This window comes from Salvelinus sp. IW2-2015, linkage group LG2 (assembly GCF_002910315.2).
Source record: "Salvelinus sp. IW2-2015 linkage group LG2, ASM291031v2, whole genome shotgun sequence".
In the NCBI taxonomy this organism is placed as follows: Eukaryota; Metazoa; Chordata; class Actinopteri; order Salmoniformes; family Salmonidae; genus Salvelinus; species Salvelinus sp. IW2-2015.
Window position 1 is genome coordinate 9,025,338 of NC_036839.1, and position 64,660 is coordinate 9,089,997.

General features: G+C 40.9%; 2 protein-coding genes across 4 annotated transcripts in view; both read right to left on the reverse strand.

The window, feature by feature from the left end:
• LOC111973973 (signal transducer and activator of transcription 1) overlaps positions 1–11,533 on the reverse strand; it is a 31,115-nt gene extending 19,582 nt beyond the window's left edge. The window contains exons 1-3 of the mRNA XM_024001452.2: positions 11,405–11,533; positions 6,222–6,349; positions 5,157–5,301 (exon numbers count right to left, since the gene is read on the reverse strand). Coding sequence (XP_023857220.1) covers positions 5,157–5,301; positions 6,222–6,349 — 273 coding nt within the window. The 5' untranslated portion in view covers positions 11,405–11,533. The remainder of the gene's footprint in view (positions 1–5,156; positions 5,302–6,221; positions 6,350–11,404) is intronic.
• A 4,525-nt stretch (positions 11,534–16,058) lies between these two features.
• LOC111973981 (signal transducer and activator of transcription 4-like) lies at positions 16,059–46,628 on the reverse strand. Of its 3 annotated transcripts, none has more exons than XM_024001471.2 (22): positions 46,077–46,628; positions 45,308–45,436; positions 42,515–42,650; positions 33,052–33,150; positions 32,485–32,656; positions 31,956–32,041; positions 31,216–31,367; positions 30,663–30,821; positions 28,568–28,660; positions 28,390–28,449; positions 28,098–28,118; positions 27,765–27,858; positions 27,472–27,513; positions 25,949–26,032; positions 23,665–23,763; positions 23,083–23,218; positions 22,740–22,792; positions 22,329–22,423; positions 21,130–21,266; positions 20,582–20,781; positions 20,292–20,337; positions 16,059–16,654 (listed from the first exon to the last, which is right to left on the reverse strand). In XM_024001471.2, the coding sequence occupies exons 1-22, from the start codon at positions 46,235–46,237 to the stop codon at positions 16,476–16,478; spliced, it is 2,433 nt and encodes an 810-aa protein (XP_023857239.1). In that variant the 5' UTR covers positions 46,238–46,628; the 3' UTR covers positions 16,059–16,475. The 3 variants fall into 3 exon arrangements, with proteins under 3 accessions (XP_023857239.1, XP_023857246.1, XP_023857230.1); XM_024001478.2 differs by having other exon boundaries at positions 20,590–20,781; positions 27,472–27,516; XM_024001462.2 differs by having other exon boundaries at positions 27,472–27,516.
• Between the last annotated feature and the right edge of the window lie 18,032 nt (positions 46,629–64,660).

The following is a 64,660-nucleotide window of genomic DNA, read 5'->3' on the forward strand; positions in this document are numbered from 1 at the left end:
AAGAGTGGAGGAGGTTGACCAAAGGGGTGGACCAATTCCATATTAATGTCCATGATTTTTTAATGAGATGTTCGACGAGCAGGTGTCCACAAGCTTTTGGTCATGTACACACCTTTAGAGGCCATGCAATTCAGTACTCATCTATAAAACAAAAGCAATTTAGATCAAAAGAGTTCATATTAACAAAGAAATTTGAAGGACTAACAGTACAGTTAGATAGCAATAAAAACGGTACCATAGAGGCACAGAATAAGTTAGAGGAAAAACAAAAAGAAATGGAGGAACTTATTCAAGAAAGATCCAGTATAATATATTATAAAAATAAAGCGAACTGGATGAAATATGGGGAAAAATGCACCAAATTATTTTTCAATCTTCAATATAGAAATGCTACCAAAAAAAATGTATTAAAACTTGTTACAAATGATGGAGTCACGCATGATTCACCAAATGATATTTTGAAAGAGGAAGTAAAGTACTTTAAGAATATGTTTTTGTTTCAGGCTCCTCCATCTCCACTAACTGAAACTAATTGTATGCATTTTCTTCCTAATAATAATGTAAAATTAACATCTGTACAGAAAGACTCATGTGAAGGCCAAATGAAAGAGGAGGAACTGCTTGATGCAATTGGGACCTTTAAGGATGGGAAAACTCCAGGGCTGGATGGCATACCAGTGGAAGTATACAAAACTTTTTTTGATATACTCAAAAGACCATTATCAGCTTGTTTTAACCACTCCTATATAAATGGTAAATTATCAGACACGCAACAAGAAGGTCTGATATCATTATTACTGAAACAGGACCCAAGTGGTATATACACTGCTCAAAAAAATAAAGGGAACACTGAAACATCACAATGTAACTCCAAGTCAATCACACTTCTGTGAAATCAAACTGTCCACTTAGGAAGCAACACTGATTGACAATAAATTTCACATGCTGTTGTGCAAATGGAATAGACAAAAGGTGGAAATTATAGGCAATTAGTAAGACACCCCCAAAAAAGGAATGGTTCTGCAGGTGGTGACCACAGACCACTTCTTAGTTCCTATGCTTCCTGGCTGATGTTTTGGTCACTTTTGAATGGTGGCGGTGCTTTCACTCTAGTGGTAGCATGAGACGGGAGTCTTTACAACCCACACAAGTGGCTCAGGTATGCAGTTCATCCAGGATGGCACATCAATGCGAGCTGTGGCAAAAAGGTTGCTTGTTCTGTCAGCGTAGTGTCCAGAGCATGGAGGCGCTACCAGGAGACAGGCCAGTACATCAGGAGCGTGGAGGAGGCCGTAGGAGGGCAACAACCCAGAGCAGGACCGCTACCTCCGCCTTTGTGCAAGGAGGTGCAACTGCCAGAGCCTGCAAATGACCTCCAGCAGGCCACAAAATGTGCATGTGTCTGCTCAACGGTCCAGAAAGACTCCATGAGGGTGGTATGAGGGCCCGACGTCCACGGTGGGGGTTGTGCTTACAGCCCAACACCGTGCAGGACGTTTGGCATTTGCCAGAGAACACCAAGATTGCAAATTCGCCACTGGCGCCCTGTGCTCTTCACAGATGAAAGCAGGTTCACACTGAGCACATGAGCACATGTCAGACGTGACAGAGTCTGGAGACGCCGTGAGAACGTTCTGCTGCCTGCAACATCCTCCAGCATGACCGGTTTGGCGGTGGTCAGTCATGGTGTGGGGTGGCATTTCTTTGTGGCCGCACAGCCCTCCATGTGCTCGCCAGAGGTAGCCTGAACTGCCATTAGGTACCGAGATGAGATCCTCAGACCCTTGTGAGACCACACATGCTGACACATGCACATTGTGGCCTGCTGGAGGTCATTTTGCAGGGCTCTGGCAGTGCACCTCCTTGCACAAAGGCGGAGGTAGCGGTCCTGCTGCTGGGTTGTTTTGCCTCCTACGGCCTCCTCCACGTCTCCTGATGTACTGGCCTGTCTCCTGGTAGCGCCTCCATGCTCTGGACACTACGCTGACAGACACAGCAAACCTTTTTGCCACAGCTCGCATTGATGTGCCATCCTGGATGAACTGCACTACCTGAGCCACTTGTGTGGGTTGTAGACTCCCGTCTCATGCTACCACTAGAGTGGAAAGGCACCGCCACCATTCAAAAGGGACCAAAAACATCAGCCAGGAAGCATAGGAACTAAGAAGTGGTCTGTGGTCACCACCTGCAAGAACCATTCCTTTTTTGGGGGTGTCTTACTAATTGCCTATAATTTCCACCTTTTGTCTATTCCATTTGCACAACAGCATGTGAAATTTATTGTCAATCAGTGTTGCTTCCTAAGTGGACAGTTTGATTTCACAGAAGTGTGATTGACTTGGAGTTACATTGTGTTGTTTAAGTGTTCCCTTTATTTTTTTGAGCAGTGTATAAAGATCCAGTCCATTTAAAAAATTGGGAGACCTCTTACACTTCAGTGTTGTGATGCAAAAAACCTAGCAAAATGCTTGGCGCTTAGAATTAAAAAAGTATTGTCAGATATTATTCATCCTAATCAGACAGGTTTTTTACATGGACYATACATTGGAGATAATATAAGACAAGTACTGGAAACAATAGAATACTATCAAATATCGGGGACACCAGGCCTGATTTTCATAGCTTATATTGAAAAGGCTTTTGATAAACTACGACTGGAGTTTATATATAAATGTCTAGAATATTTCAATTTTGGGGAATCTCTTATAAAATGGGTTAAAGTTATGTATAGTAACCCTAGGTGTAAAATATTAAATAATGGCTACATCTCAGAAAGTTTTAAACTATCTAGAGGAGTAAAACAAGGTTGTCCACTATCGGCATATCTATTTATTATTGCCATCGAAATGTTAGCTGTTAAGATTAGATCAAACAATAATATTAAGGGATTAGAAATCCGTGGCTTAAAAACTAAGGTGTCATTGTACGCTGATGATTCATGTTTTCTTTTAAAACCACAATTAGAGTCTCTCCACGGCCTCTTAGAGGATCTAGATACTTTTGCTATCCTCTCTGGATTAAAACGAAATTATGATAAATGTACCATATTACGTATTGAATCACTAAAAAAAATGCACATTTTACATTATCATGTAGTTTACCAATTAAATGGTCTGACGGAGATGTGGACATACTCGGTATACAAATCCCAAAAGAAAGAAATGATCTCACTCCAATACATTTTTATAGAAAGTTAGCAAAAATAGATAAGATCTTGCTACCATGGAAAGGAAAATACCTGTCTATTTGTGGAAAAATCACCCTGATTAACTCTTTAGTCATATCACAGTTTACCTATTTGGTTATGGTTTTGCCTACACCTAGTGACCTGCTTTTTAAATTATATGAACAAAAAATATTCAATTTTATTTGGAACGGCGAGCCAGATAAAATTAAAAGGGCCTATTTATATAACGAATATGAATTCGGAGGGCAGAAATTATTAAATATTAAAGCATTAGACCTCTCACTAAAGYCATCAGTCATACAAAAGTTATACTTAAATCCAAACTGGTTCTCTAGTAAATTGGTACGAATGTCTCATCCTATGTTCAAGAAGGGCCTTTTTCCCTTTATTCAGATTACACCTGCTCACTTTCGGTTGTTTGAAAAGGAAATAATCTCCAAAATATCCTTATTTTTTAAACAAGCCTTAGAAAGTTGGTTGCAATTTCAGTTTATTCCACCTGAAAGGACAGAACAAATAGTACAACAAATATTGTGGTTAAATTCAAATATACTAATTGATTAAAAAAACTGTATTTATCGAAGAAATTTTTAAAAAAGGTATAATTTTTGTGAATAATATCATAAATAGGACTGGTGGAGTAATGTCACACATGCAGCTAACACAGACATATGGAAATGTCTGCTCTACCCAAAATTACAACCAATTAATTACCACAAAAATGGAAGAGGCAAGTAGAAGGGGAAAAAAGTAAGGAACTTGTATGTCGGCCCTGTATTAAAGAACATAAATGTTTCAAGAAAAGTGTGATAAATAAAAACATATACCATTTTCATTTAAGGACCAAAAAACTGACAGCTGTGCCATATAAATTGCAAAATAGTTGGGAAGAGATTTTCGATGTACACATTCCATGGCACATGGTTTATGAATTGATACGCAAAACAACGCCGGATTCAAAACTTCGAATTTTTCAATTTAAATTACTATACAAAATTCTTGCAACTAATAGAATGTTATATATATATGGGGGATACAATCTTCCCAGCTCTGCAGATTCTGCTGTGAGGAGGCAGAGTCATTAGATCATTTATTTTGGTATTGTCCATATTATAGCTCGTTTTTGGTCACAGGTCCAGGAATAGCTGAAGAATTGCAACATTTGCCTAGAACTAACGCTACAGATAGCAATACTGGGTGATTTCAAAAGCCATAGTCAATCAATCAATAATATAATAGTTATTTTAGCAAAAATGTTTATTTTTAATCTACAATCTGTAGAAGCTATGAGAATAGGAAGGTTCAATTATTTTGTGAAGCATCACAGCACAGTTGAAAAATATATGGAAAATAGAAATCTGAAATGGATGATGTTGAGAGATAGATGGGAGGGGTTGAATGAAGCTGAAGGGTGGGACTAATAACAAGATAAACAATGTAAAACATACGGGATCTGTAAAATGTATATAGGTTCGGAACTTTTATGAAATAGCACAGTTACAAATAGAACTGGATGGACATCAGAAATAGAGGAAGGACTAAGAACAAACAAGAGAGAACTATTGTAAAGTAGACTGTGTCTGTAAAATGTGTATAAGATGTATAAATTGAAGGTAAAAGCAGAAGTGTTTATTAGTTTACTGCAATTGGGGGATCGGTGGTAGGGATTGCGGGGAATAATAATAAAGGTATATTCTTTAAAAAATAATAATAATACATTTTAAAATTAAAATAAAACTTTTGGTCATATAGTGTAATTTGTGTCATTACATCAGCTTGAAACATTGTTGATACCCTCGATCCTGATTGGCCCTGATCTGACAATAAAACAGCATCTCCAGAGCAGCAGTCTTAGAATCGAAGCACCAGTTTAATGGATTCATACTCAATAGCCAATGCCTGAGTGTTTATACCTTGTAAATTCAGGTCAATCCTTACAAATTAATAGCACATTCCACCCTGGCCTTACCTGCAGTTTGCGTTTAATCTTGCGTACATTGTGTTGCAACAGGAAGTTGTTCTCCAGGGCGAAGCGGCTGTACTGGTCGTCCACCTGGCCCAATAGGTCATGGAAACGGACCGTCGCCAGGGAAACGCTGGTTGCCACCGTGTCCCTGCAGGGCGTCAACCAAAAGGGGCGGGATTTTGAAATCTATTGTTATCATTTAAAATGATAGCAACCAGACCACGGAGACACAGTATCTTAGAAGGTGAAGAGTTTGACAAACTGTACATCAACAACAACGAAAGTGTCAACCTTGATACATCTCTTACTTTTACTTTCAGTTTTCTTATTACAGTAGTTGGCGCAGGCTTTCATCTACCCATGCATTTCCTGCAATTCTATGTCACGTATACTCCCTCTCTGACCTCTAGGTCATCAGGCTGTTGATTATTCCGCACACCTGTTACCATCGTCTTGCGCACCAGCGCCTCATGACACTCACCTGGACTCCATCACCTCCTTGATTATCTTCCCTATAGCTGTCGCTCCCCTTGGTTCTTTCCTCAGGTGTTATTGACTCTGTTTCATGTCGGTGTGTTGTTTGTGGGGTTTTTTGGTTTACTTATTAAAACACTCACTCCCTGTACTTGCTTCCCGTCTCTCAGCGCACTCGTTACATTCTACATATATTGCCATAGGCTGGAGAGAAGTTATTGCAGTTTTTAATATGATATTTGAGTGAGAGTGACAAGTTTAGATAGTCTAGCGGCCAGCTAATTTACCAATCTAAAATAATTGTTGCTGACATGGCTAATTGAATGACTGTCAGTGACAGAAATAACAAGAGAATCTGCTTTTACACAAACAAATTTTGAAATTGCACCTTGTGCATTTTATACTTTTCTAACTCTCAACAGTAAGTTTACATCTTTTTGGGGGGGGGGGGTTGATCCACGGGCCCGCCAGTTGCCCTTCCCTTACCTAGATCAACAAACAGCAGCACATTAAATTATGAGAACAGTACACAGCCTTTGAACACATACTGACTGTGTAAATGACAGACCTAGTCAGCCACTGCTGCTCACTCACCAGTCATGGCTCTCTATCCAGGCACTGAGGTACTGGCGGATCTCCATAGGGAAAGTATCATCATACAGCTGATCCACCTGCTCCAGGTACTTGGAGTCTAATTTCTGCAGCTGGAACCACTGGGCCATCTAGGAACCAGGTACAGAGACATGGCAATCATTGTTTCCCCCTGTACCATTCCATAGGCACATACAGTCAACTATAAGCTTCTTTAGTTTTTGAAGGGTTGAGGAAGAGAGTCAGCTGCTCTATAGTACTGCTGGGTAACACCAATGTTGCCTTATGTGATAATGGCTGAACTGTTTTCCATGATCTTTTTACGGCGTTCTGTGTAACTCCGTGAAGGGATATAGTTTAAACAAGCTTTACAAGTAGCTAGACTGGAATTCAATTGAAGTGCATTTCACTTTCCTACAGTGTCACAACTTAATAAGCCGTGGTGTAAGGTACTTACGTAAAAAATACTTTAAAGTACAACTTAAGTAGTTTTTGGGGGTATCTGTACTTTACCTTACTATTTATATTTTTGACAACTTTTTCTTTTTACTCCAAATAAATAAATAAAAAATAAAAATGTGGGCCGTCTGGTTTGCTTAACATAAGGCAGGTATTCCCACAATGCCGTTGGGCGTACGCCAAATAAACATGTGACTCACATTTAAAAAATAATAATATACACTGCTCAAAAAAATAAAGGGAACACTAAAATAACACATCCTAGAGCGAGAATAAAGATGACATTCGAGTAGTAAGACATATATAAAAGCAACAGATACCATTAATAAGAAGGGGCGTCTTATATGTTGAGCTACCGAGTGGATAGGACAAGCATGCCCCATACTATTGTGGAGGACTTAATTCTTCCTGCTGCCGCGGATATGGCTGGGACAATGCTGGGGGAAAAGGCCCAAAAAACTATACAGACAATGCCTTAATCAAACAACACTGTTTCACGACGCATTAGTGACATGGCAGGAAATGTTTTGAAACAATTACTGCTTCACATACAAGCCAGTGAACTATATATGTTATAGCTGGATGAGTCAACAGACGTGGCGGGCCTGGCACAGCTCCTGGTATATGTCTGTTACGTTTATGGGGGGGTCAATTAAGGAAGACATCCTCTTCTGCAAACCACTGGAAACCAGGACAACATGAGAGGATATTTTTTAAGTACTGGACAGCTTTGTGACATCAAATGGACGTTGGTGGTCAAGATGTGTTGGTATCTGTACTGATGGCGCAAAAGCCATGACAGGGAGACATGGTGGAGTGGTAACGCGCGTGCAAGCAGTTGCTCCTGACGCCACTTGGCGCAGCATCCACCGAGGGGCTCTTGCTGCCAAGGAAATGCCTGACAGCTTGAAAGACATTTTGGACACTATAGTGAAAATGGTTAACTTTGTTAAAGCAAGGCCCCTGAACTCGAGTGTATTTTCTACATTATTTAATGATATGGGCAGCAACCATGTAACGCTTTTACAACATACAGAAGTGCGCTGGTTATCAAGGGGCAAAGTATTGACACGTTTTTTTGAATTGAGAGACGAGATTTAAGTTTTCTTTACTGACCATAATTTTCACTTGTCTGACCGCTTGCATGATGACGAGTTTCTCATACGACTGGCCAATCTGGGTGATGTTTTTTCTCGCCTGAATGATCTGAATCTAGGATTACAGGGACTCTCCGCAACTATATTCAATGTGCGGGACAAAATTGAGGCTATGATTAAGAAGTTGGAGCTCTTTTCTGTCTGCATTAACAGGGACAACACACAGGTCTTTCCAACATTGTATGATTTCTTGTGTGCAAATGAACTCAAGCTTACGGGCAATGTCAAATGTGATATAGTGAAGCACCTGAGTGAACTGTGTGCGCAATTACGAAGGTACTTTCCCAAAACGGACGACACACAACAACTGGATTCGTTATCCATTTCATGCCCTGCCGCCAGTCCACTCAACAATATCTGAACAAGAGAGACTCATCAAAATTGCAACAAGCGGTTCTGTGAAATTGTAATTTAAATCAGAGCCACTGCCAGATTACTGGATAGGGCTGTGCTCAGAGTTTCTTGCCTTGGCAAATTACTCGGTTAAGACACTGACGCCCTTTGCAACCACGTACCTACAGTTGAAGTCGGAGGTTTACATACACCTCAGCCAAATACATTTAAACTCAGTTTTCACAATTCCTGACATTTAATCCTAGTAAAAATTCCCTGTCTTAGGTCAGTTAGGATCACCACTTTATTTTAAGAATGTGAAATGTCAGAATAATAGTAGAGAGAATTATTTATTTCAGCTTTTATTTATTTAATCACATTCCCAGTGGGGCAGAAGTTTACATACACTCAATTAGTATTTGGTAGCATTGCCTTTAAATTGTTTAACTCGGGTCAAACATTTCCGGTAGGCTTCCACAAGCTTCCCACAATAAGTTGGGTGACTTTTGGCCCATTCCTCCTGACAGAGCTTGTGTAACTGAGTCAGGTTTGTAGGCCTACTTGCTCGCTCACGCTTTTTCAGTTCTGCCCACAAATTTTCAATGGGATTGAAGTCAGGGCTTTGTGATGGCCACTCCAATACCTTGACTTCGTTGTCAATAAGCCATTTTGCCACAACTTTGGAAGTATGCATGGAGTCATTGTCCATTTGGAAGACCCATTTGCGACCAAGCTTTAACTTCCTGACTCATGTCTTGAGATGTTGCTTCAATATATCCACATAATTTCCCTCCCTCATGAAACCATCTATTTTGTGAAGTCCACCAGGCCCTCCTGCAGCAAAGCACCCTCACAACATGATGCTGCCACCCCCGTGCTTCACYGTTGGGATGGTGTTCTTCGGTTTGCAAGCCTCCCTCTTTTTAATCCAAACATAATGATGGTCATTATGGTCAAACAGTTCTATTTTTGTTTCATCAGACCAGAGGACATTTCTCCAAAAAGTACCATCTTTGTTCCCATGTGCAGTTGCAAACCGTAGTCTGGCTTTTTAATGGCGGTTTTGGAGCTGTGGCTTCTTCCTTGCTGAGCGGCCTTTCAGGTTATGTCGATATAGGACTCGTTTTACTGTGGATATAGATACTTTTGTACCGGTTTCCTCCAGTATCTTCACAAGGTCCTTTGCTGTTGTTCTGGGATTGATTTGCACTTTTCGCACCAAAGTACGTTCATCTCTAGGAGACAGAACGTGTCTCCTTCCTGAGCGGTATGATGACTGCGTGGTCTCATGGTGTTTATACTTGCGTACTATTGTTTGTACAGATGAACGTGGTACATTCAGGCGTTTGGAAATTGCTCCCAAGGATGAACTAGACTTGTGGAGGTCTACAATTTTTTTCTGAGGTCTTGGCTGATTTCTTTTGATTTTCCCATGATGTCACACAAAGAGGCACTGAGTTTGAAGGTAGGCCTTCAAATACATCCACAGGTACACCTACAATTGACTCAAATTATGTAATTTAGCCTATCCGATGCTTTTAAAGCCATGACAATATTTTCTGGAATTTTCCAAGCTGTTTAAAGGCACAGTCAACTTAGTGTATGTAAACTGCTGACCCACTGGAATTGTGATACAGTAAATTCTAAGTGAAGAAATCTGTCTGTAAACAATTGACGGAAAAATGACTTGTCATGCACAAAGTAGATGTCCTAACTGACTTGCCAAAACTATAGTTTGTTAACAAGAAATTTGTGGAGTGGTTGAAAAACTAGTTTTAATGACTCCAACCTAAGTGTATGTAGACTTCCGACTTCAACTGTATGTGAGAGTGGATTCACGGCCTCACTAGCATGAAAACTAAATACAGGCACAGACTGTGTGTGGAAAATGATTTAAGACTGACTCTCCAATACAACCCAACATTGCAGAGTTATGTGCATCCTTTCAAGCACACACTTCTCATTAACCTGTGGTAAGTTATTCACAATTTTCGATGAACAAATAAGGTTTTATATGTAAGATGGTTATATAAAGAGCAAAATTATTCATTATTATTATTTGTGCCCTGGTCCCATAAGAGCTCTTTGTCACTTCCTACGAGCTAGGTTGTGACAAAAACTCACACTCATTCTTATGTTTAATAAATGTACCGTGTAGTGTGTGCGTGGCAAAAAAACAAATTTGAGAGTGCGCTGACCCTGGTGCTAGAGGGGGTACGCAGCTGGAGGTTGGATGTTTGAAGGGGTACGGGACTATAAAAAGTTAGGTAACAACTGATATAAGGAATGTGAAATGATTTATACTATTACTTTTGATACTTAAGTATATCTAAAAACCAAATACTTTTAGACTTTTACTCAAGTAGTATTTTACTGTGTGACTTTCACTTTTACTTGAGTCATTTTCTATTAAGGTATCTTTACTTTTACTCAAGTATGACAATTGGATACTTTTTCCATCACTGGTTACAAGTGATGTCCAGGGACAATACTGCTGCCTTTCCTGCACTGATGAACAGTTGTTTTCTTTCATCAATAGATTAGATTACGCATTGAACCATTGAGTATCCTGTGTCTCTTATCAAGATATATTTCTAATTCGAGTTTCCTGTTCCAAATGAAGAATATACAACCATTATCACATGCTGATTGATTGAAGCAAATTATATTCAGTCAACAGCTATGGTTGTGGTGATGTGATTTTTCTAAACCTGCATCTTTGAAGCGTTGCAAGATCAACTGAAGTGTCTTTCTACGATTATGATAACGGTTCAAGCAAATACGTTCTGAAAACAGCATTGTAAGACAAAAATAAAATAAAAACATGATACAAATATGGTAATCTACTGTACCACACTTGTAGTTATTGCACATGCATTGACTCAGTATGCAATTATTAGGTGGCCTAATCACTTTTGTCAAATTAATCCGCACAAGTGACGCTATGCAAAAATATATGTGCCAGTAGCTGCCAGTGAAACCTAATACAATTTTCAAATTAAAATTATTCAAAAAAATCATTAGAAGAAAATGGCAGAAATTATATTTTTCCTTACAAAACCAAATTCTATGAACAGACAATCTATTTTGTGACAATCATTTGAAATATGTACAATATTTTACCGTTTCAATAATATATGACACAAAATTCGCTGCATGCACAATTGCTTTTTTGGGCGTATTTTCCCTGCTATGTATTGATTACAGTAACTACCAGGTACAGTAAGCTGTACCTACCTTGATTAACGTTGAAAACGGTACAAAAAGGTGAAGTCAAGATAGATGGGAAAAGGTTCCTCGACTAACATCCCCAGCCCTGTGCTTCAGAAAGCATGTGAACATTTAGGTAGGCTTTTTAATTCTGTATAGCCTATCGCAGCCAAGCTTTTGCATAGGTTCAGTAGAGAACCAATCAAAGTCCAGTGCGCGTTTTGGCGCTGTTCTTTCTATCGGGCAACCTCCCTCATCAGCATGAAGTCAGAAACTAAAACGCAACTCATTCACACCGTAAATAGAAACCTAACATATTCTTGAGAAAAAGCATTGAAAGTAATGTCACATCTTTTTGGAGTAGTTCATCCTGTACTGCAATGGAATGTTCAACATTTTAAAAAGCTAATTCATAACTCAAAAAGCTGTCTTGTTGACTATACTGCATTTATTACAATTGCTTGGCAAAGTTCAACAGTCGTGGTCGTATCTTCATTTATCTTTGCAAGTGCTCTGCAGGTTCTGTCGGCGGGAGTGGCAGAAAATGATGGAACGGCAGTGTAGAAACCATGTGGTTTCCGAGAAAGCGAAAGTAGATGGTGCAGTTCCACTGATAGGAAACAGCCTGAACTTAACCTGCTCAAATTCCAAGTCAGTATTTTTTTTCAGGAACGTACAGTGCATTCGGAAAGTATTCAGACCACTTGACATTTTCCTCATTTTGTAACAGCCTTATTCTAAAATCGATTAAATTGTTTTTTCCCCACTCATCAATCTATACACAATACCCCGTAATGACAAAGCAAAAACAGGTTTGTAGAAATGTTAGCGAATTTATTAAAAACAAAAAACTGAAATATAACATTTACATAAGTATTCAGACCCTTTACTCAGTACTTTGTTGAAGCACCTTTGGCAGCGATTACAGCCTCAAGTATTCTTGGGTATGATGCAACAAGCTTGGCACACCTGTATTTGGGGAGTTTCTCCCATTCTTCTCTGCAGATCCTCTCAAGCTCTGTCAGGTTGGATGGGGAGTGTCGCTGCACAGCTATTTTCAGGTCTCTCCAGAGATGTTTGATCGGGTTCAAGTCCGGGCTCTGGGTGGGCCACTCAAGGACATTCAGAGACTTGTCCCGAAGCTATTCCTGCATTGTCTTGGCAGTGTGTGTAACGTCCTGACCAAAGTTCTTATGTGTTTTGCTTGTTTAGTGTTGGTCAGGACGTGAGCTGGGTGGGAATTCTATGTTGTGTGTCTAGTTCGTCTGTTTCTGTGTCCAGCCTAATATGGTTCTCAATCAGAGGCAGCTGTCAATCGTTGTCCCTGATTGAGAATCATATATAGGTGGCTTGTTTTGTGTTGGGGATTGTGGGTGGTTGTTTCCTGTCTCTGTGTTCTGCACCAGATAGGACTGTCTCGGTTTTCACGTTTGTTGTTTTGTATTGTTGTAAGTGTTCACAGTTCGTTAAATTAAACATGTTGAACACTAACTGCGCTGCATTTTGGTCCTCTCCTTCATCCCAGGAAGAAAGCCGTTACAGTGTGCTTAGTGTCGTTGTCCTGTGGTAAGTTGTATAATCATCCTAGTCTGAGGTCCTCCAGGCGGGCTGTCATGTGCCTTTCACTTAGGAGTGGCTTCCGTCTGGCCACTCTACCATAAAGGCCTGATTGGTGGAGTGCTGCAGAGGTTGTCCTGGTAGGTTCTCCCATCTCCAAAGGAACTCTGGCGCTCTGTCAGAGTGACCATCGAGTTCTTGGTCACCTCCCTGACCAAGGTCTTTCTCTGATTCAGAGGGTTTGGTTTAAATGCGGAAGACACATTTCAGTTGAAGGCATTCAGTTGACTGACTAGGTATCCCCCTTTCTCTTTCCCTTCTCCCCCGATTGCTCAGTTTTGCTGAGTGGCCAGCTCTAAGGAGAGTCTTGGTGGTTCCAAACTTCTTCCATTTAAGAATGATGGAGGCCACTGTGTTATTGGGGACCTTCAATGCTGCAGACATTTTTTGGTAACCTTCCCCAGATCTGTGCCTCACACAACCCTGCCTCTGAGCTCTACAGACAATTCCTTCGACCTAATGGCTTGGTTTATGCTCTAACATGCACTATCAACTGTAGGACCTTATATAGACATATCCAGTCAATTGAATTTACCACATGTGAATTCCAATCAAGTTGTAGAAACACCTCAAGGATGATCAATAGAAACAGGATGCACTTGAGTTCATGTTCAAGTCTCATAGCAAAGGGTCTGAATACTTATGTAAATAAGGTATTTCTGTTTTCTATTTTTAATACATTTCCAAAAATTGTCATTATGGGGTACTGTGTGTAGATTGATGAGGAATTTTTTTAAATTTATTTAATACATTTTAGAATAAGACTAACATAAAATGTGAAAAATTCAAGTGGTCTGAATACTTTTCGAATGCACTTTGTCTCTTAATAGGCCAACCACATAAATCATGATTTAGTCTGCCTATTTTTATATTGAGTTGTTTCTTATATTGATCACTTTCTGAAATATATACAATAAAACTTTATCCCTCAAGTCAAGGGGAAAAAAGCTTGGCCCCTTGCCCCTACACACATACACAGAAGCTCGAGCACGTATGCAAAACCATCAAAATCAAGTCAAATTGTATTGGTCACATAAACATATTTAGCAGATGTTACTGGGGTGTAGCGAAATGCTTGTGTTCCTAGCTCCAACAGTGCAGTAATATCAAACAATTCACAACAATACACACACATCGAAAAGTAAAAGAATGGAGTTAAGAAATATTTAAATATTAGGACGAAGCCTACAAGATCGAACATAGGCCTACAATAGAGATAATTAAAAAACATGAATGCCAAGATTATGGTACAATGCAGACAGTCAATCAATTACAATATCAGAATGTCCTTTGTCCCATTAAGCTACAGTCATTATAAAACTGTACATTTGGATCTTGGATGCTGATTGGTTGATAGCCTCGAGTTATTCACAATAAATAAAAATTCCTTGTCCCCAGGCAATTCCATTTGAATGAACAATGCACTATGGCATCTGTGACAGCACGTACAGTGTCATTGAGGCCATCTCCATTTTGAAGTATTACATTTTATTATTTTGTGTTTGAAAAAAAGCAAAGCTAATATTGGTGATTTACTGCCACTTGCAGTGCTGGAGTCCTGAACCAAATTGTGTCATTGACTTATTGTGACCACTAGAATGTGGTGATACACAGTATTTTAAAGTAATTTAAAAACCATAGTTAACCCAATTTGAAGACAATGCTCTGATCATTGGCTGATCGCTCCCAACCCATAAGAATCTCCACTCAATTGACTACTTTAAAATGGTGGAAGCCCTCAATGGCAATGTCCATGCTAAATTGGGTCATATCCACGATGAGTCCTCTAACTCTGAACCTTGCTGCCTGCCCCTTGACCTATGCAGAATTGAGTTCTGTTATTTCACAACAGTAGTGGGTTGTGAAATAGATAATTGTTGGAATGTGGTTTTAACCAAACAGCATCCAGGAATAGACTCACCCGTTGTATTAATGTGTCCAGACAAGACTGACAGCTTCTCTGAGCCAGGCGAATTCATCATTATTATGGAGATATATCCAAAGAAATAGAAAAAAAGGTAAAACAACTTAAAATGCACACCTAATTTCAGCTACTTGATGTGATTGTGTGTTAGCTTTAGTCGTCCAGCCTGCATATCAACCTTTTTGTTGTTGTTGTTGCTTAAAATGGACCACCAGTCCGCTTGGCTAGCAACTTCAGAATCTCTGAACTACTGGCTTTTGCCCAAACTATTCACTTTAGCACGCTAGCTGCTCCTGTAGACTTTGTCAATGGGCAAACGCTAGTTAGCATTAGCAATGGCTCCATTAACGACCTTCAACGTATTTGAAATTGCACGCAGACATACAAAAAGGTACCCATGAATTCATCTGACTCTGGCTAAGTAGAAAAAAAGGGTTTGATTGTCAATGTCAAACAATTTCTTTTATGTACTGTATGTTGGCAACCGTTTAATAGGCACTCGAACCTAGGCACTCCCAAGTGCCGCATCCAGGCGTTTGAGAACAGGCTTCGTCGTGTGTAATTCATGATAATCCCCCGGGTTTTCATACTTTACTGTTTAAATGACATATGAAGGGTAGTTAGATTTTTTTTACGGTGAATAACCACCTGTGCCACAAAACATTGGAAGAAGCCGTAAACCCAAAGTAGGCCTACAACACATCATGCTACACTGTCTTGCGAAGTAAAGCCTGTAAATTAGTGTTTACACTTGACAGAAACCACTGTAGATCCGCTGATCAGTGAAATAAGGAAGCAACCTCTTCCTTCAAGGCAAAACAGTAACTTAATGGACAGGCCAAGGTACTTTCCCATTTTGCTACAATAGAAGGGAGGTACAGTAGCCACATGATGCCAACAATGTAGCAGATCAAATGCCAAGAGAAAATGAGAATCAGGAATTGCCATATGAATCGTTCAGGAAATATTGCAACATATGCGGAAACGTTGCGCTTTTGAATAGCATGACAAAAAACAAAATACTTACTTGGGAATTATGGTTGCCTGTTAAATTTTAGACAGCAAAATTAGTAATCTAACCTTGGATTACAATCTGATAAGGAGTCATTAGTCAATTAATAAAAACAAATTACTATTCCACATAGGTCAGAAATCTTTATTCAAGGAGAGAAAATCTGATGAAAAATATTGCTTTGTCCAGTACAATATTTTATCCATCCTCTGATTGTTGATCATGGCTATCTATAGGTATACTATTACTCAGTAATAAAGACAATAAATCATATGTAGTTAAACCCTTTTTCTACTCGAGAGGCCTTGGGCTCTTAGTGCAAAAATATCAAATTGGTAGCTAAACTAATGAAAAAGAATAGGATAATAAACATTCTTTGTACAAACCTTGGTTCTTGATAGAGAAGTTTTAGACTAACAGAGCCAAACAGAAATCAACAGCATAATACAAGACATTTCATAATACACACAATTAAATACATCTATTTATGAGAAGTGATATACCACTGCATGTAATATCTACTTTACAACATTATACGTTTGTATTCATGACAATGGGCTCAAAGACAATACTAGCAGTTGGATAGAAGAGCAATATATTGTGATCAGATGCAAGAGAAAATGCCAGATCCAGTGGCCCTCAGTGGAACACAAGTCGTAGAGGAGTGAGTTACTTGGCATACTCTGCAGGTCATCTGGTGTTACTCGGAGTACGGAGAACTCATCTGTATAGCAATAGGGAAGTAAAAGCCAGACAAATGCTTAACTGATGACAATGCAACTAAAAGATAAAGATTATTTTGACTTTCAGCAGGTTCAGTCCAATGTTATTTGGAGACTGGCTTAGAGGCGCAACTGCGTCTCTGCAATGACGGATGAGTTGGCTACAGTAGATAGGCCTACAGTATGGGACTAGGCTAGCTAGCTGCAGTGTCTTTGGGGGGAGGGGGGCAATGGGGGCGGCAGCAGTGGAGAGAAAGCGATAGGGACATAAGCCAAGGGAGTGATTTAGACTAGAGAAAAAAGGATATTTAAAATAATATATCTAATAGTGGCGGTCAGCCCCATTTAAGATGAGGGAGGACGATCATTTGTTTTATGAGCATGGCCTTATTTCTATTACAGCATATTAGATTTACTTAACTACGCAAGTCAGTTAAGAACAAATTCTTATTTACAATGACGGCCTACACCGGCCAAACCAATCACAGCCGGTTGTGATACAGCCTGGATTCGAACCAGAGTGTCTGTAGTGACGCCTCTAGCAATGAGAGGCAGTGCCTTAGACCACTGCGCCACTCGGGATGACGGTTAATCATCCAGGTCAATGTAACATCGATAGGTTTAAGCTACGCCACTCCTGGGTGGCGCAGTGGTCTAGGGCACTGCGCCACCAGAGTCTCTGGGTTCGCGCCCAGGCTCTGTCGCAGCCGGCCGCAACCGGGAGATCCGTGGGGCGACGCACAATTGGCATAGCGTCGTCTGGGTTTGGCCGGTAGGGGTAGGGATCCTTGTCTCAGTATGTAAAAAAAGAAAAAAGAAAAAAAAAATGTATGCACTCTACTGTAAGTCGCTCTGGATAAGAGCGTCTGCTCTTGGCCGGTAGGGATATCCTTGTCTCAGTATGTAAAAATGTAATAAAATGTATGCACTCTACTGTAAGTCGCTCTGGATAAGAGCGTCTGCTAAATGACTAAAATGTAAATGTAAAAATGTACTACATGATAATCAATTTCCCTATATCCATCATGGAGGTTGCTACAACCGAGCCTATGAATAAAAAAAATTTACAACATAGGTGCACAGGTTGAGAGAAATTGTTGAGTAATCTAGGTGACACCGACACATTCTATACTGCCTTGCACACTTACCGGCATCTAGCTGATCTAGGGTATAATCATTAATCCAACAGTTGCAACCAATCATTTCTATTGGACAAATTCAGGTATGTTTATCGCAGTTTCATTACATTTGCTTCTGTTTAACAGAATCGGCAGAATGAATACACCCCTGATCACATGCGAACAGTTCACTTTCATAGCAGCCACATACAGCCAGCAGGATCACTTTGCCCATTGTATAATTCCTTCTTGCATCTATGTTCTTTCCTCTTCTCATCTTTCCCTTTGCTTGTGGACTTCAGTGCACAACACATAAGCTGTCTGACCAGGCGTAAAAAATAAAAATTTGGAAAAAAAACTCCTTATCATAACTGCTAACCTCGACACACTTCCTACTGTACATGGCTGTCACCATATTAGCAAACGTCATAGGAAACATATCTACTAGAACTAACACGTTAGTAAATCCACTAAACTCATGCAGTACAGTGTAGTCAGTAAGCAGTTACACTGGCGGGCACCAATGGCAATAAATTTATAAAACCAAAAGCCTAGACTTGGAAGAGTTTCAGTGTTGGATAGCCATATCTAGCTAACATAGCATCCCTCTGTTTCAACCGGGTGTTTGAGTAGGCTAAACTAGCTAGCTGCATCCGCTAGCTAACTGAAAAAAATACTAAAGAAATAAAGCTAGCTCTCTAGCCCTCACTTTATTTAAGAAATTAATTTCAAAACTGTTCAACTATAGTCTTTGAGTCAACTACTCACCACATTTTATGCACTGTAGTGCTAACTAGCTGTAGCTCATGCTTTCAGTACTAGATTTATTCGCTGATCCTTTGATTGGGTGGACATCATGTCAGTTCATGCTACAAGAGCTCTGATAGGTTGGAGGACATCCTCCGGAAGTTGACAATTGCTGTGTAAGTCTATGGAAGCGGATGAGAACCATGAGCCTCCTAGGTTTTGTATTGAAGTCAATGTACCTAGAGAAGGACGGAAACTAGCTGTCCTCCGGCTACACCATGGTGCTACCCTACAGCGTGCTGTTGAGGCTACTGTAGATCTTTATTGCAAAACGTTGTTTCAATAAATTGTGACGTGAATATATTTAGTATAGTTTTATCTAAAAAGGATAACTAATGTTTCACTATTCACATTTTTTCAGAAATTCAGAGAATAGTCCTCCCCTGACTAACATATACTACATTACCAAAAGTATGTAGACACCTGCTCGTCAAACATTTCATTCCAAAATATTGGGCATTAATATGGAGTTGGTCCCGCCTTTGCTGCTATAACAGCATCAACTCTTCTTGCAAGGCTTCACACTAGATGTTGGAACATTGCTGCTTCCATTTAGCCACAAGAGCATTGGTGAAGTAGGGCACTGATGTTGGACAATTAGGCCCGGCTCGCAGTCGGCATTCCAATTAATCCGAAAGCTGTTCGATGTGGTTGAGGTCAGGGCTCTGTGCAGGCCAGTCAAGTTCTTCCACACTGATCTTGACAAACCATTTCTGTATGGACCTCGCTTTGTGCATGGGGGTATTGTCATACTGAAATAGGAAAGGGCCTTCCCCAAATTGTTGCTACAAAAGGTGAAACACAGAATCGTCTAGAATGTCATTGTATGCTGTAGCGTTAAGATTTCCCTTCACTGGAACTAAGAGGCCTAGCCCGAACCATGAAACAGCCCCGGACTATTATTCCTCCACAAAACTTTAGTTTGCACTATGCATTGGGGCAGGCAGCATTCTCCTGGCATCCACCAAACTCGGATTCGTCCGTCAGACTGCCAGCTGGTGAAGCGTAATTCATCAATTCAGAGAACGCATTTCCATTGCTCCAGAGTCCAATGGCGGCAAGCTTTACACCACTCCAGCCGACGATTGGCATTGCGCATGGTGATCTTAGGCTTGTGTGCGGCTGCTCGGCCATGGAAACCTATTTCATGAAGCTCCCTGTGAACAGTTCCTGTGCCGACGTTGCTTCCAGAGGCAGTTTGGAACTCGGTGAGTTTTGCAACCGAGTTAGTCAATTTTTACAAACTATGCGTTTCAGCACTCGGCGGACCTGTTCTGTGAGCTTGTGTGGCCTACCACTTTGCGGTTGTTGCTTCTAGACGTTTCCACTTCACAATAACAGCACTTACAGTGGCAGCTTTAGCAAGGAATAAATTTGACGAACTGACTTGTTGGAAAGGTGGCATCCTATGACGGTGCCACGTTAAGTCACTGAGCTCGTCGGTAAGGCCATTCTACTACCAATGTTTGTCTATGGAGATTGCATGGCTGTGTGCTCAATTTTAAACACCTGTCAGCAACATGTGTGGCTAAAATAGCCAAATTCACTCATTTGAAGGGGTGTTCCACACACTATATATATACACAAAAGTATCTTTATATATCTAATATAGCCTACAATGGGTGCATTTCAAATACACATCTTTGGCGCAGGTGTGCATGCAGTGTCTGGTCTGCACAAATTAGAAGATCATAACAAACTGTTGTGTACGCACTGCAAAGTGGAGATGGGGATCCATGTAGATGATATATATGGAAAGACTGCAAGAAGACAAAAAGAGAATATAGGCATTTTAGTAAACAACCATTGATAATTGCATGTTGTGTACCAACCTGTCCCCTCCACAGTCACCACACGTAAACATCCCCACAAAACAATGAGAATGTTGCACCCCCATAACATACTTACTCTCATTCACAGACAAGTTGCTGGAACCTAGGTGGTCACAATTCCTATATCTAAAGTACAAGTCAAACCCCTCTATCATAAACGTGTTTTGGTAACCTTCTTGCCTGTGCTCTGCTGACTGTTGTAATGTCGTCTGAAGGACTCGTCTTTGGGGATGTCGGGGTAGAGGAACTTGAGCGGGTTCTCAGGGACCTCTCCGTCTGCGATGACCTTGTAGTCCCGGATGATGTTGGCGAACGGGAGAGCGCTGAGGCGTGATTTGGTGTATGGCTCCACCGAGATTAATTTAGCCTCTCCTGTTGACACAGACACAACCAAAGAGCCAATCAGAGTTGGATGTTTACAGAATACATTTTAAGACACTGGAAGTTTAGGTGCTAATTGTTTACGTCAAATTTGGGATTTCAATGTTGACCGCATGGTTCAGATAAGATAAATGGATTCATATTTTATGAAACCACACAAATCATTTGTTTTAGGAAATGGTGTGGGGTGGTGTGACCCTTTGTGTCTAATGAGGTTCTTTATGGACAATATTTATCTCCATGAAGGGGACCCCTTTTTGGCTCAAGAGCAGATGCAAAAGTTCCATATAGCCTCTTCAAGGTCAATTTCTCACGTCGCCACAACCGAGCAGGCCTCACCACTGTCGGACTGCTTCACCCAGGTGAAAGTGATCCCACCCAGGTGGCTCTCACTGAAGCGCAGCAGGAATGTCCCAGGCTCCTTGTCCTTCAAACAGGCCCTCTCTGTCTCCTTACTGACAAAGCCCATGATGCAGCTGAAGGAAGCACAAGCAAACCACACCATCAGTTACCTTATGCAGTAAAACCCACTAATGTAATGAAGTACACTGTTCTAAAGCCCTGAGTAAATAGATTAAATCCATTCAAATGGAACTGAATCTAATGATTCATTTCCTGATTCCCGCAAAACTAGAACAGTGTAGGCCTACAGTGTCGGCCTGCCATACAGTTCTATGACCACTACCGTTTGTAAAACAGGTAGTTGCATTGGCTTGATTGATTCCTGACAAAAGCTTAAGACATTTTGCCTATTAAAAGATCTGAATATCAGCTACCCAAGTTACATCAGGAGTTATCTGGAGTCAATTTGCAATGATAATTGATGCATTTACACACTGGGAAATGCAGTGTTGGCTATGAATCAGCTCATCAGAAAAATACTTAATACCAAACGTGAAATCATTGATTATCATGACAATTTAGCAGTCGTGAGTAGTCTAGTTTAATATTGTCCATTTTATTTGGACCCCGTCCTGTTTTTAGGATATGGTGTTTGTTAAAATGTTAAGTCATATTTTCATCAAAGCACATTTAAAAAAATAAATAATAATAATTGATATGGGGCATTTAGGCTATTTAATGATGTAAAAAAAAGTGTCTGTCACATGACATCATCATGAATTTGTTCTCTAGTCTAGGCTACAGAAAAACCACAAAAGCTACTACAGAGCGTTCGTTGGTGGAGCGCTGCATCTCTCCAACAGCGCCCTGGTTAGGCGAGCTGGGCATTGACAAGCTAAATATTTGAGAGTCCCTGCCTTTGGCAAAGTAAGCGCTGCTTATCATTGGGTGGAATCAGCACTCACCTAAATAGCCCATATGACAATGGGTGAGAAAAGTTCATTGTTTTGGGGCAGAATTGTGTGAGGTGTTATGCGTTGTTGGAAGTGCGTATTCTTGGCGAGTTTAGCTCGCAAAATGCCACCCTCGTCAATCTGCTGCTCTAGGCGGCCACCTAATCTTACTTAGTGAGCGCGCCAGCCCTGGCCTAAGGGGAAGGGGATAGAGGTTGTTTCTGGACAGGCCACAAGTCTCACTTGTCGTTCCAGATGGGGAGCAGGTGCTTCTTGATGAGCTCCAGGATGAAATCCAGCCACATCCAAAAACTGAAAGGCTTCCCAGGAATATTCTCCTGGAAAAAGCAGACGGAACGGGGAAAGAGATGAGAATTACCCTCAACTTTTTACAGAAAGATGCCATAAACTTCTATAAATTTAATTTGACCACTTGAAGTAGGCTAAGAGGAAGTGAGACGATTATTCTGGAGAAGGACTCCACTAGGAGCTGAAATGAAAAAGTCTGTCAAGATGGAGAATGACAGTACAGCATGTATATGAAAGCTTCTACATAAAGGAAGTATTTGTTCGTAAGACATGACATCATCCACCTTGTGTGTTTAAGACTTGCAGTAGTAGGACTATAGGAATTAGTAGGACTGCTTGACCTACCTTGCAGAATTTGGACCAGGATACCTGACATTCATTGTGGGAGGCTTGCTGACCTACAGAAGATTAGTCATATAATTCTGATTATCAACTAACCAGTACACATTCATACACTATGAATATTCAGCTATTATTGTACAAAAATAACAATCCTTAGATAATATAGAACGATTCCATACTTGGAAGTCAGATTCTGACCAAATCTCTGATAATTCACATTGCGGTTCTGTCAAACTTGAAAATACTTGCGACGGTGCGCCGTTCCTCATGAACTGGGCAAATGAATGGTGTATGTATGCCAAGAGTTTCATGCTCTAATGAAATGTGTACAACTAGGCTGCTGTACCCATGAGTTTCTCTCCCAGCATGCACAGCTGCTCCCTGTTGAGGCCCCGCCCAGTGAAAGTCGAGAACTGCCAACTCAGCACTTCAGAGAGCTGGCCCCAACTGGCCCGCGGAGGACTGGCAAAGAAGTCCAGGTTCTAGAGAGAGAATTCAAAAACAACCCCCATATCCACTTGGTGAAATACCACAGTATGCCATCATAGCAGCAAGATTTGTGACCTGTTGCCACAAGAATAGGGCAACCAGTGAAGAACAAACACCGTTGTAAATACAACCCATATTTATTTTCCCTTTTCTACTTTACCCATAGTTACAACACTGTGTGTGTGTATATATATATATATATATATATATATATATATATATATATATATATATATATATATATATATATATATACATACATACATACACACAGTGGGAAATGCAGTGTTCACTATGAATCAGCTCATCAAAAAAGGACTCAATACCAAACTTGAAATCATTGATTATCATGACAATAGCAGTCGTGAGTAGTCTAGTTTAGAGAGCGGCATACAAAAAATAACACCTAAAACAAAGGTAGTGTGTGTCCTCAGCTCACCCTGGGTTCGTCAGTCAGCATGTTGTACCACATGATGGAGGCCCAGCCTCCAGGCAGCTGGCTAACATTGGAGATGATCACCAGAGGAAAAGAGCAGGTCTGCAGAGACACACACACACACACACACGATCCCTCCCAATGTGTTCTCCAATCTCATAAAACAGTTTTTTTTAAATGCTGCGTTGTCCTTGCAAGGGTAAAGTGCTAGAGTACTGAAAACAGGGGTGCCAATAATTAGTAAACTCAGCAACAACAAAAAAAAGAAACGTCCCTTTTTCAGGACCCTGTCTTTCAAAGATAATTCGTAAAAATCCAAATAACTTTAAGAGACTAACAGCTTACAGACGGTAGGCAATTAAGGTCACAGTCTGCGTGAACTTGCCTTAGGCATGCTGCAAGGAGGCATGAGGACTGCAGATGTGGCCAGGGCAATAAATTGCAATGTCTGTACTGTGAAACGCCTAAGACAGCGCTACAGGGAGACAGGACAGACAGCAGCTGATCGTCCTCGCAGTGGCAGACCACGTGTAACATCTGCACAGAATCGGTACATCCTAACATCACACCTGCGGGACAGGTACAGGATGGCAACAACAACTGCCTGAGTTACACCAGGAACGCACAATCCCTCCATCAGTGTTCAGACTGTCCGCAATAGGCTGAGAGAGGCTGGACTGAGGGCTTGTAGGCCTGTTGTCTGGTGAGGACCTGCCTTACATCACCGGCAACAACGGGCACAAACCCACCGTCGCTGGACCAGACATGAGTGGCAAAAAGTGCTCTTCACTGACGAGTCACGTTTTTGTCTCACCAGGGGTGATGGTCGGATTCGCGTTTATCGAAGGAATGAGCATTACATCGAGGCCTGTACTCTGGAGCGGGATCGATTTGGAGGTGGGTCTGTCATGGTCTGGGGCGGTGTGTCACGGCATCATCGGACTGAGCTTGTTGTCATTGCAGGCAATCTCAACGCTGTGCGTTACAGGGAAGACATCCTCCTCCCTCATGTGGTACCCTTCCTGCAGGCTCATCCCTCCAGCATGACAATGGCACCAGCCATACTGCTCGTGATTTCCTGCAAGACAGGAATGTCAGTGTTCTGCCATGGCCAGCGAAGAGCCCGAATCTCAATCCCATTGAGCAAGTCTGGGACTTGTTGGATGAGAGGGTGAGGGCTAGGGCCATTCCCCCCAGAAATGTTCAGGAACTTGGTGCCTTGGTGGAAGAGTGGGGTAACATCTCACAGCAAGAACGGGCAAATCTGGTGCAGTCCATGAGGAGGAGATGCACTGCAGTACTTCATGCAGCTGGTGGCCACACCAGATACTGACTGTTACTTTTGACCCCCCCTTTGTTCAGGGACACATTATTCCATTTCTGTTAGTCACATGTCTGTGGAACTTGTTCAGTTTGTGTCTCAGTTGTTGATTCTTATGTTCATACAAATATTTACACGTTAAGTATGCTAAAAATAAGCGCAGTTGACAGTAAGAGAACGTTTCTTTTTTTGCAGAGTTTATTAATTGTTAAACAAAGTCTTTCTCTGAGCAATTGTATTAGTATAAAATATAAATGTTTCCATTTTCTTGAGCCTGCAAGGAGGCCAATAATTATGGACCTGACTGCACACAGAAAGTATATGCTTGCTGTTACAGAACTGAATAGACATCCTACCCTTACACTCGCTGGGTCTAGGGGCCCTAGGCTTGCCTAATTGTTCTGTAACCGGACTGTGTGTGCATTAATATGAGAAGTAAGCATATGCGACCAGGTATTGAATGCATGTACCCAGGAGACAGCAAAACTACAGAGTTCAGGGCCAGCTCCGTCTTGACCTCTTAGTCGGGCCAGCCCAAGCAGTTTATCATTTGTTCAGATGGTGATGAAAATGAACATACAAAAGGGAAAACTAGAGACAGGCACACCCAAACAGACTCAAAACCAAACGAAAGGCCTCATGTCCGCCAAAGAAACAAGCAGCCTCACGGCTCTGACTGACAAACACCTTGATTGCCTGCACTTGTGGGCTTATAAAGGCTTGGCTCAGAATTTAGACCCGTTTGGTGCTGCCCCCTGGGGATGGAGTGTGGAAGTATCTAGTCATGCTCCTAAGACCTAAACTACATATTCCTTAACATTAAACAAGGACTAATACTAACTGACAATGTATGCCAGGAAGACTATGTGGGGGTTCTAAGTGGTGGGTGAGGGACTATATGTGGATTATTGTAAGAATGTGTGTGTCGTATACAGGATGTGTGAAGGAGTGTGTAGACTGACTGACCTCCAGGTCGATGTTAATGCCCTGTATGTTGAACTGGGCCTCGAAGCTGAGGGAGTGGAGCTCCTCCGTCACAGAGAGAGGACCCTGGAACCAGCAGAATACACACACTTTACTAAACCTTTTCCTCAGAACACATTAAATACAATAGCCAAGGGCTACAAAACCTTTTTTGTTCAGTGAGTGACCCACTAAAAAGTTTCATACATTTCAATGAATGAAGGATAAGGAATTTGTCCTATTTAGCAAAGAACAGCATTCCATAACAGGGCTGGGAAAACGATCTCCAATTAAGTAATATTATTTTCTCTTCAGTATATGAGTAATAGGGCTCAGTTTGATAGTGGTATTCATTAAGTCAATTTCTGGATAAAATAAGGATCCTGTATCCTAAGGTTTAGAGCATGTGAGGGAAGGCTTGACCTGAGTTTTGTGAATGAAAAGTCTCCCGGGTGGCGCAGTGGTCTAGGGCACTGCATCGCAGTGCTAGCTGCGCCACCAGAGTCTCTGGGTTCACGCCCAGGCTGGGCTGGGTTCGCGCCCAGGCTCTGTCGCAGCCGGCCGCAACCGGGAGATCCGTGGGGCGACGCACAATTGGCATAGCGTCGTCCGGGTTAGGGAGGGTTTGGCCGGTAGGGATATCCTTGTCTCCGTATGTAAAAATTTTTATAAAATGTATGCACTCTACTGTAAGTCGCTCTGGATAAGAGCGTCTGCTAAATGACTAAAATGTAAATGTAATGTCAAATATACAAAAATGAGTTTATTTTTATCTGGGTTTTTTTTACTCAGAAAGAGTTAAGGTTATTCATCTGCGATAAAATGATGGTGCCATCTCGAAACGTACACAAACGCACCATTGTCCTGAAAAGGAGGGGGGGAAAAATGTAACTTCAAATTGAGGGAAAACTTTAAATCCATGGTAATATTGCCCTCTACTGTTTTAAGAAAGCAACTACCTTTTCTTTTCTTAATGGAAGTGTTTGAGTTGTGTTTTTTTTTTTAAGATATCACCTCAGGCAAAGTAATTGACCTCTAAATAAATCAGGAATTATTCAACTCTTAATTCTCCTCAGTGTCCAATAACTTTAAATGGTCAACCTCTGGTAGACCAGAATTTATATTTTTTGTAGTCATTTAAAGACTTAGTTTCTCCCCAAAGCATTTCTAAAACGGCTAACATGGAAAACAAAAAAGGTTTGCACTAGTAACCACAGTCAAAAAGTCAAATTTGGCTATATCGCAAAAATTCATAAAAACAAATATTTGCTAAATTTAAGGCATAAGGTTAGCAGTGTGGATAATGTTAGGTGTAGGTTTCAAATCAGATTTTAAGAAGAAATAGGCAGCGTTTATGGCAACTAGTGTCAACCGCAAAAAAATCTGAAGGTCAAGTTTCAAAGGTCAAGCTTTCCTAAAGTTCACTGCGCTAGAGTGTAACCTTTTGATAGGCTTGAGTCACTGACCCTTAACCATCATTTAGGGAGAAACAAAAAGTATTGTTCAACTGTCATATTTCCCCTCACCTCGTTCACCTTGGTACCGTTAACATATTTCTTCTCTTTCAGCTGCTGAAGATAAATAGACAGAAATGAATAATAAAATGAACTATTCATACAATTTCATGTACAGCTAGGCCAGGGCGATCATAATTAATCATTTTTGCAATATAACAGGGTCATTGCAAACGTACAGTATGGCTGCTCCAGCCAGCCCCATTGGACCAAATTCGTTAGCGTCCACTAAACCTGTGGATTAACAGATTAAGTTTTAAATTATTATGAATATGTTAGTGGGGACAGTGAAGGTGAGAGGTTACCAAGTGTCTGAACTCTACAGATAGACAGCCATTAGATGATTCCTCCACGTCCATTACTTTGGTGGTGGAAGTCAGGATGAAGAACTGACGATGTCTGAATGGAGAGGGATGCGGTAAAGCCATAGTTAATAGTCTGAACTAAGCACACACAAACAAAATGAGCTCAATTTCAAGGTGAATTCCAGGCAATTGATCATTCTGATCACTTAAACCAGGTCATCTGATTTGTAATCAAAAATGGCTTCTCGTAATCTCTCTTTTTGGTCACTTGATATTGCCCTAAATAACAATAGAAGAAAATTCCCACTGAACAGCCCACACAAGTATACTCACACTCTGCCAGGGGGGAGGTCCCTACACACAGGGGGAAATAATATAGAACATATCAAAATTACTCAGTAATGTAGTGCCAGCTTGCTAATAAATGTCTATGAAACATTGTTTATAGAACACAGTATATCCGTGTATGCACACAGTATGTTTAACAGAACTTGCAAAGAGCAACCACTAGTTCTCTCACCCTTCAAAGTGAATGTGCCACATATTTCTGTGTTACATTGCCACCAGTGTACAAACATTGACTAAAAGATGGAGATTAAAATGCTTCTGCGGATGTCTTACTCACTTGTCAAATATCGTCTTCACTTTGAGTTGATAATCCACCTCTGGGAGTTTGACCAGCAATCTGGATATAAAACGTGATCAAAACAGAAATACTGACTAAAAACACATTTAATATGCACCCACACACACACAATGAATTGATAATCACAATTGAGTTGTGTTGCATACACATACTGTACCTGACTTTGGTGGTGAACTGCACCCCGGTCTTGATGATGAGAGGTTTTTGGGGGTGGGTTGGCATCCATGGCTGCTTCTCCACCACAAATGAGCTGTGGACATTGCACAAAGGATGACACAAAGATGGCACACAAGAGAACTACAATAGCATGGGAGCAGTTGTGTACACCACCTAGATTTGGGTGGAGGCAATATACACTGCTCAAAAAAATAAAGGGAACACTTAAACAACACAATGTAACTCCAAGTCAATCACACTTCTGTGAAATCAAACTGTCCACTTAGGAAGCAACACTGATTGACAATACATTTCACATGCTGTTGTGCAAATGGAATAGACAAAAGGTGGAAATTATAGGCACATTAGCAAGACACCCCCAATAAAGGAGTGGTTCTGCGGTGGTGACCACAGACCACTTCTCAGTTCCTAGCTTCCTGGCTGATGTTTTGGTCACTTGAATGCTGGCGGTGCTTTCACCTAGTGGTAGCATGAGACGGAGTCTACAACCACACAAGTGGCTCAGGTAGTGCAGCTCATCCAGGATGGCACATCAATGCGAGCTGTGGCAAGAAGGTTTGCTGTGTCTGTCAGCGTAGTGTCCAGAGCTGGAGGCGCTACCAGGAGACAGGCCAGTACATCAGGAGACGTGGAGGAGGCCGTAGGAGGGCAACAACCCAGCAGCAGGACCGCTACCTCCGCCTTTGTGCAAGGAGGAGCAGGAGGAGCACTGCCAGAGCCTGCAAAATGCCTCTAGCAGGCCACAAATGTGCATGTGTCTGCTCAAACGGTCAGAAACAGACTCCATGAGGGTGGTATGAGGGCCCGACGTCCACAGGTGGGGGTTGTGTTTACAGCTCAACACCGTGCAGGACGTTTGGCATTTGCCAGAGAACACCAAGATTGGCAAATTCGCCACAGGTGCCCTGTGCTCTTCACAGATGAAAGCAGGTTCACACGCACATGTGACAGACGTGACAGAGTCTGGAGACGCCGTGGAGAACGTTCTGCTGCCTGCAACATCCTCCAGCATGACAAGTTTGGCGGTGGGTCAGTCATGGTGTGGGGTGGCATTTCTTTGGGGGGCCGCACAGCCCTCCATGTGCTCGCCAGAGGTAGCCTGACTGCCATTAGGTACCGAGATGAGATCCTCAGACCCCTTGTGAGACCATATGCTGGTGCGGTTGGCCCTGTGTTCTTTCTAATGCAAGACAATGCTAGACCTCATGTGGCTGGAGTGTGTCAGCAGTTCCTGCAAGAGGAAGGCATTGATGCTATGGACTGGCCCGCCCGTTCCCATACTGAATCCAATTGAGCACATCTGGGACAACATGTCTCGCTCCATCCACCAACGCCACGTTGCACCACAGACTGTCCAGGGTTGGCGGATGCTTTAGTCCAGGTCTGGGAGGAGATCCCTCAGGAGACCATCCGCCACCTCATCAGAGCATGCCCAGGCATTGTAGGGAGGTCATACAGGCACGTGGATGCCACACACACACTACTGAGCCTCATTTTGACTTGTTTTAAGGACATTAACATCAAAAGTTGGATCAGCCTGTAGTGTGGTTTTCCACTTTAATTTTGAGTTTGACTCCAAATCCAGACCTCCATGGGTTGATAAATTTGATTTCCATAGATTTTTGTGTGATTTTGTAGTCAGCACATTCAACTATGTAAAGAAAGAAGTATTTAATAAGAATGTTTCATTCATTCAGATCTAGGATGTGTTATTTTAGTGTTCCCTTTATTTTATTTTAGCAGTGTAAGTCAAGTCCATTTCCCTGTCAACAAGACCATTAATGCTTCCCTATGCGTCCAGTTTTTTTGATAATTATTTTGTGATGGATATTTTATAAATTTTTTGTATTTACAAGTGTAGTTGCATCTTAAAGTTTGCAGGCCTTACATTTACGTTCAGCCTTTCTAAATTCACTTTAAGGCACAAGTGTGGTCATTTAACCAAAGCGAGACTGGCAGACAGTTTATGCTTTGTTTTAACTGGTGCCGCTGACTCTAAAGTAGTCTGACATATGCATTTAGTTAGATTAGGTAGGTATTTGACCAGAGGTGTGTGGTTTTGTTGAGGTTAGTACCTTTTGATGAGGTGGTCGATTAGGTATTTGACCTGCTCCTCCAGCTGCGGTCTCTGCAAGGAGATGGGGTCGCTCGCATAGGTCACCTTCAGGATAAGATCTCCCAGTTTGTCCAGCTGACGTTTCGTCTGGAACAGACTCTGGGCTGTCAGAGTAAACCTGTGAGAGAGAGGGGTCCCAAGTTACTGTATTTTACGATAGAGTTATGAGTTAAGAACAGTGTCTCGGGGGCCTGATTGGTGTCACGCCTTTTCTCCATCCCTAGCAAACACAGCTGATTAATCAAATTGCATTCTAAACTGAAGATCATGATTAGGTGAATTTTGGAGTCAGGTGTGTTAGCTGGGGCAAAACTGTGACACCCAATCAGGCCCCTGAGGACTGGAATTGTCCAACCCTTAAGTGATAGCAAAGCTGATCTGAAAATGACTGATTCTGGGGATTTAAACTAGGGCGTGTGTGTGTGTTCAGTGTCTTTTTTATTAGGGCTTTTACTAGTGTGTGTGTACACTATATATGTGCATGCATGCATTCCTGCACATGTGTGTTTTACCAGTTCTGGAGCTGGTCCAGTCCAGTGAGCAGTGGGCCACCTATACAGTTGATCTGCTGCCTGCGTTTCCACTCCATCAGCTCTGGGTTCAGCTGGGAGTCTATCAGAGCGTCAATCTCTTTTATCACGTCACTCATTTTAGACAGGTTCTCCTGTGGCGGAACAATAAAATCTCAATGCTGGTACGGTCTGCTGTGTGGCTCAGTTGGCAAGCGCATGGTGCGAGCAACGCCAGGGTTGTGGGTTCGATTCCCACTGGGGCAAATCCATATGATTGTGTATGCACTAATTGATGTAAGTAGTATAAGCCCGAAGCAAATTCAATTAACATTCTTTGATATCGTAACTCACTGAACCGTTTCGCAGTGTTAAATCAAACTTGCAGTATTGTGCTTGATGCCTCGGTGCTCTCCACAAGACGCAGGCCCCAAAAAAGGAAAGTCTTTAACAATCGTATCTATATACTGTAGATAAATATTCATAGAGTTGTATAGACTTAAACTGCATCAGGCAGCAATTGCATAAGTACCTAACACAGTTATAAATGACAAATGGTGGCACCAATTCAAATAAAACGCACATTCACTCCCAGATAAGGGATCGCAGATAAGGGCTTTGACTGTTTACACGCTTCACAGGAAGCTTATAGTAACAACCATATAGAGTAAAAAAGGTGCAGCTGACAAACGTAGATGATTGCTGGTTTATCTAAATGTATGTATGTTACAGTGTCCCCACACCTTCCTCTTAAAGTCCAGGTTGTTGAGAATCTCCTGCAGTCGGTTCACTTCCTGTTTCATCCCCTCTGTGTTCCTGTCCGCCGGATCTGAGGGATACAAACACATCTAATATGACAGCGTGGGGGGGAAACTGTGGTAACACTTTAAAAGGGGCAATCTGGGATTTGTATGTACATTTTTAGACTTTCAAATGAATGCAGTATAGCCATTGATTATTGAAGAATATAACAAAAAGGTGGGGTGATCGCTATGTTGTAATTCAAATCCAAATTTGCCCATTTTAAGCCTATATGCTCACGATAAGTCTTACAACGCATTATAACCACATAATGCATTATACCTGCAGGGCTTAAGTAAAGTGTTACCCTTAGTTATTCAATAATTCCACCACATCAGGCCACCAGAGGGCAAGGCACAGCTATTGCCATATTACTTACAGCTATCCGATATTATATGCTCGCTATCAAATCATCTCAGATTTTAGGGGATAGGAGCTGGAAGTTGATTTCAGATTGGCCATATAGCTGACCTCGAGACTGGATAGTTTTGAAGCGGCAGTCAAAGTCATCTTGCATGTCCTCTAGACATTTCACTGCCTGGTCCAGCATCTGCACATTACTCCTGATCACTGCCACCCTGTTGTCCATGTTCTTCTGTCTCTCGAAGGCCACGGAATTCTGCAAAGACTTCTCCAACGGGCCCTGTCAAGAAGATATTGGAGGTTAACCACACACACATGTAGGATCTTAGATTTGAGCCAGTTTCCTACAGCAGGAAAATAATCCTGCAGCAACAGGATGTGAATTATTATGTGGATTATAATTAATGGGGTCAATACATTTTTCGTAAAGGATAATGACAAACTTTTGAAGCCTTTTAAACCTCAAATACACTACAAGTTTAACATTTCCTGCATTGCGGGAAAGTTCTCCAGCAACAGGGTGATCAAATTAAGATGCTACATCTGTATCCACACACACAGGCCTTTCTGTTGCACTTTAGTCTAAACTCTTCCTGCCTCTTTTCCCAGGTATTTTGAGGAAAGATAGATAAGAGGGGAAAATCACGGTTTCCTGGTGACATAAGAGTGACAGACCTGTTCCTGTATGTTGGCTGACGCGATGATACGACGCTCCTCTCTGAGGCTAGTGGAGATGACCCTGGCCATGAGCAGAGGGTAGACTTTGTATTTTATCTGAAACACACACACACACACAATATTTGAATCTCTTAGCAAAACTGCTAATGTGTTGGGTTGACAGTCGCTGGACCTGGGTTTGAGGTCTGGTGCGGGCTAACACCTTGAATTCGCTGCAATATTATGCTACTGCTCTCTACACCGCTTGACATATGCAGGCCCCTGCCTGCATGCGAGCTAAACCCAGTCCCACTGAAACCGTGTTGATTCAACAAGTTTGTGCCCAGTAGAAGTGCAATGTAATTTGTCAACGTATTTAACTTACTGTTGTTTTGAGGGTAACATTTAAACCACAGGATTATATCATGGTAACCCAGTTTCAACATAGACAAACCTTATATAAAATATGTTGAATTTGTACCTTTAAAACAACGTCAGATCTTTAACGTTATATCCACTATCAGAAGAAAATATATATATATATATATATGCTGGGCAGCACCTCCTACTGGAGAATTGATCCATCTACAGCTACCCTTTGGTCTCCCATCCAGGATTTTAATCAAACCCAGCCTTGCTTAGCTATTTTTGTCACTGACTAATACCAATGCACTATAGAGAGAATGATTGTGGAGCAATCTCCAGATAAAAACAAAATAGATTTACTGTTGCTATCGAAGTCATGCCAAAGGGTAGGTTTAACAGAGCAAATGAAATGTGACCATACTTTATCACTCAAATATCAATGATTCTATTTAGGACTAAATGTCATCAACAGCTATTGTTTAAAAAAAAAAGTTTACAACACATAGGCCTAGTGTTGCAAGCTCTGATCGATTTAAAATTGTAGGATATTGAATTGTATAACATTACTTTTATAGTTTCAGTAACCTCAATATGGCCATGGATGTGTTACTCATTTTAAGGTTGAACGTTAGATGACTTAATATTATTGAATTGTGTTTGGTTGACATTTGAATGAGATATATTCTGCTTGGATAGTGCCATCTGTACCATTGACTAGCTTTAAATTTCAGTTTGTTTTCAAATTAATTTGAAAATTAGTTTGATTCACGTCACCATCTCAACCAAAAATCTAACTTAAAGAATTAGGGCTAAACCAGTTGCTCAGATGGACAGCAGTAGATACATCTCCTTAAAAATGTTAATATTTGGTTGCGATGTCAACCAAACACAATTCAATAATATTAAGTCATCTAACATTCAACCTTAAAATGAGTAGCACATCCATCGCCATATTGAGGTTACTGAAACTATAAAAGTAATGTTATGTAGTCATATAAAAGCGTGCATGTTCACGATAGCATGCATAGAGTGTCGCAGGTCTGTGGAGATCTTCACAATCGCTGTAATATGCGTAGAATCTGGAACGGGCATTGATCACTTGCACCATGTACTTTTAACGTAATCTCAACTGCAATCCAGGTCATTTGGTTCTGCTATTAGATTAAGCACAGTGGACAACACAATCTGTTGTATAAATAAACAACATATCTGACATCGTATTCCCATTTGAACTTTTTTTTTTTTTTTTTTATGGGCAAAAGCCCAGTTTTAGACATTTGGGTGACAACTAAGCCAAAAAATCTGACATTGTTTTTCCATTGGAATTTGCTTGTCCTTTTTAAAGATGGTTGAAAGCATGGTGATAGCACATTGGAAATTCAACTAACTTTTGGCTGTCTTTTTGAGTGGGTGAATATAGGTTGTAATCTCATTGATCAACGACTCAACCAAATATTATTCATGTTGAAATGACGTGGTGTGCCCAGTGGGTCTCTGTCTCGGCTTGATCTGGAAATACGGTCCGGAGGCTCTGTACGGAGGGTGTGACGCAATTGTGGAGCATGAAGAGCCTTTTAGATTTGCCCTACTTTCTCCTTAGAATGTATAGTGTATTGACCAACAAGGAAGTATTTAACTTCAAAGGGGTTTTTCCCAGACACTGTAAATCCTTGAGTAACCTGAACCCACTGTACTGTCATTGCTCTCCACCGTGTCGTAGAATTACAACATGTTAATCACATTCCTCTTATATAAGAACGTAATCCTAGAATAGTACTCACTTTTTTTTAAACAATTTGTAGAGGCAACAGAACAGAGTTCTTAGAACTCTCATGTGTCGGTGTGAAGAGAGAGAAGCCTCAGATTTAACGTTGACAGTAGATTTAAGATGGCTTGGTGATAAGACAACATTCCATGATTAGTGTGTGTGCCTGTCTGTCGGTGCCAGGGAGACCCAACCTCCATTTATTTTAAAGGAAAGGACCTAGTAGTGTCTGTTGCATTAGTATTCCTGTATAAGCAAGCAGTAAATTAACTAGAGACAGATATTTGGTGCCATGTAAATCTTGATGTGTGTTGCATGAGAGCACAATGTACCTTTGTATACATTCTCTTATCTGTGAAATCTCATGAACATACAAGAGGATGGACTTTGCTATAAAATGCTGTGGCTTAGACCTGCTGGTTGGGCTCTCAACGAATCACCTACGGGTGGGTCGTTGACAAGCCCCTTTACTGCAGTAATTAAACGATAATGTTTGATTGTTTAGAGGAAGTCTAAAATGGTCTTTGATTAGAATAATTCCAAGTATCAGGTCTGCCATCAGCAAAAACCAAAGTCTACTATGACAGTGCGAACAAGGAGACATTTACTGTAAAAAGACCAGGCCTACATGGGCCGTGTTCATTAGGCACAAAATGTAAGAAAGAGGGAAACAGGGAGGTATTAGCAGAACTTATTCAATAAGAAATGCATGTTTTGCTACAGTGTATCCTAACGAACAAAACCATGAATGGACTTGCCCTCTGTACCCCTTAATTTGTTCCTTTCGTTAGCTTTAGCGGTCTCTGTGATCTGAACCCAGTTCTGGGCAAAACGTGTCTCAAACACCACATGCATCTTGCCATATTTTATCTGGTTTTGCAAAATGCCGCAGATTCTCTCAAGGCATCTGTGACAAAACGGAAAGTTTTGATGTGAACATATGAAACCTGATTTCTCTTTCAGTCTTTGTCTGTGACCAATGACAGGAGGGTGATTCAGTCTTGAAAACCCACACGATACCCTTTAAATCATCACAATGACAACTATAGCACAAACAAACAACGTCAGCTCAACAGTGTAATTCAGCCTACTGTATTCAGAGAAAGACAGTAAAACCCCCATCTATCATCCCTCTGACTTTGTTAGCTGATCAAGAGAAATCCCTTTAGAAAAATAGGTGCTGAGTGTTTGGCTCTACGAGTGTATGAAAGGCTATCTACAACCTAAAAAGGGTTATTTGGCTGTCCCCCGTAGGAGAACCCTTTGAAGAATCCTTTTGGTTTTCAGAGAGGGTTCTAACTAGAAGCAAAAAGGGTTTTACCTGGAACTTGGCTGGGGAGGCAGGTAGCCTATTGGTTTAGAGCATTGGGCCAGTAGCCAAGATTTTGCTGGTTTGAATCCCCGAGCGGTCTAGGTGAAATATCTGGCCCTAAACCCTAAATTGCTCCCGTAAGTCGCTCTGGATAAGAGCATCTGCTAAATGACTCAAATCAACAACAAAAAATTATTGTCAATGGTTCTCTTATGGGGACTGCTGAACCATTTTGTAACCTTTTTTCTTTAAGAGTGTAGCTTTAGATGAGACATAAGCACTGCAATCTTGATTTCCAGTTCTAATAGATTTGCATAGTGGGTTGAATGTATTCTTCATTCAGTGGGTCAATGCCATCACAACAAAATGCAATTCAGGTATGAAACATTGGGGAAGGGTTTTTTCGATTCATAAAATGCATTTCCATAGAATTCCCTAAATTGACTGAGTTCAAAAGAACAGACCCCAAACAGTGCTTGTATACCGTCAAGGAACACTCAGCACAAATTGTCTGGAAAGAGATATTTTCCGCCTGTCCTCTGTGCGTCATAGACATTACACCTAAACAACAACAAAATGCACATCGCCAAGCACCACCCCCAAGTCAAACCTCTCGATGTTCGTGCTTCTACTACCTCTGAGAAGCATAACACGATCTGCACACACATGAAATGGAAGTGTGGAAACCACAAGGTTCTGCTGAGGTATGTCTTTCCTACATCAGTTAGTGTAAACACAGAAATATGGCCCCATGCCCATCAACCTCAAACAGCCATTTTCTATTCCTGTTAGTGTTTTAAGGTACAATTCTCAGAGAATCTAAGAAATATACTACTTAGATTACTACTTATATATACTAAATATAGTCAATGTCCTGAGAGCTCAGCAAGACTCCGAACATGTTTCTTTGATTCGCCTCAATAGGGTAAGAGGTCAAATTATGACTGGGACAACACTTATCAGTGAAAGAATACTCAGTATGAGGAAGACCAATACACGTGTTAGCCAATCCCTAAAGCTACAAAAAAAAGACATCTATTGTCTTTCACTTCCCTATCCATACTGAACACACACACACTAACAGACTACTCCAGTCATATTCAACTAGTGGACCACTGTCTGGATCCGGAACCAGAATTTTGTTTTTTTGGAACTCAGTCAGGCTTTTAATACTTATACATACACAAAAGTATGTAGACACCCCTTCAAATTAGTGGATTCAGCTATTTCAGCCACACCCGTGGCTGACAGGTGTATAAACTCAAGCACACCGCCATGTAAATCTCCATAGACAAACATTGGCAGTAGAATGGTCTTACTGAAGAGCTCAAATTACTTTCAACGTGGAACCGTCATAGCATGCCACCTTTCCAACAGGTCAGTTTGTCAAATTTCTGCCCTGCTAGAGCTGCCCCGGTCAACTGTAAGTGCTGTTATTGTGAAGTGGAAACGTCTAGGAGCAACAAGGGCTCAGCCGCAAAATTTTAGGCCACAAGCTCACAGAATGGGACCACAGAGTGCTGAAGCGTGTAAAAATCTTTCCAGTAAAGGGAAATGTGACGTTCTAGACGATTCTGAGCCTTCCACTTTGTGGCAACAGATTGGAGAAGGTCCTTTCTTGTTTCAGCATGACAATGCCCCCGCGCACAAGGCGAGGTCCGTACCGAACTGGTTGTCGAGATCGGTGTGCAATAACTTGACTGGCTTGCACAGAGCACTGACCTTAACCCCTTTGGGATGAATTGGAACGCAGTCAGCGAGCCAGCCTAATCGCCGAACATCAGTGCCCGACCTCATTAATGCTCTTGGCTGAATGGAAGCAAGTCCCCACAGGAAATGTTCCAACATCTACTGGAAAGCCTTCCCAGAAGAGTGGAGGCTGTTATAGCAGCAAAGGGGGGGACCAACTCCATATTAATGCCCATGATTTTGCAATGAGGTGTTCGACGAACAGGTGTCCACATACTTTCGGTAATGTGGTGTACTTCCCCAGAGTCAGATGGACTAATGGATACCATTTGTATGTCTCTACATCCAGTATGAAGTAAGTTAGAGGTAGTTTTGAGAGCCAGTGCTTACTAGCGTTGGCACAGCTGTTCCCATAGACTTCCAGCCATTACGCTAGACAGCAACTTCCTTCAAACTGCATGCAGAAACATAAAAATGGTATCCATGAGTTCATCGGACTCTGGGGAAGTAGATAAAGGGCTTCATTGCCAAAATCCTTAAGTATCCCTTTAACGTACTGCTGCTGAGAGTTGTAATAGTAGAATGCACAAGGATCAATTTCGAAATTTGGTAGGGCATGGGCAGTATTCATCTTGTTATGTCATTCACTGACAGACCTTAGATATTTTTTACCTATCAGAAATGTCCACTTTATCAACTACTGGCCATGTTAGCTAGATGGGTTAGTTAGGCTAACCAGCCATCTAAATATTGTAGTTATCATGAGCAGATTACGTGCCCAGGGGCTTCGACCCCGAGAGGATCCCCATTGACTCAGGTATCATAACAGACATAAGACATGGCAAAATGTGTAGAATTGCAGGGAATGAGCTTTAAAACGGCAAAATGTTCTCTCCYCCAACAAGAGGGGTAGGAACGGTTTGAACAGTTCGATTCGCATAGGTTGAGTTTGTTACTAAGCTGATAAACAACAATATCCATCCAGACCTTTGCCATCTAGGGGATGTGTGACCAGACCTTTTCAAGTAGTTGATTAACCGTGGACTACACAGTGCCACTCCCCATTAGCAGGAAGTTATGGGTTGGTTGTACTAGGTCTGGTGGTCACGAAATTGTCAGCCGGTGATTGTCAAGCAAATAACTGTCGGTCTCACGGTAATTGACCATTAATTAACAAACACATTTAGCATCTCCTGGCTTCCACACATGGCCTGGCCTACAAGCCACTGATGCTGAACTTCGGAACATCTACATTTGAAAAAGTCTAATAAATCCATTAATTTTAGACCGGTCTAAAGAAGCATGATAAGAAAATGTAGTCTATTTCAGAAGAACAGAATAGCATACTCTGAGTTGTCCTTATGTTAGGTCCTGATCTGACTATGCCAAATGGCTGTGGGCTACACTAGTTCATTTAGCAGACACGATTTGCTTAGAATTCCGTGGCATTATTTTATAGTAGGAAGAATACAATTGAACAAAGCTGAATAAAATAGGATGTTTTCGCCAAACGATTTGAGGGAGTGTGCACATGTGACTATTCTGTGTTGAGCGGTTAAGAAATAGGTATTCTTATATGCTTAATTTAGAGTTATTAATGTAACTTTAATTGTCCTACAAATGTTGGGCTATATGTTTAGATTTTTAATACATTGTAAGTCTGCATGATGATTTGAAAAAAGGTGCTAGAAAGACATGAGCTCTGCTTTGTTTTTTTGCACAGGTTGTACACACTACATCAGTCTCTCATTCATAATTTGACAAGCACTTGATAATGCCTAGAATTTCACAGCGGCATCTCCTTTGTGTGGCCGTAATGCACCCTAAAAAAACTAAAAAAACATGCCTTTTGTGGCCAGTGGCTGTTGTGCCCTTCTCCTCGAGTACTGCGCACTCCATCACGTGATCAGGTCTTTCTCGCAGGCTACAAGTGAAGACAGACACATCGGGGAGGCAACTGCTCGCGTCCTTATCCAATTCCAAGATGCATATTGAAGATATTGGAAAAAGTGTCCACATTTACTTTTCGTCAGCCAACAAGATGAGTAGGCCTAACAAACAGCAAAAGTACTATCCTATGTCAATCTACTATCCCCCATAGTACAAAAGTTGACCTATTCTATTCTCTGCAAGAAATAAAGGGCATTATCGCTTTTATACAATGGGTTACCAACATGTTAAAATAATGATCAACATATTTTGATATTTTTTTATTTATTTTGATTAATTTATTCATACCATTTCATCCTTCCATTCTGTATACTTCTGGTCCCTCTTTGGACACTGTGTTAACTAACCTCCAGACGAGCTTCAATGCCATACAACTCTCCTTCCGTGGCCTCCAACTGCTCTTAAACGCAAGTAAAACTAAATGCATGCTATTCAACCGATCATTGCCCGCACCTGCTCGCCCGTCCAGCATCACTACTCTGGACGGCTCTGACTTAGAATACGTGGACAACTACAAATACCTAGGTGTCTGGTTAGACTGTAAACTCTCCTTCCAGACTCACATTAAGCATCTCCAATCCAAAATTAAATCTAGAATCGCAACAAAGCATCCTTCACTCATGCTGCCAAACATACCCTCGTAAAACTGACCATCCTACCGATACCTCGACTTCATGGATGTCATCTATAAAATAGCCTCCAACACTCTKCTCAACAAACTGGATGCAGTCTATCACAGTGCCATCCGTTTTGTCACCAAAGCCCCATACACTACCCACCATTGCGACCTGTACGCTCTCGTTGGTTGGCCCTCGCTTCATACTCGTCGCCAAACCCACTGGCTACCGGTTATCTACAAGTCTCTGCTAGGTAAAGCCCCGCCTTATCTCAGCTCACTGGTCACCATAGCAGCACCCACTCGTAGCACGCGCTCCAGCAGGTATATCTCACTGGTCACCCCCAAAGCCAATTCCTCCTTTGGTCGTCTTTCCTTCCAGTTCTCTGCTGCCAATGACTGGAACGAACTGCAAAAACCATCAGCAGCGTCAGAGGTTGGAGAAGCCTAATTACCGTGACTGAAGGGTCACGTGGAATTTGACTGCCTCGTAAACACCGGGGTGTGGCGGTAATACGGTCACCGCAACAGCCCTAGGTTGTACTAAATCACCTCAATGCTTGAATGCATCAATTTCAAGGAGAGACTTATCAATGTTGGATATGCATGGTGTATGGTAGGCTGGCAAACTGATTTAGCGCAGCATTCAGTCGGGTTTTAACTAGGTTAGGTGTATGCAGGGCTCTAAAGTACGACCATTTTGGTCACATATGCTCCTAAGTCATTTGCTGTGCGACCTGGAATTTTATTTTGAGAGTACTAGTGGGACTACAAAAATATATCACCCAGGATAATTCTTGCTACAATTAGGCTTTGCTGTACCGCTGCCACTGAGTGCCATACACCACAGTCCCGTACACAGCAATCAATTGCACTTACAGGCCTACGGCTGGCCAATCAGTTAGCTCAAATTACAGTGTCTGCAGCTTCCTCGAGCACACAGCAAACTTTATACTGTGAGATTTCTAAACTTTTACAACTATGACTAGAGAGACCGTCAACGAATAGAGCAAATAGCTGCTGTTTTTACGAGTGAGTTCATCTTTTGTTTTTATTCAGCACCGTCAACACTTTTTGAAGCCATAAAATGTGCTTCCTGTACTCGCACTTCAACCAGAACTGCAAAGAATGAGTAGTTGAGTGTAGGCTTGCATTGTTATTATTAGCGGAGGGATGGTGAGAGGCGGACCCTCTGCTGCTCTCTCCCCCCATCCGCTGAACCTGACCATCAGATGCAGGCACTATCAGTCCAGTAAAACATTTTTTTACAATAATTATTTACATGTATGCTCACTCAAGTAATACAATGGAGCCACTACCGGTGTGATCATATACCTCAAGTTTTGAAAGAATTAAAAAAACTACCTTGCCAACAACATTGGCAGGGCATTTCAAGCATAGCCAATATGCAGTGATAATGTATTGGGCTTATAGCCTACTGCACAAACCTCATCGCTACCGAACTGTTTTTAAGTGTAAACTAATCGGAACAGTGGATTTCAGCATGCAGGTATTTGTATCAACATTTTAGCTTTTTAMAATAAACAATGTATTTGAAGGGTTATTCGTTTCTAGGGCACAGCATGTGCTTCAAACGTAGCTAGAATTCATATTGGCCCAATAAAGGCTTTATCTAAATCAATGTACAAATCCGCTTTTCTGATGCTCCTGAATGTTATGTTGTGCGCCTAATTTTAAAGTTGGAAGCACCAGTGCTACCAATTATTTTTTGGGTTGTTTTTGCCCTGGGTGTATGGTATTGTAAGGGAGGTTGTTGTGGCACCTGTAACTGCTTGTTGATGTTCTTCAGGTTGTGTCTTTGTAGGAAGTTCTGTTCCTGAGAATACTGCCTGTCCAACTGAGACAGGAGATTGCTGAGGAGAACTGTCGCCATGGACTCATGGTTTGCGGCCATATCCCTGAAAAAGGCACATACACTTTCTCTTAGCTTTGTATCCAATTTCACCGTGTTTAATCCAAATGTGATTAATAAGAACATGTAGAAGATACATTGAGTATTCAAAACATCACGAAACACCTGCTCTTTCCATGACATAGACCGACCAGGTGAATCCAGATGAAAGCTATAATCCCATATTAATGTCACTTGTTAAATCAACTTCAAATCAGTGTAGACGAAGGGGAGGAGACAGGTTATTGAGGGATTTTTAAGCAATTGAGACATGGATTGTGTATGTGTGCCATTCAGAGGGTGAATGGGCAAGACAAAAGATTTAAGTGCCTTTGAACAGGTTATGGTAGTAGGTGCCAGGCACACCGGTTTGTGTCAAGAACTGCAACGCTGCTGAGTTTCACACGGAACAGTTTCCCGTGTGTATCAAGAATGGTCCACCCACCCAAAGGATATCCAGCCAATTTGACACAACTGTGGGAAGCATTGGAGGCAATATGGGCCAGCATCCCTGTGGAACACTTGACACCTGAGGGGGGGGGGGGTATAAAAAGGTGAGTTTTGCACCAGATTTAGCTGACAGATAACTTACAGCTGCAGTCTCGCCGGGTGAACATATAAAACATGAAAACATTATGTACAAACAGACATTTTAAAAACAGAGATCAGGGACATACAGTGGGGCAAAAAAGTATTTAGTCAGCCACCAATTGTGCAAGTTCTACCACAAAAAGATGAGCCTGTAATTTCATCATAGGTACACTTCAACTATGACAGACAAAATGAGAAAAGAAAATCCAGAAAATCACATGTAGGATTTTAATGAATTTATTTGCAAATTATGGTGGAAAATAAGTATTTGGTCACCTACAAACAAGCAAGATTTCTGGCTCTCACAGACCTGTAACTTCTTCTTTAAGAGGCTCCTCTGTCCTCCACTCGTTACCTGTATTAATGGCACCTGGTTGAACTTGTTATCAGTATAAAAGACACCGTTCCACAACCTCAAACAGACACACTCCAAACTCCACTATGGCCAAGACCAAAGAGCTGTCAAAGGACACCAGAAACAAAATTGTAGACCTGCACCAGGCTGTGAAGACTGAATCTGCAATAGGTAAGCAGCTTGGTTTGAAGAAATCAACTGTGGGAGCAATTATTAGGAAATGAAGACATACAAGACCACTGATAATCTCCCTCGATCTGGGGCTCCACGCAAGATCTCACCCCGTGGGGTCAAAATGATCACAAGAACGGTGAGCAAAAATCCCAGAACCACACGGGGGACCTAGTGAATGACCTGCAGAGAGCTGGGACCAAGTAACAAAGCCTACCATCAGTAACACACTACGCCGCCAGGGACTCAAATCCTGCAGTGCCAGACGTGTCCCCCTGTTAAGCCAGTACATGTCCAGGCCCGTCTGAAGTTTGCTAGAGAGCATTTGGATGATCCAGAAGAAGATTGGAGAATGTCATATGGTCAGATGAAACCAAAAATAACTTTTTGTAAAAACTCAACTCGTCTTGTGGAGGACAAAGAATGCTGAGTTGCACCAAAGAACCACCATACCGACTGTGAAGCATGGGGGTGGAAACATCATGCTTTGGGGCTGTTTTTCTGCAAAGGGACCAGGACGACTGATCCGTGTAAAGGAAAGAATGAATGGGCCATGTATCGTGAGTTTATGAGTGAAAACCTCCTTCCATCAGCAAGGGCATTGAAGATGAAACGTGGCTGGGTCTTTCAGCATGACAATGATCCCAAACACACCGCCCGGGAAACGAAGGAGTGGCTTCATAAGAAGCATTTCAAGGTCCTGGAGTGGCCTAGCCAGTCTCCAGATCTCAACCCCATAGAAAATCTTTGGAGGGAGTTGAAAGTCCGTGTTGCCCAGCAACAGCCCCAAAACCTCACTGCTCTAGAGGAGATCTGTATGGAGGAATGGGCCAAAATACCAGCAACAGTGTGTGAAAACCTTGTGAAGACTTACAGAAAACATTTGACCTCTGTCATTGCCAACAAAGGGTATATAACAAAGTATTGAGATAAACTTTTGTTATTGACCAAATACTTATTTTCCACCATAATTTGCAAATAAATTCACAAAAAATCCTACAATGTGATTTTCTGGAATTTCTTTTCTCATTTTGTCTGTCATAGTTGAAGTGTACCTATGATAAATTACAGGCCTCTCATCTTTTTAAGTGGGTGAACTTGCACAATTGGTGGCTGACTAAATACTTTTTTGCCCCACTGTAGCTGTGGGACCTGATAATATTAAGTAAACTTCAAAATAAAGGAGAGCCGCACACTCTAGGAGCTCAGATGCAAAAATTGAATTACCATACCCTGATGAAGACAGCTTGGCTGTCYAAACGTTGGTAATTAAATTTTTGCTTCTGAGCTCCTAGAGTGTGCGGCTCTCCTTTATTTTTAAGTTCTCTACTCCGCTAGCCAGCACCTCYCCTAAATAGGTGTGCGTTTCTTTTTATTCTAAAATATTTGTAAAGTACCCATCAAAAAATAAATATTGCACAGTTAATGCACCTATTGAGATTAAGACACAGTATTCCAGTGTTGTAGTGTAGTATTTTGACACTCCAAACCAAATGCATACATGTGTGCAAACACACATACACAGACACCCGTACAGATACACTCACCAGTCCTGGCTTTCAATCCAGTCAGAAAGCACCTGCCGAATTCCCATAGGGAAGTTGTCATCATAYAGGTAGTCCACCTGCTCCAGGTATTTGAACTCGAGCTGTTGAATTTGTTTCCATTGACTCATTCTGTGGTACAATGCCAACACAAAAGCATATTAAAAACGCTAAAATAAATTACACTTCTGAGAGGGTCATTGAAGGAGCAGTGCTTTTAGAATTAAGCTTATTTTTGTCCAGATAAGTAATAGTTTATGATTGTGCTCTTTTTGAACAGTCTACACATTATAAAACTGTGCTGRATATTGTGTTTCATTTACGGTATCAAATCAAAACTTGATTTGCCACATGGGCCGAATTCAACAAGTGTAGACTTTACCGTGAAATGCTTACTTACAAGCCAGTTCAAGGAGAATAAAATATTTACCAAGTAGGCCAAAATAAAAAGTAACACAATAAGAATAACYAMYKRYWYMKRAMYMYSKYSSYGCACCGGTACCGAGTCAGTGTGCAGGGGTACAGGCTAGTTGAGGTAATCTGTACATGTAGATGGACGCGAAGTTACTATGCATAGGTAACAAACAAACAAACAGCGAGTATCAGCAGTGTTACCATCACTTCCGACTTATTGTAATTCACATTTTACAGCAGCATTAGCTTTTCTTACCTTTATTTCTGTAGCGGACCAGGATTTAAAAAAATGTATACTGTAGTCATTGACTATCAAAACATAGTTGTTTGTGAGACGTCACTGTTTGTGAAAGCTTACCTGTGACTTTCGACMCGGTGCTCCATCACATAAATATCCACCGTACACAAGTCATGAGATTGTTTTTCAGTTGTTTCCTCTTGAAGCCTTCGTGAATTCCGACCAGAGACTTCTTTTACGATGATCGTCACGTAATAGGCCTGCCCTATAGGTTTTGTCATCTTCCTCCCACACAACCTGGTCTCAGAGCATTTCGTATTATTCTGTACATAAACCCGTTTCTTATGATGTGTTAGATTTCATATGATTGCGAAAAGACAGGTGGACGGGTGGTTGTATAACAAAAATGTCTAGCAACCCAAAGGTTGAGAGTTCAAATCTTATCACGGTCAACTTTAGCATTTTAGCTAATTAGCGACTTTTCAACTACTTACTACTTTTTAGTTACTTTGCAACTACTTAGCATGTTAGCTAACCCTAACCTTAACTCGTTTAGAAAACCCTTTACCTAACTCTAACCTTAACCCTTTAACCTAACTCCTAAATTTAACATTAATCTTAACCCGTAGCCTAGCTAACGTTAGCGAGCTAACTAYCTGAATGGAGTGTTTCTGGAAGTGGGCGTGTGTGGATCATCAGCAATGCTTGTAACTATTGCTTTACACAAATCATTATTCTTCGAGTTAAAAATAAAGGTGTCATTGTATGCTGATGATTAATGTTTTCTTTTAAATCCACAATTTGGATCCCTCTACAGCCTCATAGAGGATCTAGATAATTTTTCTAACCTCTGGATTACAAKCAAATTATGATAAYTGTACTATATTAGTATTGGATCACAAAAAAACACAACTTTTACATTACCGTGTAGTTTACCAATWAAATYGTCTGARGGKGATGTGGACATACTCAGTAAACATATCCCCAAATAAATAAATTCTCACTCCAATACATTTTAATAGAAAGTTAGCAAAAATAGATAAGATCTTGCTACCATGGATAGGAAAATACCTGTCTATTTGTGGAAAAATCACCCTGATTAACTCTTTAATCATATCCCAGTTTATCTGTTTTCRTATGATCTTGCCTACACCTAGCGAAGTTACTTAAATTATATGAGGATAAAATATTCAATTTTATTTGGAACGGCAAGCCAGACAAAWTTAAACGTGCCTATTTATATAATGAATATGAATTCGGAGGGCAGAAATTCTTACATATTAAAGCATTAGACCTATCACTAAAGTCTTCAGTCATAAAAGCAGTTGTATTTGATTCCGAACTGGCTCTCTAGCAAATTAGTAAGAATGTCTCACCCTATGTTCAAGAAAGGCCTTTTTCCCTTTATTCAGATTACAACCTCTCACTTTAAGTTATTTGAAAAGGAAATCATCTACCAAATATCGATATTTTAAAACAAGCCATAGAAAGTTGGTTGCAATTTCAATTTAATCCACAAAAAAAAAACATAACAAACAATACAACAAATATTGTGGTTAAACTCAAATATACTAATAGATTKTTTTTWTTTTWTTTGAAAAAGGAAGAATGTTTGTAAATTATATCATAAATTGGACTGGTGGAGTTGTCACACATGTAGCTTACAAAAATATATGGAAATGTCTGCTCTATGGAAACGTCTGCTCTACCCAAAATTACAACCAACTAATTGCAGCATTACCGCAGAAATGGAAGAGGGAAGTGGAAGGGGGAAAAAGTAGGGAACATGTCTGTCGGCCCTGTCTTAACGACCATAATTGGTTAAAGAAAATTGTGATAAATAAAAAAGTATACCAGTTTCATTTAAGGACCAAAAATTGACTGCTGTTCCATATAGAGGATGTATGTCAATGATGAGAGTCAACACAATAAGCAAAATATTCCCAAATATGCAACTTGTCACGCCTGCTCTCCCTCCCTAGTGCTCGAGGGCGCCAGGCTGCCCTTCATTACTGTGGAAGGACCACCAGAGGGCAGGCTGGGCTCACGGATAGTAGCCCAACAAGGCATGGGAGACAAGGTAACCAGAGGCAATTAAGCACAGCTGACGGTACTAATGAGATATTCTCCTTCCCCTATAAGAGAGAGTATGGAACCCGCAGAGGAGGGGGAAAAACTATCTCTGGAAGATGGCCACCGAGACAGAGGAGCTATCCATGAAGAACCACTAAGCCGATGACAATCCTGTGACTTTTGTTGTAGTTTAAAGATAATCGTATTATGTTCCTGTTTGATCTGGAGAAGAAGATGTATGTTTTTTCCTTGGGAGATTTTCATTGATTATGTTGCAGTGTTTGTGTTGACCAAATGCCCTCAATGGAGAACTGTGTTCAATCAAGAAAACCTACTCCTGACTCGTTTATTCCACCTTTCCGCTTTAGAGTGACGCCCAATTACTTGGTCCGCTCACATTACGCACACCTGTCACCATCATTACGCGCAGCAGCGCTCATTGGACTCACCTGGACTCCTTCCCTTTGTTGATTGCCCCATCTATAACTGTCTGCTCCCATTTGTTCCTTGTGTCTGCATTAATGTTGTTATGTGTTCATGTCCAGACGCTGTCCTGTCCTGTTCCATGTCCGTTGCCATTAAATGTTCCCTCCCTGTACCTGCTTCTCGTCTCTACCAGCGTTGATCCTTACACAACTATCATAACAAGCCTACTGTACCAAAAACAGTCAAATGTAACTATAATCATTTTTAAAGGTGGAGATGTTTAAATTGTCCCTTGACAATGATTTTATGTTTTATAGTTAATTTCCTGCAATTCTATACATTTTACCATGGGGCGGAGAGATTAATTTGCACAGGGTGGAGATCATTTGTTGCAGTTTTAAAGCAAACTTCCAGAAATTCTAGGTCTCAAGGGACCCTACTTTGAGCCAATGACACGTCTTTTGGACATCAACATTCTAACAGTCCAATAAATCAATTCCATATATGCTATTGGACAAATAATCCCTTGATTGTGTTTATGAAGGTCTTAGGTAACAGAATACGATTATTATTATTCTTAAAACAAGAGTTTTTATTATGTACTGTAGGCTATATGTAAACCCCCTCCCACACAAAAATACAGAATTTCAAGTGTTGAATACATTTTATTCGTGGAGTGCCATTGTACAACTATGAAACAAAAAGTATGTGCGTTGAAACACAGTAACAGCTTCTTACAATGACAAAACAAATATAAATACCATAATTCAGCAAGACATGGTCCCGTGAATCGAACCCTCCATGGCGTTGCACACAACATGCTCCACCGACATACTTAACACAGTTTACTGATATTTACAAATTGTAAAGCAAAGTAAATTATTAGTGTATCCTTCATTGTGACAGATACCTCTGAAGAGACACATCCAAGAACATCACTGAAAACTAAAGTAATCTAATGAACTACACTACTGCTACTACTAGTACATCATGAAAAACACTAAAAATGATCAATTACTGCAATGACATTTATTTCAATTTTGAAATATACAGTGCCTAGTGAAAGTCTATGGCATCAACACTTGGGGKGGCAGGTAGCCTAGTGTTTAGAGCGTTGGGCCAGTAACCAAAAGTGTTGCTAGATTGAATCCCGAGTTGACATGGTAAAAATCTGTTCTACCCCTGAACAAGGCTGTTCCACTGTTCCTAGACCGTCATTGTAAATAAAAATGTGTTCTTAACTGACTTGCCTAGTTAAATAAAAACTAATTCACAGTGGAACAATGATTAATTTTCAAGCAACAACAACGAAGAAAGCAAAGTCATGTTAATCTTACGCAAAACAGCATCTGCTGTCTCAACACTTTGCAGTATTTGCAATTAATTTTGAGCAAAGTCCCGCCCAAGGATCTCCCCCAAGTTTGGTTGGGTACAGCGAGTCCATGATGAGTTCTTGCCGTCTGGTTGTCCAACTGTACCACACCACAATGGGATCTCTTTGAAATTGTGACGGCAGCTCATGGTGACGTTCTCTCCATCCAGTGTGAATTGAGGTCTGTTGGTGGGCACACCAGCAAGCACATGTATAATTATTCATGATCTATTTCATGTTATTACACATTTTCTTGTTCCACWATGAAACAAATATGTTTTGTAATTACACGTSCTGAAAGTCYTCTGTGAATTACCATGTTAATAATGCCAAACATGTAACTACACAGGGCCACGTAGTCCCAGGGTTGATATGATGTTGATATGTGGATCTTAATAAACTGCAACCTGGTAACAACACTTGCAACAAGGCACACATTGCCATTAACCACTAGTCTATTGACGCACCAGTGTGTCAATCTACTGTAAGTAACATAATTAAAAAATCCCCATCAAAATCTTAAATTTAAGATAGAAATACCTATTTTTTGCTGAGCTACGTCTTAATCCTCCCTATACGCCTATGGCGGCCTTCCGCATCTGCGGTGGAAGGTGTCTGAGCTACTGCGGTGCTTGTCAGACCATGAGACATCCCAAAAATTGGTATTCTCACAAAAACATCTGTAGCGTCCGAACCGTACAAACTAATGTGACTGTGGAAAGGGGAGATTCGCAAGAACACAATGGTGTTCTCTGTTTTGCTCTATGACCCCACAAGTGTCAGGACTTGTCTGGTAACCGGTATCCGTTTAAAACATTTATGGGTGTACGGAGGTAGTTGTGCCTACCCAAAATAAAAGGGTTAAATGCAGTGCATTCGAAAAGTATTCCGCCCTGGACTTTTTCCACATCTTGTTACGTTACTGCCTTATTCCAAAATGGATAAAATAATTTCCCCCCTCATCAATCTACATACAATACCCCATAATGACAAAGTGAAAACAGGTTTGTATACATTTTTGCTAATTTATTTTTAAAAAAATCATATTTACATAAGTATTCAGACCCTTTGCTATGAGACTCAAAATTGAGCTCAGGTGCATCCTGTTTCTATTGATCATCCTTGAGATGTTTCTACAACTTGATTGGAGTCCACCTGTGGTAAATTCAATTGATTGGATATGTTTTAGAAAGGCACACACCTGTCTATTTAAGGTCCCACAGTTGACAGTGCATGTCAGAGCAAAACCAAGCCATAAGGTCGAAGGAATTGTCCAAGACATGATTGTGTCGAGCCACAGATCTGGGGAAGGGTAGCAAAACATTTCTGCAGCATTGAAGGAACCCAAGAACAGTGGCCTCCATCATTCTTAAATGGAAGACGTTTGGAACCACCATGACACTTTCTAGAGCTGGCTGCTCAGCCAAACTGAGCAATGGGGGAGGTAACCAAGAACCCGATGGTTAATCTGACAGAGCTCCAGAGTACCTCAGTGGAGATGTGAGAACCTTCGAGAAGGACAACCATCTTTGTAGCACTCCACCAATCAGGCCTTTATGGTAGAGTGGCCAGACGGAAGCCACTCCTCAGTAAAAGGCACATGACAGCCCGCTTGGAGTTTGCATAAAGGCATCTAAAGGACTATCAGATTCTCGGGTCTGATTAAACCAAGATTGAACTCTTTGGCCTGAATGCCAAGCGTCACTTCTGGAGGAAACCTGGCACCATTCCTACGGGGAAACATGGTGATGGCAGCATCATGCTGTGGGGATTTTTTTCAGCGGAAGGGACTTGGAGACCAGTCAGGATCGTGGGAAAGATGAACAGAGCAAAGTACAGAGAGATCCTTGATGAAAATCTGCTCCAGAGCACGCAGGACCTTAGACTGGAACAATGGTTCACATTCCAACAGGACAGCAACCCTAAGAACACAGCCAAGACAACGCAGGAGTTGCTTCGGGATTGTCCTTGAGTGGCCCAGCCAGAGCCCGGACTTGAACCCGATCGAACATCTCTGGAGAGACTTGAAAATAGCTGTGCAGCGACGCTTCCCAATCTGACATAGCTTAAGATAATCTTCAGAGAAGAATGGGAGAAACTCTTCAAATACAGGTGTGCCAAGCTTGTAGCGTCATATCCAAGAAGACTCGAGGATATAATCGCTGCCAAAGGTGCTTCAACAAAGTACTGAGTAAAGGGTCTGAATACTTATGTAAATGTAATATTGTAAAATATAGGGGATTGGAAATTATGCAGACAATTTCATTGACGGAAGCCACAATTTACCTGCAATATTAAAGCTTATCTACCCCCTAAAAATCATATAAATAATAAATACTGGTAAATCAATTACAATTTGAATTGTAATCTGCTGTATTTATTGAGTTTCTGATCTGCTGTTCAATCCAACCATTAAGGTAGTTTATTCAACTGATATCTAATTTTCTGCTCACAAACCTTTTCACCACTAACTAGCTATTGTCCCTCTGTAACTTAATAGTATCACATTMTGATGTGTCTGTTTCGAGAGTCACAACAACACTTTGTTTTCTCTGGGGATTTTATCGGATTGGTTCCCAATTGTTCATAGAAAACACAAGACTGGACACATTTCAGACTCATTTTGAGAAAATGACATTAACATTTAGGAAAAGAACTAAGCAAACATTGTAGGGTGCACCCATTGTGTAATGACAGCTGTCTTTCCACTAGATGGCCCTTATACCAAGTAAAAACATTTATTGTGAAGTTGAGAATTTGAGCTCTGACACTTGATGCAATCATCCCTTTCCTTCCATAAATATATTCATATCAATTTTCGACTACATAGTGAAAGATTAAATTACATTTTTTGAATGTGTGCGCAGACTAGCTTATTCTGAATCTACCCTCGCCCAACAGGATATAGAAACAGATGCGATTTGATAGTAGCCTTTTGTATTGTACACAGTTTGTGAGAAAAGAGAGGGAAAATTATTCAGTAAAATAATCTAGAATTTGATCAATTATCAGATCCACCTGTGTATTAGATGTCAATTCCTGAAGTAGAAAGTAGTTGTTTAACATTGCATAGACAAAGCATTATGTGAGACCAAACAATTGTTCTGTTGTGGGAAAAGTAACAACATYMCAAAGCACAATATGTTCTACCCAATTCAGGAAGTGGTTTGCCCAGCAGACTGTTTTACATGATATCATCCGTAAAGGTTTCACAGTGAAATTCTTCAACAGTGTCTTCTCTAGTATTCTCACTTAGAATATTAGATGAGTYGACTTCAGTAGAACTCTGCTGTCCCTTACATAGTGGACCTCAGTAAATGCCAGGATATGATGTGCATTGTATTTGTCATTAAACAAGAGAGAAAGAGAGAAAATGTAATTCATTACTTAGTGTCAAGACATATATTGCTCATCAATTTGATGTATTTGCCTCCCAAGTCCTCTCATAAACATATTTGGATGAAAGTCCCTTTTTTCTTACAAATTAGCCTTTGGGCACTTGGTCACAACATTACAAGCCATCTTTTGTTTCTTTTGGCAGCAGCTACCCTAGGATCCATGCACAGATACACATGGGAATACTCTGTCACTGGAGTGCAGAGTGCCTGTCATGGCTGCAGGGCATAACAGGAGCTCTATCTTGGAGGTGGTACAATTCCTCTCTTGATTTATGGCGAAAAGAGGCCAGTAAAACAAGGGGAGAGGTCCAAGTATTCATCACAAGGAAACAGGAGAAAGCATGGAGTCCGTGGCCAAACAGAGTGGCAGGAGGGATGAGTGTAGGAGAGAGCATGAAGGAGCTGTGTGATGTGGCAGCTTTCATTCATCCATGGGCGAGTTTACTCTTTAGTGTAATGCTATTTCGACCCTCTCCCCCCTATTCCCTCTATTGAGGGTTTGAGCTCCTCTCATTTCATTCTGGAGTTTACAAAGTAGTATACAAATCTCTAGTAACATGACCCAAMAAGGTTTCTGATATATACTTTCAGTTGAAGACATTCAAAGAAATAGAAAATGGTGATAAAGACATTACAAAATCGTATCCGATGTAAAACATTCAACTATGACAGCGCCTGGACTCTTGAGAGTGGGACTCTAACATGAAACACAATCATTCATCAAAAAGGCATGCATAATATCAGCTACACTAGCACTCAAACATTTAATCAGAGAGATTACGTTTTCTAATATTACATATCTTAAATGGAATAGGTTAGAAAAAGTATGGAAATACTAAATCAGTATCTAAATAAATAACCAAATGGTATGGATGCGCTGAGCACCATCTGGTGGCTTTTCTCTTTATGGCCTAACACGTCATTCACATCTGATASAATGGAGAATACAGGCAACTTGTGCTGTAGCAGTCAGTCCCTCCAAGTAATCTACATGAGACAACTGATGTGAATAGGAGAGCACTCAATGCACAGACAGGATGGTCTWTACAACAGAGGAGTAGGCGTCATAGAATACCAGTTTACCCTGCCAGCTTTTCATTTAGTTGTCTCTGTGTAGTCGATGCTTCTGTTCAGAAAGCGAGAAGTATCTGGATGCATACACAAACAAACAAAAAAACAGGACAGGGCACACACGATGATGCAATAGACCGTTTGTTTAACAACTGGTATTGCACATGTTCCTCGTGTGTTTGTGTGACTAGGAGCAGGTAGAGGTAAACTCGAACAGGCAGAGTCATTTTATCACTGAAGTCAAAAACAACCAGGCCTGACCCTGATCTGTCTTTGTTAACCAATCACAGGCATTAGAGAGTGACAAGGGGTCGCTGGGGCAGAGATTTATGGTCACTGTGTCATATGTCCAACCCTAGAGTGACCCGAGAGGGAGGCTCACAGCCTTATTTACTAGGTAATACATTTAACTGAAATTAGAATGTATAGTGACAGCAGATTGCTTCAGCTAAAACCAGATAATTGTCCTTAAAGAATAKAACTCAAAAACAGCATTGAACCTTTTAAAACACTGTGTTTCTCTGAAATCCCAGTTTAAAAGAAATGCCAAGTCAACTACACTTGAAATGAAGCGCCTGATTAAATACCTTTTAAATAAAAATGTTGTTGGTTCCACTTCTAAGTGAAAGATCTAGTTGTGTATTTGACTTTTTTTTCCCACATGTATGGAGAACATTTTCGCAACGCTTATTAATACAAAATTCAAAAGAGATCATCAAAAAAGCAGTTGTTTCACAACTCCAAGCACATTTTCAAATAACTAAGTACCACACACAAAACATTGCTTTCCTAAAATTGCATTGGCCATAACAGTACTGTAATAGCGTAATATATGCCATTTACGTAGCAGGCYTTTTTATCCTAAATGACAACAGTGAGTCCACACATATCTGTATGTGACCCCATTGGGAATCAAACCCACCACCCTGGTGCTGCTAGTGCCATGCTCTTAGTAACTGAGCCACACATGACCCCTACAATATATAATTACAACGCAATACTGTAAAATACAATACATGATTACAATACGGGTGACAGTGTATGATCGTCATCCCCATGAGCGTGCCACACTCCACCAGGCTTGGATTCACCATCCCCAAAAAGTTTTTCACCAGCTGCATGACATATGAGGACATTTACTGCGACGTCATTGAGAACCTATGGCCAAATGCTCAAGGCTTGACGCAAACTAGTGCCTGCTAAACATTATGTTTCATTTGCTTACAGTTTTACCTATGTTGTAAATATACCTGAACAATACATATATTTTTTTGCATCAATGATTGTGAAAGATCACACCTTTGATCACACGGGATAGAAATGATGGAAATTTGATTTAAACAAATGTATGGGTCAGTTTTGATGGGTAGTGCAAGTGTATTGCCTAATGTGAAAACAGTGTAATGTACTGTAATTTACAGTACCGTAGTCTATTACATTCAAAGGGCCATTTTTAAACATGTATCTTGAAGTTTTTTAAATTATTAAATTAACTGTTTGTTAAACAACTCAATTGAGAAGATATCATTATGTTATGGCGATTAAATCAATGTTCTCATGATATTTCACAGTAAACTTATTTTGGATCAATGGTTGTGTGGTGAAAGATGAAAGCACAATAAAAGCTTTTGAATATAAGGCTTGCTGTGTTACAAGCGTTACCAGTTTGGAGTTTTGTACTAACCGTTTTGAACATTCACCACATACTAATAACAATTGGAGAAAAAAAAAACCTGTAAAACCACTCCAGTTCTTGTTCTACCAACAATTGTATTTTAATGATGGTAGTTATGTCAACCGCAATGGTCCTACTGTTAAGAACGAGTAGGCATACACAACTTTACTGTGATTAATCTGAGCTAAACCACCACTTGAATTATTATCCATTTTCCTGTGGTGTTATATATCACTAATTCCAAACCAGAGGTCTGACAGTATTTCTTTTTTTTTACAAATTAAAGGGCGATATAATCTGTAAATGATTGATGTGCTTAAAAAGTTTACTGTTTTTACTAGCCCAAGCTTTAAATCTTACCAGGGTATGGATGGATGAACTAGGGTAACAGTGTTGAAGAGCATCTACTCGGTAGATACTTAACACTTACAACTCTTTTATGTACTTTATTTGCGGATCACTTCAAGTACTTATGAGGGCTAGGGTTAGGCACCTGTGAGAGCGTGTTAGATGCTCTAATGACTTGACGCACAATGAGTAAACAAAGAATCTCTGAAAGGGTCAGCCAGGGTCAACTTTCCCTTACCATCACAGAGCCATTTGTCACCAGACAGGTCCAAAACAAATGCTTGAACGGTGTGTATTTTCTGAGTGTCTAATTTCTGTAGTCCCTCGAATGTGTGTCTACTGAGTATTCCTAATACTAAAAGAATTTCAGTCCAACAAAGACACGTAACACTCCCCAATCGTCTGGTAGCAACATAACCCTTGGAGATGCCCAATGAACCAATGAACAGCTAATGGTGTAAAGCCTCTCAGTAGGAGGGTTGCCACACTGAGCTGAGTAAGGCCCTGCTCCATATATGCCGTCCTGCATTGTCCAGAGCCATAAAGCTGTCTCTTATACACATCTAGATGTGTATAAGAGACAGCTTATAGTGTTCCCTTGGTAAGTTATGACCTTTTGACAAACTACTGATGTTAGCCTGATAAGACAGATCCTTCATTTCCAAATGGGCTCTACCTTTTTGAGAACTTTGGAGTGTAAGTTTCTATCTGACATTTTTGAGTTAGTTACTTATAGTTTATCTTTAGATGGTTCATGTCTGTAAAGCTAGATTTTTCGAATAGTAAGTTTTAAGTGAAAAAAAAATGAAAAACTAGAACGTTTTATCAGCATAAACCCATCTGCGAACTTGGCACTATAAGGTTCTATCTGAAATCCAATCACAAGTATCTGCAATCCAATCACAAGCCTGAAGAAAAGCCAGATAGACCAATCAGAAGACGTCWTTGCCATCTCCCTCTAAGTATGGTCTAGGCTCTAAATACGGTCTAGGCTAGTTTAGCTAGCAATAATGGCATGCAAGCAAAAAACAATACTTAAAGTAAATTATGTTACCACATTATTGTTTAGTGACGACAGTCATTTGTCTGATGGGGGGGGGGGGGGGTTCTGAGCTGACATGGAATTGTTTTAAGAGGATCATATTATGGATCCTTTAGCTTTTAGATTTCGAATTTTAGGTATAAGAAAATATATGTGAAAACATTATTTGATTAAATATTGAATTTGGCCTTTACTGCTATAGCCCAGAGAACCGCATTGAATAACAGCACATTCATAAATGGCAAAAAAAGACAGTAAAATAATGTATTTTCTTGTACACATACACTACATGACCAGAAGTATGTGAACACCTGCTCGTCTACATCTCATTCCAAAATTATGGCCATTAGTTGGTGCCCTCTTGGCTGCTATAACAACCTCCACTCTTCTGGGAAGGCTTTCCACTAGATGTTGGAACATTGCTGCAGAGATTTACTTCCATTCAGCCACAAGAGCATTAGTGAGGTCGGGCACTGATGTTGGGCGATTAGGCCTGGCTCGCAGTCAGCCTTCCAATTCATCCCAAAGGCGTTTGATGGGGTTGAGGTCAGGGCTCTGTGCAGGTCACTCAAATTCTTCCACACCGAAACAGAGACCACCATCGTGTTCGTGAGTGTCTCCCCTTTCCATAGAGTGGTCAAACCGTTCGGACGCTACAGACGTTTTCATGAGAAGACTCKTTTTCAGGATGTCTCATGGTCTGACAAATACCGCTCTAGCTCTGCCACCTTTCACTGCAGGTGAGGAAGTGTGACATCYGCAGATGCTGTGGATTGAGACGCATCCAATGCAAATAAACAGACATCTTTAGCTTAATGTATTTGATGATGTGTTCTGACTCTATCTTGATAAACTAATGTTTTTAAGTAGTGTTTAAACTGGTTTACAAATGTATTAGGATTTTGATATCTGCACTTTAGATACCTTTAAGGTCAASAGGAACAGTGTTATGACCGTTTGACACAATCCGGCGTCAGCTCGGCAGTGTGCATGCAGCAGACACAGAAACAAGAGCACTCACTTCGTRTTTCTTGTTCTTCTAGTTCTCACGCAAACTGAGATCAGGGAAGTGCGACTGGTGTGGGCAGATGAGTCTGTGAGATAGTGACTTAATCTYTGAGGTCTATGGATTTCACAGCAGCCCCCTCGGCTCTCAGCGTCTGGCTCATCTATCTATCAGAGGACACACCTCATTCGGCAGACAGACAGACAGACAGGGGAAGTAAAGACAGAGTTGTTGTGTGATGATGAAGCAGACAGACAACAACAGCAAGCTGGACAGGTTCAGTTAGAGTTCACACTTTCTGCCAATGGCACACCACTGTTGTTAACGTAACAGGTGTTGACTGTTTGGTAGGAGTTATGTAAAGAGAATACCGTAAAAGAGAAAAGCTGCATGTCTGCACCCATCTAACTCACTGTGGGTTCGTCTGCTTATTTGAGAACAAAAGGGTTGTAATGTGTTTATGCTCCCACACAACTGCATGTTGAAATAAAACACCTGTTTGCTCCTCTGGCCTTTGTATCTTTGGCCTGTTGAATWTCAAACTTTGTGTTTGGATAGACTTATTTATTACCACACTCATCCAATGTTAAACAACTAGAATAGTATTTTGCAGCAGTAGAAATGCGTAGAGGGAAATAGTTGTCGAAGACACAACAGTAGGCTATTAAACTGAATACAAAATTGATTCATTTTATGATGTGAATTATTGTAGTCAACTTTRTCAGTTACAAAGGGAATATGCCATCACAATGCCTTTGGAGAAAATAGCCTGAGAAAAAACATGATTTACGAAACAACCTTTTTTTTGCCTACTATGAAAATTTGCCTGTCGGCACTAAAAGTACTAAATCTAATGAATCATGTCTAAGAGAATAGCTTGGAAATGAGAGATGGTTGTCTTGAGGGAGAGGCAAAAGTGGTGAGTCTGTAGTTGAGTAACTATTTTTGTAGTTCTGTCAGGGAACATAGACGCTGTTAGATGAGTAAGACTAATGTACAGACTGAGCTAAAGGTCACAGAAGAGGACAATAGCAACAGTGTTGTTTGAAATACACTATATATACACACAAAAGTATGTGAACACCACTTGAAATTAGTGGATTTGGCTATTTCAGTCACACCCGTTGCTGACAGGTAAATAAAATCGAGCACACGGCCATGCAATCTCCATAGACAAACATTGGCAGTAAAATGGCCTTACTGAAGAACTCAGTGACTTTCAACGTGGCACCGTCATAGGATGGCACCTTTCCAACAAGTCAGTTCATCAAATGTCTTCCCTGATAGACCTATCCCAGTCAACTATAAACGCTGTTATTGTGAAGTGGAAATGTCTAGGAGCAACAARGTCTCAGCCACGAAGTGGTAGGCCACACAAGCTCAAAGAATGGGACTGTTGAGTGCTGAAGTGCGTAAAAATCCTCTGTCCTCGGTTGCAACACTTTCATGGTTCTCATTTTGCTTACTTCCAGTGAAGGGAAATCTTAACGCAACAGTATACAATGACATTCTAGATGATTCTGTGCTTCCAACTTTGTGGCAACAGTTTGGGGAAGGCCCTTTCCAGTTTCAGAATGACAATGCCCCCATGCACAAAAGCAAGGTCCATACAGAAATGGTTTGTTGAGATCGCTGTGGAAGAACTTGAGTGGCCTGCACAGAGCCCTGAACTCAACCCCATCGAACACCTTTTTTTAAATAAATTGGAACGCCGACTGCGAGCCAGACCTAAGCCCCCAACATCAGTGCCCAACCTCACTAATGCTCATGTGGCTGAATGGAAGCAAGTCCCTGCAGCAATGTTACAACATCTAGTGGAAAGCCTTCCCAGGTAGAGTGGAGGCAAGTCCATATTAATGCCCATGATGTTGGAATGCGATGTTCGATGAGCAGGTGTCCACATACTTCTAGTCATGTAGTGTACATTAAAGATCCCCCAGGGATCATAATGTCACTCATTTCGTAATGTCCAAGGACTATGACTCCTGATATGCACTGAGAAGCTCCACTAAGACAGAGCAACAACTGCATGTTCTGATGTATCTATAACCTAATCTCGTCAGATACATATGACACCAGATGGAAACATCCCAAACGGAGCAAACTACCCCTGATAATTCAATTAGTCTACAGACKCACGTGCCTCAGTCCCAAATATAAGCAGCTAGCTGGTGGACAGACACCACCCTGCAGATTGATCCCTACTAGCCCCTGGGCCTCCATGATGGATCAGACATTGATTTGATTTGAAGGAAGAGTGAAAGCCGACGTCTGTGACCTCTGTTGGAGAGGTGAACGKTGATTGAATGATGAGTGTCCAGAGGTTTCACTGAGGAACTGTAAGTTGGCGGGCAGCCTGTTCTGAACAATCACCTTTTGTACAAATAAGTGTGAAATATAAATGAACCACTTTTTCATGAAGAAACAAAAAAAAAATGGCTGTAACTACATATGTACAATTTCTGTGCAATTCATTGCCAAACAACACCCCTTTGGGGCATTGTGCTTATTAAAACAGGCTCACAAATGTTTTGACAGTATGTTTTGATACAGATATTTCTACTGTGGGAATGACACAGATGTATACTGTATGAAGTAGCTACAGTGGCAAGAAAAAGTATGTGAACCCTTTGGAAATACCTGGATTTCTGCATAAATTGGTCATAKKATTTMATCTGCTCTTCATCTAGGTCACAACAATAGACAAACASAGTCTGCTTAAACTAATAACATAAACAATTATACGTTTTCATGTCTTTATTTAACACACRGTGTAAACARAGTGTAGGGTGGYAAAAGTATSTGAACCATTGGATTTAATAACTGGTTGACCCTCCTTTGGCAGCAATAACATCAACCAAACGTTTTCTGTAGTTGCAGATCAGACCGGCACAACAGTCAGGAGGAATTTTGGACCATTCCTCTTTACAAAACTGTTTCAGTTCAGCAATATTCTTGGGATGTCTGGTATGAACTGCTCTCTTGAGGTCATGCCACAGCATCTCAATCGAGTTGAGGTCAGGACTATGACTGGGCCACTCCAGAAGGAGTATTTTCTTCTGTTCTGTTGAAGCKATTRTGTTGTTGATTTACTTCTGTGTTTTGAGTCGTTGTCCTGCTGCATCACCCAACTTCTGTTGAGCTTCAATTGGCYGACAGATAGCCTAACATTCTCCTGCAAAATGTCTTGATAAACTMGGAAATTCATTTTTCCGTCGATGATAACAAGCTGTCCAGGCKCTGAGGCAGCAAAGCAGCCCCAAACCATGATGCTCCCTCCACCATACTTTACAGTTGGGATGAGGTTTTGATGTTGGTGTGCTGTGCCTTTTTTTCTCCACACATAGTGTTYTGTGTTCCTTCCAAACAACTCAACTGTAATTTCATCTGMCCACAGAATATTTTGKCAGTAGCGCTGTGGAACATCCAGGTGCACTTTGGCAAACTTCAGACMTYCAGCAATGTTTTTTTTGGACAGCWGTSGCTTCTTCCGTGGTGTCCTCCCATGAACACCATTCTTGTTTAGTGTTTTACGTATCGTAGACTCGTCAACAGAGATYTTAGTATGTTTCAGAGATTTCTGTAAGTCTTTAGCTGACACTCTAGGATTCTTCTTAACCTCATTGAGCATTCTGCACTGTGCTCTTGCYGTCYTCTTTGCAGGARGYCCACTCCTAGGGAGAGTAGCAACAGTGCAGAACTTTCTCAATTTACAGACTATTTGWCTTACCGTAGACTGATGAACATCAAGGCTATTAGAGATACTTTTGTAACCCTTTCCATCTTTATGCAAGTCAACAATTCTTCATCTTAGGTCTTCTGAYAACTCTTTTGTRCGAGGCATGGTTCACATGCTAATTGGTTCACAATGCTTCTTGTGAATAGCAAACTCAAATTTTGTGAGTGTTTTATAGGGCAAGGCAGCTCTAACCAACATCAACTACAGGTTAGCTGACTCCAATTAGCTTAGGGATTCACATACGTTTTCCAACCAACACTGAATGTTTAAATTATGTATTCAATATAGACAAGAAAAATACAATTTTAATTGTATTAATTGTAATTTAATTGTAATTTTAATCATTTGTGTGTTATTAGTTTAAGCATACTATGTTTGTCTATTGTTGTGACTTAGATGAAYATCAGATCAAATTTGATGACCAATTTATGCAGAACTCCAGGTAATTCCAAATGGTTCACATACTTTTTCTTGCAACTGTATGTAAAAAAAAAAAGAGCAAATACTCAAGGCTTTTCTTGATATAGGACCAAAGTAAACACATGACCACTGACAAATATAACTGAAGTACGCACCTCTTACAGCAAGGTAGATGAACTCAGAGCATCTGCAGCTGAGAATTTTGAAAAGCTTGTGGTCTGAAAATTTCTCTGGCACTGCCTTAGCTCAAAGCAAACATTCAAGTGTCCGGGTCCTTGAAAGTTGACAATCAGTCTATACAGTATCCATGTACACATGGTTGTTGTCAACTTGTTTATCTTCAAGTTGAAAGATAGTTTTAGATAAAAGATAATTTCATCTCCACAATAAACTCACGTCTAATTAAGCAGAGTTCAACAAAGCATCTATGGCGAACTTCCAGACAGTCCTATTTTCCTTCTCAAAATACTTGCACCTCACATCTGAGTAAAAACAGATTTCCTTCAGAAAATACATTTCACACAAATATTGCCAATAMTACTGAGTGAGCTTTGTCTTCTGTAAATTGTACCTCCAAACAATTACCCCACCAAAGAAAAAGCTCTGACTCATTAAAGGGCTATGTTTGCTTTCCATAAAAAGAGACAAGGTAGACACTGATCAATGAGTGCTAAACCCAAATATATTATTTACACGAGGGCCCAGATTCACAAAACACTTCTTACACAAAAATTAAGAAGCTGCTGAAGAAGAAAAAAAATACGTTCAGGAGATAATTCTTAAGTGCAATTCCTCAACAAAATCTTAAGATTTCACGATTTATTTTGAACTTCTCAAATATCTTCTTACAAACTTCTTAAGTATTGTAATGAAACAGCAGGGAGCAGGTCTCGACCTTCGACCTTCTAGCCCGAGGTCCGGCGCGCTATGACTGTGCCGGCAAAGCATGCTCAAACGGCAGAGTCGATTCGCGCGCTTATAACCCAGGGTCGTTACAGCTACCCCTCCTTTCAAAGAGCGCGTCCTCGGCCTAGCTTGCGACTTCTAACGTCTTACGCGCTCACCGGCCAAGCACAACGCACTGTCGTGGATGCAAGGTCCGATCCCACTTCTGACACCAGTGTAATGAAACGAGGCAGGGAGCAAGGTCTTCGAACCTCGACCTTCTAGCCCGAGGTCGGCGCGCTATCGACTGTGCCGCAAAAAGCATGCTCAAACGGCAGAGTCGATTTTCCGCGCTTATAAACCCAGGGGTCGTTACAATATCTTCATATTTTATTGCTAGGCAACCGATTTAGCTAGCTATCGAGCAGTCATGTTAGCATATTTCGTACTGAGATGCTGTTTTCTGATAACATGTTCTCTGGCTTTAAAATAATCACATACTGGAAACTTCAGATGAAGTTTGTGAGTGAATTAAACTGTTCAATTGCTTTCATCGAGGGCTTTTTCTCCACTGCCCTATTTCACACAAGCGTTTAGCTTGGTGAATGTATAGAGTAGAAAGATGCTGCCAGAGACTTTATTTCCAAGAATCAAATTTCTTCTGAACTTTTTCTTAAGGAGAAACATAAGAAATAGTGAAAGAACATTTCCAATAACCTTTTTGAGGAATATAAACTTTGCTTAACTTTCTTCATAGGTCTATAGTTAAGGGGGAAAAATGGCAGTTAAGAAGACATTTCTTCTTAAGAAGGTTTTGTGAATCTGGGCCCTGATCTTTATTTACTCAAAAACAATCCTCAAAGGATTCAGGGAAGCAAGCAAGGAAAATAAACACTCCATATCAGCAAAGGGATCTTAAGTCTTTAACTGTCTTTGGAAAGAAAATAATTCAATTGTGCCTCAAACTATAGGAAAATAAACTTAAAGCCAGCAGAATACATAGCCCTCGGGCCCAGAGTGAGATCTTTTAGGATATGTCCACAGAGACTATACGGTGAGAAAACTATACCACTGGGGGAGTGAGTGTTGGTTACTTTGTTTTAAAACCCACCAACTTTAATATTCTCATGGGAAACTCCCTTAATCGGACTAATAGCCACTTGGAGGGCGTGAGTGTTGGTTACTTGTTGTTTTTAAACCCACAACTTTATATATTCTCAGGGAAACTCCCCTATATCGAACCTCCCCT